The sequence below is a fragment of the Lycium barbarum genome, chromosome 3, assembly GCF_019175385.1.
Source record: "Lycium barbarum isolate Lr01 chromosome 3, ASM1917538v2, whole genome shotgun sequence".
Taxonomy (NCBI): domain Eukaryota; kingdom Viridiplantae; phylum Streptophyta; class Magnoliopsida; order Solanales; family Solanaceae; genus Lycium; species Lycium barbarum.
This window is the reverse complement of record NC_083339.1, coordinates 102,498,855-102,570,943: the sequence shown is the minus strand read 5'-3', so window position 1 is coordinate 102,570,943 and position 72,089 is coordinate 102,498,855. Positions and strand designations below refer to the sequence as shown.

The 72,089-nt window shown below is 41.1% G+C and overlaps 1 protein-coding gene across 1 annotated transcript; it reads left to right on the top strand.

The window, feature by feature from the left end:
• The first annotated feature begins 49,811 nt into the window (after positions 1 to 49,811).
• LOC132631062 (uncharacterized) lies at positions 49,812 to 50,378 on the top strand. The gene has a single exon (XM_060346661.1). The coding sequence runs from the start codon at positions 49,812 to 49,814 to the stop codon at positions 50,376 to 50,378; it is 567 nt and encodes a 188-aa protein (XP_060202644.1).
• Positions 50,379 to 72,089: the final 21,711 nt, after the last annotated feature.

Sequence of the window (72,089 nt, the reverse complement as noted above, 5' to 3'; positions counted from 1 at the left end):
ATCATAAGAACGCGTTACTAATTCTAGGAAAACTTGGGCAATAATTCCTTTGTTTATACTACTTTCCCATATTCTATATCAACTCCCACACGCTCACAACAACATTCACAATATTGAAATCAACAATCGTCATTTGTATACATTGACCACAATCCACCATTTCTCCTCCATTTCTCCACCTTTATGGGTATAGCTTACTATTGCGTTTCCTCGTATATAATACATATTTCATGGTCTAAATGTCATTTATAACGCATTCATAATCACAACACACCAACATTCATGATTCAACCCAACTACCATCCAACCATAACACTATTCACTCATTAATGACCCATTTCCTATGTCTTTCTACAATTCAAGTATCTTAACCTTCCAATACCTTAAACAACATGGTTTAGTCATGAAACTTACCTTAGATGATGGTTGAACAAGTATTGAACAGAATTACTCCTCTAGCATCAAAACCCTACTTCACTTCCTTTGGGTTTTCTTGAGAGAGATGAACTTTAGCTAGGTTTCATACACTTTATTTCATGGATTTGGTGTTATTGATCATGGATTTCCTTTGGTTTTCTTGTGATGAAGTGTAGAGATCATGCTAGAGGTTTCTAGAGAGAAATATCATGGAAATGAAATGAATTGAATGAGCTTAGGTCTCCTTTTAATGACTTAAAATCTGATCCGGAATGAACAGTAGCTGAAGTGCACAGTGGTCGTAAACCCAGTTTACGGTCCGTATTCCAATTTACGGGCCGTATTTCGTGGTTGTATTTAAGCATATCAAAACCAGAAAGGTATGCTGGGGATCATGGTGATTTACGATCGCAGTTTACGGGCCGTATTTCAATTTACGGTCCGTATTCCAAGTCGTATTTAACCATTTAAACATTTGACAGAAAGTTGAAGTTTTGTGAGTTGAAATACGACATGGTGGTTTACGGGGCCGTATACCACTTTACGGTCCGTATTTCACTTTACGGTCGACTGGGCCAAAGTGCAAATCTGCGACTTTCAAGTCTTCAGAACCTATAATTAGTCATTGTAGAGCTTAACCTTATCCCTTATTCCCATTGCCTTTGAAATCTTACTTAGGGTCGTCAAACGTCATTCCCTTCTGATTAAAACATCATATTCCCGTATTCTTCGTTAGTCTATTCATTGTACATTCTCGGGGAAATTTCTGAGGTGTCACAATATGTATTTTGGGCACGACGGGGTCTTGTCCCATCCATATGTCTAGTACTTTAGTAGAGGCTCGTAGATACGCATGTGTGGGTAGTTTGGTCTCATGATGTTACTATTGTATATATTTTATTATTTTGATGGCCGAAGGGCTTATGTATATAAATGTAATCAAGTTTCCAAATGAAAAATGGTTTTCCTATGATTATGAGAACATGATTATTAAAGAAGTGTATAATGAGTATGATGAGTAATAGAATGAGTGGTTCTCGGTGGTTGGCCCCAGGTACCCGGCATGGCCCCTAGTCGGGTCGTGACAAAAGTGGTATCAGAGCAATTCAGTCCTAGGAAATGTCTACGAGCCGTGTCTAGTGGAGTCTTGTTTATGGTGTGTTGCGCCACACTAATAAATAGGAGGCTGCAGGGCATTTAGGAAAAATGACCATCTTTCATCTTAAGAGATCGTGCGATAGAGCTGTGTTATAAGATTTTCTCTTCCTTAATAGTGTGCTATGATTTCAAAAATGCCGCCAAAGGGAAAAGCAATAGCCGCCCAGAAGGGCAAGACTACGATGAAAAAGTGGGCAGAAAGAGAGCCGCCAATGAATGTAGAAGAGGACGAGTCACATAATGACGCCCCATCTAATACTTCCTCCACCCCTCCCAATGTAGAAGAACAAGGAGGACCTTCAGCTCCAGTTCCTCCACCGGCTACTTCTGGTCAACAAATGACCGAGGCTATTCACCTATTGACGCAGTTAGTTGCCGCCCAGGCACAGCGGCAGAATGCGGGTCCAAGTGATCGGGCAGCTAGTACCAGGGCTCGTGATTTCATGAGTTTAAATCCTCCGAAATTTTTCAGGTCAAAGCCGAATGAAGACCGGCAAAGTTTTATTGATGAAATGTTGAGGACGTTGAAGATTATTCATGCCTCCGAAACTGAATCTGTGGAGTTGGCATCTTATAGACTTCGAGATGTGGCGGTATTATGGTATAATAATTGGATTTCATCAAGGAAAGAGAATGCGCCTCCTCCCGTATGGCAAGAATTTGTAGATGCCTTCATCCGCCATTATTTTCCACCCGAGGTCCGCTGAGCTAGAGTGGATAAATTCTTAAATTTGAAACAAGGGAATATGAGTGCTCGGGAGTATAGCCTTCAGATTAGTTCTTTGTCTAGATATGCCCCAACCATGGTAGCCGACATGGGAGACAGGGTACAAAGGTTCGTGAGTGGCTTAGGGCCACATTTGTTCAAGGATTGTTTGACGGTTTCGTTGCCAGATGGGATGGATATTTCCCGAATTCAAGCCTATGCCCAGAATTTAAAAGGACAACAACTTGCTAGGGCAGGGCACTTTTCATTCTTCATTCGAAACTAACAAGTGTCGGGCATCCACAAAGAGGTGATCGTGATACTGACAAAAAGCAAAGCAAGAGGGTCAGATCTATGGGGGCAGGTAGTGATTATAGAGGGGATGGAGGCAGACCTATTCAAGACATTCAGGCCAGTCGGCGACTAGTGCGCCTCCACGATTTGCAGATAGGAGATTTGATCGCTCCTTTCCTTCAGGACAGGGTCAGAGTTCACGAGCTTCGGGTTCTCAGTTTGGGGGTGATCATAGTCAGAGGAGACCACCAGTGTCGCGGTGTAGTCAGTGTGGTAAATTACATTCCGGGCCATGTCGCCAGGGCACAGATGCCTGCTATGTTTGTGGACAGATTGGGCACTTGATGCGAGATTGTCATTCAAGGTATGGTAGAAGTGAGGCTCAGCCCACCGGATCAGCAGCTGGTTCTTCCTCAGTGCGCTCGGTAGGGCAGACTCCCCAGATTCCAGCAGGTCGAGGTAGAGGCAGAGGGGGAGCATCTACTTCAGGTGACACTCAGCCCCGTATGTATGCTTTAGCCGGATGACAAGATCTTGAGTCCTCCTCGGATGTGGTTACAGGTACATTATCAGTATTTTCCCATGATGTGTATGCATTGATAGATCCAGGTTCTACCCTATCTTATATTACTCCGTATGTTGCTGGTCGTTGTCATGACCTAACTAGGGGCCATGACGAGTAACTGAGGCTAACCACTGAGCACCGCTCATTCTGCTACTTATCATACTCGTTAAGCGCTCATTCATCAAATTCATACTCAAATCATAGAAAAATCATTTTTCATTTGGAAACATAATTACCTTTATATACATAAGCCCTTCGGCTATCAAAATAATACACACATACATATATACGCTTATCAAAATCGAGAGACCACACTACCCACACATACGTATCTACGAGCCTCTACTAGAGTACTAGACATATGGACGGGACAGGACCCCGTCGTGCCCAAAACATACATGTACATAAAATAGTAAATCAATGGCACCTCCGGAATAATGGAGTGCTTTCAAAAGTCTGCTGATCGGCTTCAATGAATTTGGATCGCCTCCCTGTCTACCTGTGGGCATGAACACAGCGTCCAAAGAAAACGGACGTCAGTACGAGTACTGAGTATGTAAGGCATGAACGAAATGAACATAATAGAGAAGTCATAAGACATAAGATGTAGATATAACCTGCGTAACTCTTAAGGGAGGATACCTTTCATGCCTATATCGTATATAATCACAGTACATTTATCATCATAGCACATACATCATCGTATCATGCATATATATCATAATACCGTATCTGCTCACACACAGTAAACGTTATCCGTATTCGGCCACGTAGTGGCTCGACAATATCACATACATATCTTCCGGGCTTTTCATACATATATCATACATAATCATAGTAGTATCGTGCCCGACTATGTAGGGTCGGTGTCTTACGTGCCCAGCTATAATAAAGCTTCGTGTTATACGTGTCTGGCCCTACCAAGGCTCAGTGTTGTCCGTGCCTAGCCCTACCAAGGCTTAGTGTTCTCCATACCCAACTGCAGTGGTACGAGCGCATCATATATATATATATATATTCTACCCGGCCATATAAGCTCGAGGTTTCATAATAGCCATACATAGGCATATATATACATAAAAGCCCATAAATATCTTTAGCGTCATCACTATTATCATCGTCATCATTATCATCACATATATCTCAAAAGCTTATCATAACTTTTCATAGATCACACATTTGAATTTAAGGACAATCTATGAAAATCGTTTCATATTCGTAGCATGAACTTTGTATAAATATCGTATGATAGACTTTATAATCTCTAACTTAGGCTCATCATTACCATTATCGTTTCTATAGCATATCTCTTACCTTTACCTCATATGAAATCCTCTATGAACATAGACTCGTAATTTTTCGGAACATTGGTCATAGGACATGCATTAGAGCTTATGGACAATCTATAACAATGTCGGGGTGACATAAGGTCGAGAGCCCCCGATTCCATTATGGAGTAATCATATTCATCGTATCTCACCTTGGAGGGACTAACATTTAAAAGTGAGTGTACACCACGAACAACATCGAGGGATTGTAAGTACGGACGGGGCGCGAGAGGCAGGCTATCAATTTAAGTATTCCTTGGCGCTTTTTGCGCCGGGGTTCGTTTGTCACCTGCCGCGCACGCGGGCGCGCACACCGGGGATGAGGGGGAGACATACGCACCAGGGGCCGCGCCCATACTCTGGGTCGCGGTGGTGTCGCGGGGCGGATACTGGCCTCCCGTGCGCCTCGCGCTCACAGCTGGCCTAAATGCGAGTCCACGTCGACGGACGCCACGGCAAGCTTCTTAGAGGGACTGCGGCCTAAAGCGTGCAACCTACACCCGGCCGTCGGGGCAAGTGCCAGGCCCCGATGAGTAGGAGGGCGCGGCGGTCGCTGCAAAACCTTGGGCATCCGAGTAGTAGATACCATCAAACAAACTATAACTGATTTAATGAGCCATTCGCAGTTTCACAGTCTGAATTTGTTCATACTTACACATGCATGTATTTCATAGTCAGAGGTGAAATTCTTGGATTTATGAAAGACGAACAACTGCGAAAGCATTTGCCAAGGATGTTTTCATTAATTAAGAACGAAATTTGGGCGACGCGATGCGTGACGCCCAGGCAGACGTGCCCTCGGCCTAATGGCTTCGGGCGCTTGCCATGGGGCATAGGCATGGTCATGGCAAGGCAACGCAACGCACAGGGCTAAGGCATGGCATGGCACGGGACCATCCGGCGTGCACCACTTCACCACGGGTCGCGCACCACATCACTATCCGTCGATGTACCAATGCACGTGTCCTCGAGTTGACAACAAATTCAGACTGTGAAACTGCGATTGGCTCATTAAATCAGTTATAGTTTGTTTGATGGTATCTACTACTCGGATAACCGTGCGTTGGGCTATGTCACTGGGCAGTGGCCTATGCCCTGTGCGTTGGGCTATGTCGCTAGGTGGTGGCCACTGTGCATTGGGCTAGTCGCTGGGCAGTGGCCTATGCCACTGTGCGTTAGGCTATGTCGCTGGGCGGTGGCCTATGCCACTGTGTTTTGGGCTATGTTGCTGGGCGGTGGCCACTGCGTCCCTGCCCTTTGTACACACCGCCCATCGCTCCTACCGATTGAATGATCCGGTGAAATGTTCGGATCGCAGAGACGTGGGCGGTAGGATCTTTAACTTCATAGACATCACATCTTGCTTTAGAATCTCTAGGCTTAAACTTACCGTCATTATTTTCGCATTCGTGATATATTTCTTATCTTTATCTCATAAGAAGCTCTTTATCGATATTGTCTCATAGTTCCCGGAATATAAGAAAGTCATGGAGAGGTAGGGGAAATAATATCGTAGAAATCATATAACAATCGTTTGCTTCGTAATAATATCGTATCATGAGCTTTAGGACTTCTAGATTTAGATTCATCATCGGTATTGTCATGCTCGTACCGTATCTCTTTTCTTTATCTCGTATGAAGCTCTTTATACTCGTATATTCATAATTCCCAATATGTAGGAAAAATCATGGAAAGATAGGGGGATTCATACCATAAGAGTCATGCCTTAGAAAGAAAGGACTAGCCTTACATACCTCTTTCATTTAACAATTCCATCGTTTGATTGTTCTCCTTCAATGCTCGCGTTTCTACCTTCAAGAGAATTCGCATTCACATTAGCTAATCGATTGCATGAACGTGCTTACTAAAGCTAGAGAAAATTGGGCAGCATTTCCTTTGTTTATACAACTTTCCCCATACTTTATATCAACTCCCAAACATTTATAATAACATTCACAATATCTAACCAACAATCTTCATTCATCTACATTACCCTCATTTCACAATTCCACTTCAATTCATCCATAATCATGGTCATAATATACTAGTACGTTTTCTTGCATATAACGCTTATCCCATGTCCTTAATATCATTTATAACATAACCATATCACAACATATCAGGAATCATGACTCAATTCAAGCTATTACTCAAAATGACATTATTCCCACTTTCATGACCCATTTTTTTATATTCTTCTACAATCCAAGTGTTTCAACTTTAAAATACCTTAAAAAACATGGAAATACCATAAATCTTACCTTAGATGGTGTAGGAATGAACCTTGGGTGGAAACTCCTCACTTGAGCAAAACCCTAGTTTCACCTTCACTTGGATTGCTTGTCATGGATGAAGTTTAATGAGTTTCTTGCACTTGATTCACTTGGTTTGATGAAGTTGATCACCAATATCTCTTGAATTCTTATGGGAGAAGTGTTCTAAAGAGAGTCTAGAGAGAAGGGGAGTGAAGGGAAATGAAATGAAATGAAACTTGAACCCTTATTAATAATACTCAATTCTGTCCCGACACGAACATACGGTCCGTATCTTTTATACGGGTCGTATGTCTGGCCGTATGTTTGGTCCAGTGAAGGTTGCCCATCTTGCTAAATATACGATCTAACATACAGCCTGTATAATTTATACGGCCAGTATGTTGGGCCGTATAAGGCCCAGCTATTCCGATTTCGTTCTCGTCGACTCGTTTGATCTCCAATCCTTATGGAACCTTCTTAACACTTGTTTATCACTTCATTAACAATCTAGGGGACGTTATAACTCTTCTCCAAAGCATTGTTAAGTCATCATTAATTCGTTACTCATAAATCCTTCTGAATACATTACGTATACCTTGCCTTTCTTGGCAAACTTTCTTCTCTTACTTCGAATGTCTTTGAAATCTCATTTAAAATCATCAAATGCTATTTCTTACTTATCAAAACATCGCATACGTCGTACCCTTCGTCATTCTATTCACTGTGCATGAATGAAAAATTTTCCGAGGTGTAACAGTCGTATTGGGGTGAAACCTGAGCAAATTAAACCTTTTGAGGTATCCACTCCGGTTGGTGATCCCGTGATTCCTAGACAAGTGTATAAAAATTATGTAATTGTGATATGCGACTGCCAGACTAAAGCTGAGTTAATTGAGCTGGAAATGTTAGATTTCGATGTGATTATGGGTATGGATTGGTTGGCCTCATGTTATGCTAATGTTGACTGCCGAATGAAAGCAGTTCCATTTCAATTTCCGGGAGAGCCCGTGCTTGAATGGAAGGGTAATACAGACTCTCCAAAAGGGAGGTTTATTTCCTACCTTAAGGCAAGAAAGATGATAGCTAAGGGCTATATTTATCACATAGTCCGAGTTCATGCTACCGAAGCAAAGTCTCCAACTTTCCAGTCTATCCGATAGTGAATGAATTTCCCGATGTATTTCCAGATGAACTTCCAGGTCGTCCACCGGAAAGAGAGATTGATTTTTCCATTGACGTATTACCGGACACCAAGCCTATTTCTATTCCTTCTTACCGAATGGCTCCGGTAGAATTGAAAGAATTAAAGGCACAGTTGAAAGATTTGCTTGAGAAGGGGTTTATTAGACCCAGTTCATCACCGTAGGGAGCACCCGTCCTATTTGTAAGAATGAAAGATGGCTCCTTACGAATGTGCATCGACTATAGGCAGTTGAATAAGGTGACGATAAAGAACAAATATCCTCTTCCGAGAATTGATGATTTATTTGATCAACTACAAGGTTCCAAGTGGTTTTCCAAAATAGACTTGCGGTCAAGTTATCATCAAGTGAGAGTTAAAGAAGAAGATATTCCCAAAACAGCTTTCAGAATGAGATATGGCCATTATGAATTCCGGGTGATGTCGTTTGGGTTGACTAATGCTCTGGCAGTGTTCATGAATTTGATGAATAATGTATTCAGGCCTCTCTTGGATTTATTCGTAATAGTGTTTATTGATGACATTCTGGTATACTCTCGTACAGAATCAGAACATGCAGACCATTTACGTATTGTTCTTGGAATTCTTCGAACTCGAGAATCGTATGTAAAATTTTCAAAGTGCGAGTTTTGGATAAATTCTGTGACATTTCTGGGTCATGTTATTTCAGATGATGGCATTCAAGTTGACACTCAGAAAATCAAAGCTGTGAAGACTTGGCCAAGTCCTATGACGCCTATAGAAGTCCGTAGTTTTCTGGGATTGGCAGGTTACTATAGAAGGTTCGTAGAGGGATTTTCCTCTATTTCAGCCCCATTGATGAAGTTAACCCAAAAGTCAGCTAAGTTTTAGTGGAATGATTCTTGTGAACGCAGCTTCCAAGAGTTGAATGACAGATTAACCTCAGCCCCAGTCTTGACACTCCCAGAAGGGCCAGATGGCTATGTTATATACTGTGATGCTTCCGGTGCTGGGTTAGGATGTGTGTTAATGCAGCATAGTAGAGTCATTGCTTATGCTTCGAGGCAGCTGCGGAAACATGAAAAGAACTACCCAACTCATGATCTCGAATTGGCTGTAGTTATTCATGCATTAAAGATGTGGAGACATTATTTATATGGCGTACATGTCGATATTTATACAGATCACAAGAGGCTTCAATACATTTTCAAACAGAAGGAGTTAAATCTGCGGCAGAGGCGGTGGTTAGAATTATTGAAAGACTATGATGTGAGCATTTTATATCACCCCGGAAAGGCAAATGTAGTAGCTGATGCGCTTAGCCGCCGATCGATGGGCAGCTTATGTGAAGTTCCTCCGGAAAAGAAAGAATTAATTCATGAGCTTCACCAACTAGCTAATCTTGGAGTACATCTAATTGATTCAGGTAGTGCAAGATTTGGCATTAATAATCCCACAGTTTCTTCCTTGAATATGGAAGTGAAAGAGCGTCAATATGAAGATCCTCAGTTGAGCCATTATAGAGACACATTTCATGAAAAAGAGAAGTCTCCATTTGAAACTTCTATGGATGGAATTCTTAGATACCGAGGCAGACTATGTGTTCCGAACGTTGCAGAATTGCGCCGTCGAATTCTAGAAGAAGCTTATTATTCTCGGTATTCTATTCACCCAGGTGCAACAAAGATGTATCATGATCTCAAGTTGATATATTGGTGGGATGGCATGAAGAGAGACATAGCAGAATTTGTAGCTCAATGCCCAAATTGCCAGCAAGTGAAAATCGAACATCAAAATCCAGGAGGATTATTGCAAGCAATGGAAATCCCTACTTGGAAATGGGAAGTGATCAACATGGATTTTATTGTGGGGTTACCTCATTCCCGAGGCAAGTATGATTCTATATGGGTGATCGTGGATAGACTCACGAAAGCAGCTCATTTTCTTCCGGTCAGAACCACATACTCAGCAGAAGATTATGCAAGGTTGTCTCTCAAAGAAATTGTACGACTCCATGGTATTCTGATATCCAGTATCACAGATAAAGGAGCGCAACTTATAGCCAAGTTTTGGAAATCCTTCCAAGAAGGTCTAGGTACTCAAGTAAAGCTCAGCATGGCATTCCATCCGCAAACTGATGGGCAAGCCGAACGTACTATTCAGACCTTGGAAGATATGCTACGGGCATGTGTACTAGATTTCGGTGGTAGTTGGGATGACCACTTACCTCTAATCAAGTTTGCATACAACAATAGCTACCATTCCAGTATCCAAATGGCTCCGTATGAAGCTCTATATGGAAGGAAATGTAGATCCCCAATTGGATGGTTTGAAATAGTAGAAGTACAGCTAATAGGCCCTGAATTGATTCAGCAAGCAGTAGAAAAAGTCAAAGTGATCGGAGATCGATTGTTGACATCCCAAAGTCGCCAGAAATCTTATGCGGACAGCCGCCGGCGAGACCTAGAATTTCACGTTGGCGATTGGGTATTCTTAAAGGTGTCACCAATGAAAGGTGTGATGAGATTTGGAAAGAAAGGAAAGTTAATTCCTCGATACATTGGACCCTATAAGATTATCCGCAAGGTGGGTCAAGTAGCTATGAATTAGAGTTGCCTCCAGAACTTGAATCGGTCCATCCAGTTTTCCATGTCTCGATGCTTCGCAAGTTTGTTGGAGATCCTACGAGGATTGTTCCGATAGATGATGTTCAAGTGACAGAAAAACTAGTCTATGCAGAAGTGCCCATTGCCATATTAGACAGGCAGGTACGGAAATTTTGAAATAAGGAAGTGGCCTCAGTTAAGGTTTTATGGCGGAATGACAACCGAGATAAAATGACTTGGGAAGCAGAAGAGAGTATGAAGTCCAGGTACCCGCACTTATTTCAACCCCCAGAAGAGATCCAAGATGAAACATTAACATTACGAGGTATGTACGCTTTCTTTACATGCTTTGGTCGTGTGTGGCCATAAATATATTGATATTGTATTATGGCCCTGTGAGGCAATATTATTGTGGGATGTTGTGACAGGATGGTAATACCATATTACAGGGGAAACTCTGGCGAAATTGTCGTAGAAGTCCCGAGTGCTTAACATTGGAGGACGAATGTTCCAAAAGGGGGGGGGGAGAGTGTTACACCTTGGAAATTCTATGTCGTCGTGTAATGAATGAACCAATGCGAGCTTAAGGCTAACAGGAAGTTCTTAAGACTATAAGACGGATATTTAGTGGTTTTAGAATGCATACGTTAAGATTTTGAAGCCATATGAATTGATGAAATAAGGAATGATAATGATAAGTGGAATATAAGTGGGGTTTAGGAAAGATTTCGTAAATTATTGTGTTAAGGATTGTTTGGTAAGGCCTTGAGGACGAGTTATAGGGATGTTTAGATCACTGATGAAGTACTAAACAAGTGTTAAGAAGGTTGTATAACGATTGGAGATCAAACGAAACGACGAGGACAGCTTTGAAAAAACTATGAGTTACATGACCACCTTATACGGACCGTGAAACTTTATACGGACCGTATAAGGGTCCGTATAACCCAACAGCAACAATGTTTTCCATGGTGGTGAACCACGGACACTTATACGGACCGTATAAGTGGTCCGTATAATGCCTGACGGACTGATTAAGTTGCAACTATAAATACATGTTCCCACTTCATTTTCTCATTCTTTACACTTCTCCACTTCTCTCCAAGCTTCTAGAATATTCCATACATCTCATTTCAAGAATACAAGGGGAAATTAAAGGTTCATACCATAAATTCAAGTGAATAGGGTGCAAGGAAGCTCTTCGGGGTTGCTAGAGTCAAGAAATCCCTTGGAAGCTAAAGCTAGGGTTTTCTTCAAGTGAAGCATTTTCAACCAAAACCCGTTCCTACGCATTCAAAGGCGAGTTTTATGATTATGCCATGTTGTTTAAAGTATTGAAAAGTTGAAACACTTGGATTATGGAAGAAGATGGAAAATGGGTTACAAAAGATGAGATTAGTGGCAATTGTGAATAGTAGATTAAAATGAATCATGAGTATTGATATGTGGTGATTGTAATTACGTTATGAATGATGTTAGGAGTATGAGAGAAACATTAGATGAGAATGAATGTAACGTTGCATTATGATTATGATTGTCGATGACCTTGACAAGAAATTGTGAGGATTGGATAATGATGAATTTGATTAAACTTATTGATGATGATATTATGAATGTTGTTATTAACGTTTGTGAGTTGATATATGATATGGAGAAAGTAGTATAAATAAAGGAGAAGCTACTCAAATTTCTCTAGCTTAGCTCAAACGCGCTTATGTCATCGATTATCGAATATGACTATGAACTTTCTTGAAGGTAGAAACGCAAGCAACGAAGAAGAACGATCAAACGATAGAGTAGCTAAGCCAAAGAGGTATGTAAGGCTAAACCTTTCCTTCTAAGGCATGAATCTTCCTTATTTTCCACAATCTTCCTAAATAACAGAAGTTATGAGTCCATTGTCACGACCCGATTAGGGGCCGCGACGGGTACCCGGGGCTAACCACCGAGCACCGTTCGTTCTATTACTCATCATACTCAAATCATAAGGAGATCATATTTCATTTGAAAACATAAATACTTTTATAAACTTAAGCCTTTCAGCCACCAAAATGATATATATATATATATATATATATACATACATCATGGAAATCTCGTGAGACCATATAACCCACACTGCGTATCTACGAGCCTCTACTAGAGTACTAGACATATGGACGGGACAGGACCCCGTCATGCCCAACATACACAAATGTACACAAAAGAATAATTAAGCACCTCCGGAACAAAGGAGTGCTTTCAATCCGCTAACAGCTCTTACGAGTCTGGATCAATCTCGCCTCCCTGCCTACCTGTGGGCATGAACACAGCGTCTATAGAAAACGGACGTCAATACGAACATTGTACTGAGTATGTAAGATAAGAATGAAATAAATATAATAGAAGGATCATGAGCCATAAGAGAAAGATATAACCTGCACGAGTTTCATAAGTGAATACATTTCGTACATATATCGTATTTTTATATAATCATGGTACATATATCAGCCCATCACATATATCATCACATCATAATCCTCATCGTTATCCCGAATCCGGGTAACCATCATATGCCGCCCACTAGTGGTGATCATGCCCGGCCTCTTAGGCTCGGTGTATACATAGCAGCCCGCATTAGCGGTGACATGCCCAGCCATCTAGGCACGGTGGAATCATATGCAGCCCGCCTTAGCGGTGACATGCCCGGCTATCTTGGCGCAGTGGAATCGCATCATCATATAATCATTCATGAATTCATCATTTTTACACATCTCATGAACATATCATAATCTTATCATAGCTTGACATTTTCATGCATAACATAGGCGTATTATAAGCTAGCATTATTGATCATCTTATAGATATATCATGACTTAGAATCATTTCACATTTATCATTAGGAGCATACATTAGATTTTGAAGGCAACCATGGCTATGTCGGGGTGACGTAAGGTCGTGAACCCCCGATTATATTATGAACATTTATGAGTATTCTGCCTCTCCTTGAAGGAAATAGTATGTAAGGTGAGTGTTAACAATAATGACATCATCAACATTATATGATCATCATATCATGAACTCTAGAATCTCTATACTTTAACTCATCATCATCATTATCATGCTCGAATGTAGTTTGGTATATTTACGGACTCATAAGCTCCATCATATAGGAGGATCATGGAAAGCTTGAAGGATTCATGCCTTTGAAGGAAGGGATTAGCCTTACATACCTTTGTCGTTTAACTAATCTATCGCTTGCTTGTTCTCCTTTAATGCACACGTTCTACCTTCGAGAGAATTCGTATCGACATTAGCTAACAATTATAAGAACGGACTTACTAATGCTAGAGAAAATTGGGCAGAATTTCCTTTATTTATACTACTTTTCCCATGTTCTATATCAACTCCCAAACGTTCATATCAACATTCACAATGTCGCACACGACAATCGTCATTTATCTACATTTACCACAATTCACCATTTCCCTTCAATTTCTCCACAATTATGGTTATGACTCCCTATCACGTTTTCTCACATATAATACCCATTCCATGGTCTAAATGTCATTTATAACGTATTCAAAATCACGACATATCCATATTCATGATTCATTCCAACTACTACTCAACAATTATACTATTCACACATTTATGACCCATTTTCTATACTCTTCTACAATCCAAGTGTTTGAACTTATCAATACTTCAAACATCATGAAAATACCATAAAACTTACCTTAGATAGTGTAGAAACAATCCTTGAATTAAAATACTCTTCTAGCACCAAAACCCTACTTCACTTCCCTTGGGTTTTCTTTAGGTAGATGAACTTTTACTAAGTTTCACACACTTGCTTTCATGGATTTGAAGTAGTTGATCTTGGTTTTCCCTTTTGATTTCTTGTGGATGAATAGTGGAGAGAATATTCTAGAGGTTTCTTGACTTGTGGACTGAAAATGAAATGAAAATAAAATGAGAGAGAGGTCCCTTATATTAATTCACAATCTGTCCCGACCAGAACATACGGACCAACATACGGTCCGTATATTTTTCACTGACCGTATGTCTGGACCGTATGTTTGGTCCAGTGAAGTATGCCATTCTGGGCTGAACCTACGGCTGGACATACGGTCCGTGTATTTTATACGGCCAGTATGTCTAGCCGTATAATGTCCAGCTGTCTGGAACTTGTTCTCGTCGACTCGTTTGATCTCCAATCCTTATGGGACCTTCTTAACATTTGTTTAACACCTCAATACCAATCTAAGGGACGTTATCACTTGTCTCTAAAACCTCTTTAAGCCATTGTTAACTCGTCGTCCATAATTCACACCTGACACATAACATACCCTTTACTTTCTTTGCCAAACTTCTTCCATTTAGTCAAATGTCTTTGAATCTCGATTAAGATCATCAAATGCTATTTCTTACCCATCCAAATCACCGTATACCTCGTGTTCCTCGCTAGCCTATTCACTGTACATTAACGGGGAATTTTCCAAGGTGTAACATCCATGACTATAGAAAGCTACTTATGTACATGATAAAGAAAGAAGACACGATATGAGCATGTTACTGATGATGATGAATATAAGTATGAAGAATCCTAGAGTAACATAAGATGTCCATGAAGCTAATGATCCTAAGTATAATTCCATTGATGATCTTTCTTGTGTACAGTCACCTTAAAATGCTAGTCCCTTCAAGGTGAAACATGACGATTATAATCACTCCATAACGTAGTCGGGGGTTCACGACCTTATGTCACCTCGACATAGCCATTGTTACCTCCAAGTCCTAATGTAGGATTAATTATGAATGTATGATGATGTTATGTTATGATAAGACTATGATATGCCTATGAGATATGTAATAATTATGAGTTTATGATTGATTATATGACGATACGATTCCACCGTGCCTAGTTGGCCGGGCATGTCACCGCGAAGGCGGGCTGCATACGATTCCACCGTGCCTAAATGGCCGGGCATGTCACCGCTAAGGCGGGCTGCTATGTTTACACCTATCCTAGAGGGTCGGGCATGATTACTACTAGTGGGCGGCATATGATGGTTACCCGGACGCGGGTTAACGATGATGATTCATATGATACGACGATGTATGCGCTATGATGATACATACTATGATTATATATATATATATATCTATGTGTGTGTGTGTGTGTGTGATATATGTATGAAATGTATTCACCCTTAAAAGCCACGCAGGTTGTATCTTCACCTTATGACTTATGATTTCTCTATCATGTTCATTTCATTCATGCCTTACATACTCAGTACAATATTCGTACTGACGTTCGTTTTCTTTGGACGTTGTGTTCATGCCCACAGGTAGACAGGGAGGTGATCCAGACTCGTAGGAGTTATCAGCAGATTTACAGGAGCACTCCATTTCTCCGGTGGTGCTTATGGTTTATTCTTTTGTGTGTATATGTACATATGTATTTTGGGCACGACGGGGTCTTGTCCCGACCATAGAGGCTCGTAGATACGCATGTGTGGGTAGTATGGTCTCACGATGTTACTATTGTATATATATTAATATTTTTATGGCCGAAGGGCTTATGTATATAAAAGTAATCATGTTTCCAAATGAAAAATGGTTTTCCTATGATTATGAGCACATGAAGATTAAAGAAGTGTATAATAAGTATGATGAGTAATAGAATGAGTGGTGCTTGGTGGTTGGCCCCGGGTACCCATCATGGCCCCTAGTCGGGTCGTGACAGTTAGGGTCCCCTTCGAGGTGGATCAGTATGCAGAAATGGAGAGAGATGCCACGATATGAGAAGACGAATCAATTCTTAGCCAGCTGCACAGTCTAAGGAAGGAAATGTCACGACCCAAACCGATGAGCCGTGACGAGAGTTTGACCTCTAGCGACCAAACACCCCCAAAACACGTATCTGAAACATACTGAACATCAAAGGCCCATAAATGGCATAAACTGATCTCATAAAAGGGAAATATCAAAATTCTGTAAAATCTGCATATATATACACAACATGCGGAAGAACAGTGCAAGCCAGCTAGGCTGCTACATATACTGTACACAAAAGAATGGAAGCCGATGAGGCTACATCGTCTGACTACTACATACAACTGTCTATAGACCTCTACTAGAATAAAAGCTGTAGAAAGGACGGGACAGGGCCCCGTCATACCTATATGCATACACATCTCAAAAGGGGCATACCAAAACTGACTGTAGCTCCGGATCAAATGGAGTGTACTGACCACTGCTAGATCTAGAGGTCCTACTGAGCTGGCCACCTGTCTGTCTCCCTGCACCTGCGGGCATGAATGCAGCCCCCCGAGAAACGGGGAGTCAGTACGGATAATGTACCGAGTATGTAAGGCATAAGAACAACATATATACATAAGAATCATGGATAAGATCTGAACTCATAACTGAAATGACTGACTGCATGTACTTGTATGAACTAGTATCTGCCTAAATTTGCATAAATATGCGTAACTGACAATGCCTCTGTGGGCACATAATATGCATGCTCATACCTATCAATGGTGGTCATGCATCTATATGAGTGCGTATATAACGCCTGATATATGTGCGTATATAACTCCTGTAAGCCTCTATGGCATCTCGTAATATCATATTGGCTCCTCTGTGGCCATAATCAATATCATCATCATAGTATTAATGCGTATATAACGCCTATATCTCTTCTTATACTTTACATATATCTAATATTCGCGTATATAACGCCTGATATGTGTGCGTATATAACGCCTTCTAGCCACGGGTCAATGTACATAAATATATAATGAATGTAATCCATGACTAAGTTGTATGCACAGAACTGGCTACATAAGACTGGACCTATGAATAGAAGGATTACTCATAAATGGGGTATATGAACATCAAATACTGAAGTACTTCTAATGCTTCTAAGAGTAGAGTAATATGGAAGTTCGCTTACTCACTTGTTGGATCATATCATAGGATCATGCCAAAAGAAGAAAGGAATGACCTTAACATACCTTGGAGTATCTCCAATCGCCCAACCTCTACCTCTTGAACTTGTAAATCTACAATTAAGGTAACATAGGGCTTAATTAGGCTATTTACCTCGCTTACTAACCATCCTCAAATGCGTATAAAGCTCAACAAACTATAGACAATAATTTCCTTTGTAAGCTTACCACTCTCCAACTTCTCATTCGATCCCACATCAACAATGACAACACACACACACACACACACACACACACACACACACACATATATATATATATATATATATATATATATATATATATATATATATCAAAATATACGTGAACCCATTTCCAATCATCTCTTAAAATAACCCTATATCACTACATTGCCCTTCATCAACTTAACACTTCCACAATTACTTTCTCTTCACTTAACATCACTAAGACTCTTAATAACCAACTTAAATATAAGGGTAGAAATCATTTACATACCTTGAGGGGTCAAGAATCCCAAGAATCACTTCAACTTCAACTCCCTAAACTCCACAACTTGAAGAAACCCTTAAAGCAACCTTCTTCTTCACTATCTCGGGTTTACGGGGTTCGGGTCTTGCAAATCTTCACTAATATGATGGAAAATGTTGGGAGAGAATATCTTAGGGTTTTTCTGATTTTGGAAGGAGGAAAATATGAAATAGGGTCGTGAACCACCTATTTATACTTGGAAGCCAAAAAGGCTACAGCGGTCCGGTTCGTCGAGCGGGTCGACGCCCCGTCGACATGTCGATGGTCCATCGACTTGCCCGTCGACCTGCGCCTGCAGATGCAAGGTTGCGGGATCCTGTCGACGCCACACGTCGTCGGTCCGTCGAACATGTCGACGACCCGTCGACGATGACTGGTGTCCTGCAGATTTTCTGGTTCAGTTCAGATCACGTCGATTCGATTCGTTCAACTTCTAACTCTATAAATTGCCAGGAATATCTGTTGGTACCCTCGTACACGGGGTAAGACTATTTTGTCACGACCCGACTAGGGGCCATGACGGGTACCCGGGGCTAACCACCGAGCACCACTCGTTCTATTACTTATCATACTCATTAAGCGTACATTCGTTAATTATATACTCAACTCATAGGAAAACCCTTTTCATTTGGAAACATAATTACTTTTATATACATAAGCCCTTCGGCTTTCAAAATAATAATACATATACAATAGTAACATCGTGAGACCATACTACCCACACATGCGTATCTACGAGCCTCTAATAGAGTACTAGACATATGGACGGGACAAGACCCCGTCGTGCCCAAAATACATATATATACACAAACGAATAAACCAAATAGCACCTCTGGAATAATGGAGTGCTCCTTTAAATCTGCTAGTAGCTCCTATGGATCTACACCGTCTCCCTGTCTACCTGTGGGCATGAACACAGCGTCCAAGAAGAAAGGACGTCAGTACGAATATTGTACTGAGTATGTAAGGCATAAACAATAATGATATTTCAATAAAATACGGAGACATCGAGTGAAAAGTGATCTGTAACTGACTGTCACATAAAACTCAAATAATGCATGCTAACTTACTTCATAATCATCATCATATCACGTATGCATATATGTATAAGCTGCCCGACCATATAGGTACGGTGTGATAATCATTAGCCTGCGTCCAGGCCTCCCGTGTCCGGGGTACCATCTCATGTCGCCCACTAGTGGTGTCTGCCCATGTCATCTAGACATGGTGTATACGCTGCCCGCCTTAGCGGTGTCTGGCCGGCCATGTAGGCGCGATGTGATATCATCATGTACATCTCATAGACTTATCATATTCTCATCATACTATTATCATAATGCATGACTGGAAACTTAAGACAATTATACTCTATCGGGGTGACATAAAGTCGTGAACCCCCGATTCCGTTATGGAGCATTCACAAGCATTCTGCCTCACCTTGAAGGAATTAGCATATAAGGTGAGTGTATACAATGAACAACATCAATGGATCATAATAAGAATCATTAGCTTGTAGAAACATAATATCATAGGCCTTTGAGTCTTTAGACTTAGACTCATCATCATCATTATCGTTATCATACTCGTAACACATCTCTTATCTTATCTCTTGTGAAGCTCTTTACTAGGATTGACTCATAATTTTTGGGATATAGGAAAGTCATGAAGAGATAGGTAGTATCATGTCATAAGAATCATGCCTTAGAAGGAAGGGACTAGCCTTACATACCTTTTCGTTTAGCCACTCGATCGCTTGAACGTTCCTCTCCAATATTCACGTTTCTACCTTCAAGAGAGTTTATACTCATATTAGATAATCGATAACATAAGCGTGTTTGAACTAAAGCTATAGAAAATTGAGCAGCGTCTCCTTTATTTATACTACTTTCTCCATATCATATATCAACTCCCAAACGTCAATAACAACATTCATAATATCATCATCAATGGCTTTTATCAAATTCATCATTATCCAATCCCCACAATTTCCTCTCGAGGTCATCCATAATCGTGATCCTACTACAACATTACATTCATTCTCATCTAATGTTTCTATCATTCTCTTAAACATCATTCATAACGTAATTACACTCGCAACATATCAATATTCATGATTCACCCCAAACTCCTACTCAAAAATGGCACTATTCCCACATTCATGACCCATTTTCTATCTCCTTCTACAATCCAAGTGTTTCAACTTTTCAATACCTTAGATAACATAGAAATACCATAAAACTTACCTTAGATGGTGTGCGATTGAACTTTAAGTGGAAGTACTTCACTTGAGCAAAATCCTAGTTCCACTTCCCATGAAATTTCTTGCCTTAGATGAACTTTGATGTGTTTCTCACACATAGTTTTGTTGATTTGATGAAGTTGATCATCAATTTCTCTTGGGTTCTTGTGTATGAAGTGTGTGGAAGTTTCTAGAGAAGTCTTGAGTTGTGGAGAATGAAAATGAAATGAAAATAATGAACTTGGGTGCTCTTTTTATAAATTAAAAATCTGTCCCGACGAAATTATACGGACACTTATACGGTCCCTATAAATTTATACGGTCTGTATGAGTGACCGTGAAATTGCTTCAACAACCATCCCTTACTGTGTCAATTTGACGGCACATTATACGATCCGTATAAATTTATACGGTCCGTATAAGTGACCGTGAAATCACTCTGTCAACTTCTCACTTCTGTGTTCATTTTACGGCACATTATACGGTCCATATAATCCCATCAGTGAGGGACTTGACTGTGACGATTCTGCGGTCCATTATACGGACCGTATAATCGACCGTATAACTCATCCTTTCACTGATTTTGTTCTCGTTACTTCGTTTGATCTCAAATCCCCATGGACCTTCTTGTTACTTGTTTAACACCTCTTTAACAATCTAGCGAACATTATAACTGTCACAACCCGACTAGGGGCCGTGACGGGTACCCGGGGCTAACCACCGAGCACCACTCATTTCCTTACTCGTCGTAGTCATTATACACTTCTTTACCATTCATATACTCATAATCATAAGACAACCATTTTTCATTTGAAAACATAATTAATTTTTATATACATAAGCCCTTCGGCTATTAAAATAATAATATATATACAATCATAGCATCGTGAGACCATACTACCCACACATGCGTATCTACGAGCCTCTACTAGAGTACTAGACATATAGAAGGGACAAGACCCCGTCGTGCCCAAAATACATATACATATATATATATACACAAAAGAATAAACCAAGTAGCACCTCCAGAACAATGGAGTACTCTCAAGTCAGCTGACAGCTCCTACGAGTCTAGATCAAGCTCACCTCCTTGTCTACCTGTGGGCATGAACACATCGTCCAAAGAAAACGGACGTCAGTACGAACATTGTACTGAGTATGTAAGACAAGAACGAAATAAACATAATAGAAGAATCATGAGCCATAAGGGAAAGGTATAATCTGCATGAGTTTCATAGGTGATCATAGTACATATGTCATCACAGTGCATATATCATCACATCATAATCCTCATCGTTAACCCACGTCCGGGTAACCATCATATGCCGCCCACTAGTGGTGATCATGTCCGGCCTTCTAGGCACGGTGTATACATAGCAGCCCGTCTTAGCGGTGACATGCCCGACCATTTTAGGCACGGTGGAATCGTATGCGGCCCGCCTTCGCGGTGACATGCCTGGCCATTTAGGCACGGTGGAATCATATCATCACATAATCATCCATAACTTAACATTTTCATACATAGCATAGGTATGTTATAATCTTACATTATTGATCATCTCATAAACATATCATGACTTAGCATCATTATACATTTATCATTAAGAACAAACACTAGAATTTGAAGGCAACTATGGCTATGTCGGGGTGACATAAGGTCGTGCCCCCCGATTATATTATGGATTAATCATCAACATCATATCTCACTTTGAAGGAACTAACAATTTAAGGTGAGTGCACGCAAAGAGAAGCATCGATGAAACCATACTTAGAATTATTAACTTCATGAACATCTTATATTCATCATCATTATCATGCTCGTATCGTATTTCCTTTCTCAATGATGTGCGTATGTAGCTTTGTATATTCATGGACTTATAGTCTCCATCGTATAGGATGATCATGGAAAATTAGGAAGGTTCATGACTTAGAAGGAAAGGATTAGCCTTACATACCTTTTTCATTTAACTAATCTAGCGCTTGCTTGTTCTCCTTCGATGCCCACGTTTCTACCTTCAAGAGAAGTCGCATGAACATTAGTTAATCGATTACTTAAACGTACTTACTAAAGCTAAAGAAAATCGGGCAGCATTTCCTTTGTTTCTACTACTTTCCCCATATCATATTCAACTCCCAAACGTCAATAATAACACTCATAACATCATCATCATCAATGACTTTAGTCAAATTCATCATTATCCAATTCGTACAATTTCCTCTCAAGGTCATCCATAATCATAATCATACTACAACGTTACATTCATTCTCATCTAATGTTTCTCTCATGCTCTTAACATCATTCATAACGTGATTACATTCACAACATATCATTAATCATGATTCATATTAATATATTATTCACCATATCCACTAATCTCATCTTTTGTAATCCATTTTTCATTTTTTTCCATAATCCAAGTGTTTCAACTTTTCCTTATCTTAAACAACATGGAATAATCATGAAACTCACCTTTGAATATGTAGGAACGGGTTTTGGTTGGCAATACTTTACTTGGAGAAAACCCTAACTTCACTCCCAAGAGAATTCTTGACTTGGAGGAACCCTAGTGATCTTCTTGCACTTGATTCACTTTAATTCTTGATATTGATCTTTGTTTTCCTTGGTATTCTTGTATATGAAGATGTGTGTGGAACCCTCTAGAAGCTTGGAGAAAAGTGGAGAAGTGAGGAGAATGAACATAATGAAGTGGGATCACATTTAAATACTTGGAATAACTCAGCCCGTCGGGACTTCCGCGGACACTTGTACGGTCCATGGAACATTACACGGTCCGTACAAGTGGTCGTGGTTCACCACCTTGGAACACTTCGTTGTTGTTGGGTTATACGGACCATTATACGGTCCGTATAATGTGGTCGTGTAACTCACAGTTTTTCCGAAGTTGTTCTCGTCGTTTCGTTTGATCTCCAATCCTTATACAACCTTCTTAACTCTTGTTTAATACTTCATTAATGATATAAACATCCCTATAACTCGCCCTCAAGGCCTTGCCAAACAATTCTTAACACAATAATTTATAAAACCTTTCCTAAACCTCACTTATACTCCACTTATCCTTATCAATCCTTATTCCATCAATTCATATAACTTTAAGATCTTAACGTACGCATTCTAAGACCACCAAATATTCTTCTTATTGTCTTAAGAACTTCCTGTTATCCTTAAGCTCGCAGTGGTTCATTCACTATGCGACGACATGAAATTTCCAAGGTCTAACAATAACTCTTATCCAAAACATCATTAAGCCATCATTAATTCGATACTCGTAATTTCTGCCCGACACACAACATATACCTTGCTTTACTTAACAAATTTCATCTCCTACCTCCAATGTCGTTGAAATCTTATTTAAAATCATCAAATGGTATTTCTTTCTTATCAAAACATCGTATACATCATGCCCTTCGTTAGTCTACTCACTGTACGTTAACGAAAAAATTTTAGGGTGTAACATTCTCCCCCCCCCCCCCCCCCTTTTGGAACATTTGTCCTCAAACGTTAAGCACTTGGGAATTCTACGAAAATTTCGCCATAGTTTCCCCTATAATATGAAACTACCATCCTGTCACAACAACCCATAATAACAATATAAATTGGCCACACACGACCCATATGCATAAAATAAAACATTCATACCTCATAATCTTGGTGGCTCATCGTGAATCTCTTCTGGGGGATGAAATAGATGCGGGTATTTGGATTTCATACTTTCTTCTGCTTCCCAAGTCATTTCTTCTCGGTTGTTATTTCGCCATAAGACTTTAATTGAGGCTACTTCCTTACTTCGAAGTCTTCGCACTTGCCTGTCTAATATGGCAATGGGCACTTCTTCATAGACTAGCTTCTCTGTCACTTGAACATCATCTATCGGGACAATTCTCGTAGGATCTCCAACACACTTGCGGAGCATTGAGACATGGAAAACTGAATGGACTGATTCAAGTTCTGGAGGCAAGTCCAATTCATAAGCTACTTGACCCACCTTGCAGATAATCTTATAGGGTCCAATGTATCGAGGACTTAACTTCCCTTTCTTGCCAAATCTCATCACACCTTTCATTGGTGACACCTTTAAGAATACCCAATCATCAATTTGAAATTCTAAGTTTCGCCGGCGGTTGTCCGTATAAGATTTTTGGCGACTTTGGGTTGTCAATAATCGGTCTCGAATCACCTTGACTTTTTCTACCGCTTGCTGAATTAACTCAGGGCCTATTAGCTGTACTTCTCCTATTTCAAACCATCCAATTGGGGATCTGCAGTTCCTTCCATATAGAGCTTCATACGGAGCCATTTGAATACTGGAATGGTAGCTATTGTTGTATGCAAACTCGATTAGAGGTAAGTGGTCATCCCAACTACCACTGAAATCTAGTACACATGCCTGTAGCATATCCTCCAAGGTCTGAATGGTACGTTCGGCTTGCCCATCTGTTTGCAGATAAAATGCTGTGCTAAGCTTCAATTGAGTACCTAGACCTTCTTGGAAGGATTTCTAAAACTTGGTTGTAAATTGCGCTCCTCTATCTGTGATAACGGATATCGGAATACCATGGAGTCGCACAATTTCTTTGAGATACAACCTTGCATAATCTTCTGCTGAGTATGTGGTTTTGACCGGAAGAAAATGACCTGCTTTCGTGAGTTTATCCATGATCACCCATATGGAATCATACTTGCCTCGGGAACGGGGTAACCCCACAACAAAATCCATGTTGATCACTTCCCATTTCCAAGTAGGGATTTCCATTGCTTGCAATAATCCTCCTGGCTTTTGATGTTCTATTTTCACCTGCTGGCAATTTGGGCATTGAGCTACAAATTCTACTATGTCTCTCTTCATGCCATCCCACCAATATATCAACTTGAGATCATGATACATCTTCGTTGCACCAGGGTGAATAGAATACCGAGAATAATGAGCTTCTTCTAGAATTCGACGGCACAATTCTGCAACATTCGGCACACATAGCCTGCCTTGGTATCTAAGAATTCTATCCATAGAAGTTTCAAATGGTGACTCCTCTTTTTCATGAAATGTATCTCTGTAATGGCTCAAATGAGGATTTTCATATTGACGCTCTTTTACTTCCATATTCAAGGATGAAACTGTGGGATTATTAATGCCAATTCTTGCACTACCTGAGTCAATTAGACGTACTCGAAGATTAGCTAGTTGGTGGAGCTCATGAATTAATTCTTTCTTTTCCGGAGGAGCTTCACATAGGCTACCCATTGATCGGCGGCTAAGCGCATCAGCTACTACATTTGCCCTTCCGGGGTGGTATAAAATGCTCACATCATAATCTTTTAATAATTCTAACCACCGCCTCTGCCGCAGATTCAGCTCCTTTTGTTTGAAAATGTATTGCAGACTCTTGTGATCGATATAAATATCGACATGTACCCCATACAAGTAGTGTCTCCACATCTTTAACGCATGGATAACTGCAGCCAATTCGAGATCATGAGTTGGGTAGTTTTTTTCATGTTTCCGCAGCTATCTCGAAGCACAAGCAATGACTTTACCGTGATGTATTAACACACATCCTAACCCAACATCGAAAGCATCAAAATATACAACATAACCATCCGTCCCTTCTGGGAGTGTCAAGACTGGGGCTGAGGTTAATCTGTCCTTCAACTCTTTAAAGCTATGTTCACAAGCATCATTCCACTGAAACTTAGCTGACTTTTGGGTTAGCTTTGTCAATGGGGCTGAAATAGAAGAAAATCCCTCTACGAACCTTCGATAGTACCGTGCCAATCCCAGAAAACTACGGACTTCTGTAGGCGTCGTAGGCCTTGGCCAAGTCTTCACAGCTTCGATTTTCTGAGTGTCAACTCGAATGCTGTCATCTGAAATAACATGGCCCAAAAATGTCATTGAATTCAGCCGAAACTCATACATTGAAAATTTTGCATATAATTCTCGAGTTCGAAGAATTCCAAGAACAATACGTAAATTATCTGCATGTTCTGATTCTGTGCGAGAGTATACCAGAATATCGTCAATGAATACTATTATGAATAGATCCAAGAGAGGCCTGAATACATTATTCATCAAATTCATGAAAACTGTCGGAGCGTTGGTTAACCCAAATGACATCACCCGGAACTCATAATGGCCAGATCTTGTTCTGAAAGCTGTTTTGGGAATGTCTTCTTCTTTAACCCTCACTTGGTGATATCTGACCTCAAGTCTATTTTGGAAAACCACTTGGCACCCTGTAGTTGGTCAAATAAATCATCAATCCTTGGGAGAGAATATTTGTTCTTTATCGTCAGCTTGTTCAACTGCCTAAAATCGATACACATTCGTAGGGAACCATCTTTCTTCCTCACAAATAGGACTGGTGCTCTCCACGGTGATGAACTGGGTCTAATAAACCCTTTCTCAAGTAAATCCTTCAACGGTGCCTTTAACCCTTTCAATTCTACAGGAGCCATTCGGTAAGGAGGAATAGAAATAGTCCTGGTGTCCGGCAACACATTAATGGAAAAATCAATCTCTCTTTCCGGTGGAAGACCTGGAAGTTCATCTGGAAATACGTTCGGGAATTCATTCACTACCGGAACAGATTGGAAAGTTGGAGACTTTGCTTCGGTGTCACGTACCCGGACTAAGTGATAAATGTAGCCCTTAGCTATCATCTTTCTTCCCTTAAGGTAGGAAATAAACCTACCTCTTGGCGATGCGGTATTACCCTTCCACTCAAGCACGGGCTCTCCCGGAAATTGAAATCGAACTACTTTCATTCGGCAGTCAACATTGGCATAACATGAGACCAACCAATCCATACCCATAATCACATCAAAATCTAACATCTCTAACTAAACTAAATCAGCTTTGGTCTGGCAGTCGCATACCACAATTACACAATTTTTATACACTTGTCTAGCTATCACGGGATCACCAACCGGAGTAGATACCTCAAAAGGTTTTATTGGCTCTGGTTTCACCCTAATACGACCAGCAACATACGGAGTAATATAAGATAGGGTATAACCCGGATCTATCAATGCATATACATCGTGGGAAAATATAGATAATGTACCTGTAACCACATCCGGAGAGGACTCGAGATCCTATCGTTCGGCTAATGCATACATACGGGGCTGAGTGGCACCTGAAGTAAATGCTCCCCCTCTGCCTCTACCTCGACCTGCTGAAATCTGGGGAGTCTGCCCTCCGGGCACACTGAGGATGAACCAGCCGCTGAACCCCAACTCTACCACTCATCGACGGGCAATCTCGCATCATGTGCCCAACCTGGCCACAGGCATAGCAAGCATCTGAACCTTGCCGACACTGTCCGGAATGTAGTCTACCGCACTGGCTGCATCGCGGTACTGGGGGTCTCCTCTGACTATAATCTCCCCTAAACTGAGAATCTGAGGCCCTCGAACTCTGACCCTGTCCTGAACGAAAGGAGCGATCAAGTCTCCTATATGAAAATCGTGGAGGCGCACTAGTCGCCGACTGGCCTGAATGTCTGGGATATGTCTGCCTCGATCCCCCTCTGTAATCACTACCTACCACCACAGATCTGGCCCTCTTGCTTTGCTTTCTATCAGTATCATTATCACCCCTTTGCGGAGGTTGTTGTCCTTCTAGATTATGGGCATGGGAATGAATGCGAGAAATATTCATCCCATCTTGTAACGAAGCCGTCAAGCAGTCCTTGAACAAATGTGGCCCTAAGCCACTCACAAATCGGTGCACTCTATCTCCCATGTCGGCCATCATAGTCGGGGCATATCTAGCCAATGAATTGAATGAAGGCTATACTCCCGGGAACTCATATTTTCTTATTTTAAATTTAATAATCTATCCACTCTAGCTCGGCGGACCTCGAGTGGCAAATAGTGACGGATGAAGGCATCCACAAATCTTGCCAAATGTGAGGAGGCGCATTCTCTCTTCTTGATGACAGCCAATTATTGTACCATAATACCGCCACATCTCAGAGTCTATAAGATGCCAACTCTACGGATTCAGTTTCGGAGGCATGAATGATCTTCAACGTCCTCAACATTTCATCAATAAAACTTTGCGTGTCTTCATTCGGCTTTGACCCGAAAACGTCCGGAGGATTCAAACTCATAAAATCGCGGGCCCTGGTACTAGCTGCCCGATCACTTGGACCCGCGTTCTGCCATTGTGCCTGGGCGGCAACTAACTGTGTCAATAGATGGATAGCCTCGGTCACTCGTTGACCCGAAGCAACCGGTAGAGGAACTGGAGGCATAGGAGATGGAGCTGAAGCCCCCTCTTCTACATTCATTGGCGGCTCTCTTTCCACCCGCCTTTTCATCATAGTCTTGCCCTTCTGGGCGGCTGTAGCTTTTCCCTTTGGCGGCATTTCTGAAATCATAGCACACTATTTAGGAGGAGATAATCTTATAACACAGCTCTATCGCACGATCTCTTAAGATGAAAGATGGTCATTTTTACTAAATGCCCTGTAGCCTCTTGTTTATTAGTGTGGCGCGCAATACACCATAAACAAGACTCTACTAGACACGGCTCGTAGACACTTCCTAGGACTGAACTGCTCTGTTACCACTTTTGTCACGCCCCGACTAGGGGCCATGACGGGTACTCGGAGCTAACTACCGAGCACCACTCGTTCTATTACTTATCATACTCATTAAGCGTACATTCGTTAATTATATACTGAACTCATAAGAAAACCCTTTTCATTTGGAAACATATTTACTTTTATATACATAAGCCCTTCGGCTATCAAAATAATAATACATATACAATAGTAACATCGTGAGACCATACTACCCACACATGCGTATCTACGAGCCTCTAATAGAGTACTAGACATATGGACGGAACAAGACCCCGTCGTTCCCAAAATACATATATATACACAAAAGAATAAACCAAATAGCACCTCCGGAATAATGGAGTGCTCCTTTATATCTGGTAGTAGCTCCTATGGATCTGCACCGTCTCCCTGTCTACCTGTGGGCATGAACACAGCGTCCAAGAAGAAAGGACGTCAGTACGAATATTGTACTGAGTATGTAAGGCATAAAAAATAATGATATTTCAATAAAATACGGAGACATCGAGTGAAAAGCGATCTGTAACTGACTGTCACATAAAAATGAAATAATGCATGCTAACTTACTTCATAATCATAATCATATCACGTATGCATATATGTATAAGCTGCCCGACCATATAGGTACGGTGTGATAATCCTTAGCCGGCGTCCAGGCCACCCGCGTCCGGGGTACCATCTCATGTCGCCCACTAGTGGTGTCTGCCCATGTCATCTAGACATGGTGTATACGCTGCCCGCCTTAGCGGTGTCTGCCCGGCCATGTAGGCTCGGTGTGATATCATCATGTACATCTCATAGACTTATCATATTCTCATCATACTATTATCATAATGCATGACTGGAAACTTAAGACAATTATACTCTATCGGGGTGACATAAGGTCGTGAACCCCCGATTCCGTTATGGAGCATTCACAAGCATTCTGCCTCACCTTGAAGGAATTAGCATATAAGGTGAGTGTATACAATGAACAACATCAATGGATCATAATAAGAATCATTAGCTTGTAGAAACATAATATCATAGGCCTTAGAGTCTTTAGACTTAGACTCATCATCATCATTATCGTTATCATACTCGTAACACATCTCATATCTTATATCTTGTGAAGCTCGTTACTAGGATTGACTCATAATTTTCGGGATGTAGGAAAGTCATGAAGAGATAGGGAGTATCATGTCATAAGAATCATGCCTTAAAAGGAAGGGACTAGCCTTACATACCTTTTCGTTTAGCTACTCGATCGCTTGAATGTTCCTCTCCAATATTCACGTTTCTACCTTCAAGAGAGTTTATACTCATATTAGATAATCGATAACATAAGCGTGTTTGAACTAAAGTTATAGAAAATTGAGCAGCGTCTCCTTTATTTATACTACTTTCTCCATAGCATATATCAACTCCCAAACGTCAATAACAACATTCATAATATCATCATCAATAGCTTTTATCAAATTCATCATTATCCAATCCCCACAATTTCCTCTCAAGGTCATCCATAATCATGATCCTAATACAACATTACATTCATTTTCATCTAATGTTTCTATCATTCTCTTAACATCATTCATAACGTAATTACACTCACAACATATCAATATTCATGATTCACCCCCAAACTCTTACTCAAAAATGGCACTATTCCCACATTCATGACCCATTTTCTATCTCCTTCTACCATCCAAGTGTTTCAACTTTTCAATAACTTAGATAACATAGAAATATCATAAAACTTACCTTAGATGGTGCGGGATTGAACTTTAAGTGGAAGTACTTCACTTGAGCAAAATCCTAGTTCCACTTCCCATGAAATTTCTTGCCTTAGATGAACTTTGATGTGTTTCTCACACTTAGTTTTGTTGATTTGATGAAATTGATCATCAATTTCTCTTGGGTTCTTGTGTATGAAGTGTGTAGAAGTTTCTAGAGAAGTCTTGAGTTGTGGAGAATGAAAATGAAATGAAAATAATGAACTTGGGTGCTCTTTTTATAAATTAAAAATCTGTCCCAACGAAATTATACAGACACTTATACGGCCCGTATAAATTTATACGGTCCGTATGAGTGACCGTGAAATTGCTTCAGCAACCATCCCTTACTTTGTCAATTTGACGGCACATTATATGGTCCGTATAAGTGACCGTGAAATCACCCCGACAACTTCTCACTTCTGTGTTCATTTTACGGCACATTATACGGTCCGTATAAGTGACCATATAATCCCATCAGTGAGGGACTTCATTGTGACGATTCTGCGGTCCATTATACGGATCGTATAATCGACCGTATAACTCATCCTTTCACTGAGTCTCTATTCCAAGGGTATACCCGACTAGGAAACCATAGGTTCTACTACTACGAACACGAGGGGTGTAACAGGAAATGAGGAGCATGCGAGTCACTCAGGGAAATGAGAGTCTGGATTACGATGATCTGTGTATGCACCTAGATGTTGGCATGCCGGTAGGGTACAAGCCTCCCAAGTTTGATATTTTCGAAAGGACAGGTGATCCTCATGCACATTTGAGGGCCTACTGTGACAAGTTAGTAGGAGTGGGAAAGAGCGAGAAATTGAGGATGAAGTTGTTTATCAGAAGTTTGTCAGGAGAGGCGCTCACTTGGTATACTAGCCAAGATCCTCGCAAGTGGAGCGACTGGCAGGATATGGCTGGGGATTTTATGACTCACTTCAGATTCAACACTGAGATCACACCAGACAGGTTTTCTTTGGGCAACATACAAAAAAAGGTGACTGAATCATTCTAATATTACGCAAGGCATTGGAGAATTGAGGCTGCCCGAGTTCTGCCCCATTGGACGAAAGTGAACTCAGTAAGTATTTCATTCGAGCTCAGAAAGGCATCTACTTTGAAAAGATGATGGGATCGATGGGCCAAAAGTTTTCCGATTTGGTCAAAATGGGAGACTTTTTGGAAAAAGTAATCAAGTCTGAAAAGATTCAACCAATGGCTGCACTGCAAGCCGCAAGCAAAGCCATATAGTGAGGTTCCATCAGCGGAAATAAGAAGAAGAAGGAGGACGCATCTAATATCACACCTTACTATCGGCGACGAGTGTCGTCTCGCCCATACCCTACAAACCCCCAAATCTTTGCTAATGCCCCTTATGTCTTGTACCCAGTTTATAACGCCTAACCACATTACAACCCACGACGAGCCCCCTACTTACCAAAACCCTCCAAGACCTTACACCTCTATCCAAGCATCCGTCCACCAAAATAGACTAACATATGCCCCAAGACCTCACCCAACTCCCGAAGTCAGAAATACCCGAACCTACACCTCTATAGCCGAGCCTTTAGCCCAGTTATTTGAAAGGTTGAGGATAGCAGGATTGTTGCAACCAATTGAAGGAAGAATCCTTGACCCAATTCCTCGAAACTTTTATGGGAACAAACATTGCACATATCATTAGGGAATTCAGGGACATGACACAGAGGAAAGCTTTGGTTTGAAAAATGAGGTTGAAGCTTTAATCAAGAGTGAAGCAATTCACTGCACTGCAGTGCCCCCAAATGTGAACAACAACCCGCTACCAAATCATGGAAATCGGGCGATTAATATGATATCATTTGATGAGGAATATGACTTGGAGGGAACCATTGTGCTCGTTGGAAACACAGAGGAATTTATCGCAACATCCCCAACTACTTCAATCATCACAGTACAGTTGAGAGCGTCTATAACTGTTCAGACATACCAACCAAGATCCATGGTGACCACTATTATCGCAAGAAAGCACGATTATCATTCTGGCCACAACAATCGGACAGACGGTTGAATTAAACAAGATTTATTTCCGCGATGATGAACTTCCACCAGAAGGAACAGAACACAACAAAGCACTTCACATCACCGTGAGGTGTGGAGATAAGTTTATATCCAGGGTACTTGTTGATGGAGGTTCCGAGTGTAACATTTTTCCTCCCAACACCTTTAGAAATTTAAAGATGGACACGGGAGAAATGAAACAAAGTCGTATGAAGGTTCGAGCTTTTGATAGGACACAAAGGGGTGTCATTTGAGAAATATGTCTACATTTGCAGATCGGGCCCGTAGAGTTCCTAATATCCTTTTCCAAGTGATGGACATATCGTCAACTTATAACTTGTTGTTAGGAAGGCCATGGATCCACATGGATGGAGCCGTTCCTTCCACTTTGCATCAGTGTTTGAAATTCGAATGGGGTTGGGAGAAAATCGTAGTTCAGGGGGAACTCAGTCACCCCATCTATTCTAAATGCTCTATCCCGGTCATTGAGGAAATGGGAGAATTAGATTGAGCTACCTTTCATGCTGTGGAAATCATGCAAGCTATAAAAATAGGTGAGATGGAAGGATCTGATGAAATGAAGATGTCAAGCGCGGCAAATATGGTAGCGTCAGAGATGTTGAAGTACGACTACTAGCCAAAGTCTGGGTTAGGCCTAAAATCTGATGGCATAACTGAACCAATCCAACTGAAGTAGCAAAAGGGTACTTTTGGGCTCGGGTATGATCCTATGTTTGGAGAAACTAGTGGTGTCAAGAGAATCTTTGTGCCAGAGCATGTTCCTGTCCAGGGTCAGATGATTGTGCCAGAGGTCGATGAAGATATCATAGAAGGAATGGAGAATCTGGTCGTGACAATGATCGAGGAGTGTTGTGGGGAGACTGAAGCAGATGCCGAGACACCGTCTATTCATGATGCCGAACCAGGAGAGATCTTGCAGAATTGGACCGTCAGCCCATCCTTGGTTCACCAGGAGTCTTGGTAGTGGGGAATTGTAGTTTGTTTTCAAAACAGCATGATCAATTGAGGCTTGAATCATGCATGTGCTCTTTTGTAATTCGCCTCTTTCTTTAAAAGCATTGAATGCTTCTTTAATGAAAATGCATTTTTATTTTTCTATTAAAATATCATATCTTACTTATACTCGCTTTTCTTTTTTAGCACTCAAACTAGTAAAAACATTCATTCTACGATTATGACATGTAACGAAACCGTTGAGCAAAGTACAAACGGCGAACAAGATTACGAGGAATACGACGAAAGCATGATGCCTGAGAACGTTCCACAAGAGATCGAGAAACTCGAGAATCAAAACAAACCAAACTTGGATGAAACTGAGATAGTTAACTTAGGAGATGACGAAACAGTGAAGGAAACTCGGATCAGCATACACTTAGAAGCTGAACGGAAGCAAGAATTGTTGGAATTGCTTAAGCAGTATGTCGACGTATTTGCTTGGTCGTACGACGACATGCCCGGGCTGAGCACTGACATCCTCTCTCATAGGCTACCAACTGATCCCACCCGCCCGCCGATCAAGCAAAAGCCAAGGAAGTTCAAGCCCGATTTGAGTTTAACAATCAAAGAGGAAGTCACTAAGTAGATTGAAGCAAATGTAGTGAGGGTTACAAACTACCCTTCCTTGTTGGCCAAAATTGTGCCCGTCCAAACAAGGACGGAAAAATCAGGATATGTGTGGATTATCGGGATCTCAATAAAGCTAGTCCTAAGGATGACTTTCCCCGTCCGAACATCCACATACTCATCGAGAACTGTGCAAAGCATGAGTTGCAATCATTTGTCGATTTATTTGCAGGATATCATCAGATTTTGATGCATGAGGATGATGCAGAAAAGACGGCGTTTACCACTCCATGGGGAGTGTACTGCTACCGAGTAATGCCATTTGGCCTCAAGAACGCTGGTGCGACCTACATGAGGGCCATGACTACTCTGTTCCATGATATGATTCATAAGGAGATCGAAGTCTACGTGGACGATGTCATTATCAAATCGTGAAGGAGTTCAAATCATTTTACTGACCTAAGGAAGTTATTTGAACGATTGCAGGTGTACAACTTGAAGTTGAATCCAGCAAAATATGCATTTGGAGTTCCTGCTGGAAAATTATTGGGATTCATTGTTAGCAGAAAAGGTATAGAGTTGGATCCTTCAAAAATCAAGGAAATCCAAGAATTGCCTCCCCCGAAGAGCAAGAAAGACATAATGAGTTTCCTCAGAAGGCTCAATTACATTAGTCGATTCATCGCACAGTCGATGGTGATTTGTGAACCCATATGTAAGCTGCTAAAGAAAGATGTTGCCACAGAATGGACAGAAGAGTGTTAAAAGGCCTTCGATAGAATCAAGGAGTACTTGTCCAGTCCACCCATATTGGTCCCGCCAGAACCGGGAAAACCTTTATTGCTATACTTGTCCTTATTGGATGGTGCGTTCGGATGTGTGTTGGGACAACATGATGAGATGGGAAAAAAGGAGCAAGCCATTTACTACCTAAGTAAGAAATTCACACCGTACAAGGCAAGGTACACTTTGTTAGAACGCACATGCTATGCTTTGACTTGGATCGCACAAAAGTTGAGGCACTACCTATCCGCGTATACCACGTACTTGATCTCAAGGATGGATCCACTCAAATACATTTTCCAGAAGCCGATGCCTACTGGAAAATTACCAAAATGGCAGATCTGGTTAAGTGAGTTTGATATCGTACATAACTCAGAAGGCCATCAAGGGACAAGCATTGGCGGATCACCTTGCAGAGAACCCCATAGACAATGAATACAAGCCGCTTACAACCTATTTTCCTGATGAGGAAGTACTGTTCGTAGGGGAAGATATTTCAGAGCCATATTCAGGATGGAGGATGTTCTTTGATGGAGCGTCATATTTCAAAGGAGTCGGAATAGGAGAAGTTTTGGTTTCCGAGATAGGTCAGCACTACCCTATCTCAGCAAAGATCAGATTTCCCTGCACGAACAATATGGCAAAATATGAAGCTTGCATCCTCGGGCATAGGAATGGCGGTTGATATGAACATCAAAGAACTTTTGGTAATAGGCGATTCTGACTGTTACACCTCGGAAATTTCTCCGTGAACGTACAATGAATAGACCAACGAAGAATATGAGGGTACAATGTTTTACTAAGAAGGGAATGACTATTTATAGGCTTTGAAAATATGGAAGTTGCAGATTTGCACTTTGGCCCAGTTGGTCGTAAAATAGAATACGGCCCGTAAAGTGGTTTACGGACCGTAAACTGCCATCGTCCTTCAACATTCCAAGAACTTGAACTTTCTGCCAAATGACGAAATGGTAAAATATGACTCAGAATACGGACCGTAAATCGAAAAACGGCCCGTAAACTGCGACCGTAAACCACCATGACTCCAACAAACCTTTCTGGTTTTGATATGCTTAAATACGGTCGTGAAGGACGGACCATAAACCAGAATACGGTTCGTAAACTGGGTTTACGACCACTGTGCATCCCGACTACTGTTCATAAAAATCAAATTTTGTGATTAATATAAGGGACCCTTTTCGTTCATTTTCATTTCATTTCTCATCTACACAACTCAAGAGAACTCTAGAACATTCCAAACATTTCATCCACAAGAATTTAAGGGAAATTAGTAATCAACAACACTAAAACTATTATATCCCGTGTTTTCACACGTTTGGAAAAATTTGAGATATCTTTGATTTGTGAGAAATAAGGTCAAAATTTGATTTTTTCTTGACATAGGAGTTGTGCATGAAAGAATGTTGATGCGAAAGTGCCGAACAAGGCTAAGGGCAAATTTGGGATTTTGGAAATTTGCTTCGGGAATTACAAAACGAGATTTTTAACAAATTGGGCCAAGAAAAATTTGGTGAAAATTTAAGCCCAAGTTAGGGGTGTGGCCGGCCAAAGGGGAGGCCCAAGCCCCATTTAAATGGTCATGTGAATTACATGTGACCATTTAATCAAGATGTATAAATTCATCCATATCCTTTAGAATTTTCAAGAAAACCAAACAAATCAAAAAAAAAAAAATTGAAGAACACCCCAAAGCAAGAACCATTCGGCCTAGCCAAGCAAAAAAATCACTTCCAAAAATATTGCTCCTAAAATTTTTCTCTTGGTGAATTTCTACTAAGTCGAGGTCCCTTTATAACTTGGTGCAACTGTTTTGAAAGAAAGAGCACTTGTTTGTTCAATATGACAACTTGTTCAAGTGAAGAAAATTGAAGAAAAAGGTGAGAATTCATTCTATGTTGTTATGTTATGAAGGCTTGTTTGTGTTGTAGTATATAGAAATGAGTTGAAAGTATGGAAAAATTGAAGTTTGCAAAGTGGGTATGGAATGTAGAGTGTGGCCGTGTGTGTGTGTGCTTGTATAGGTGTGATTAGTTGAATTTTATGTTACATTCTAATTGTGTGTAGGATGGAATGTATATTGGAAATGAAAGTTGAATAAATTTGATGGAAGATGGAAAAATTGAATATGGCCGTGTGGTATAGACATTGAAATGGGAATGGATTAATTTTGTTTAACATGTTAGTTGTGTTGTGGTGATGCTTGCAATGTAAATGAAGATAATATGATATAAGTTTGCATTGAAATGGAAAGTAGAAGTTTATGTCGTTTTATGATGATTTTATGACATTATGAAAATGGAGTTGTTAAGGATACAAATTATGATGACCATTGATGGATTTGGAAGATGGGAACATGTTATGAATATGTATGCCAAAGATTAAAAGTTTTGGATGAAATATGATCTTGGTGAAAAATTGTATATCTTGTATATCGTGTGAATATTTTGTGAAAACGATATGGAATGCTTCTAACCTATATAGTGATGATCTTGATTAATGATGAATATGAAAATATGGAGCTTAGCTTGGAAGTGTGAAGTCGGAATGAACGCTATTGCATTATGTCGGAAAGTAGAACTAGTTGCCTTCTATTGTGCTATATTGTAATGATTGTTGACTTTGTTGATGTTGTTGGGTTGTTGTTGCTACTATTTGAGCCGAGATGATTCTCAGGGGTGCTATATTTATAGGGGAGGTGCTGCCGAAATTTCGGTAGCCAAAAATGAAGTTAAGCGAATTTTAAGCTTTGAAATCCCTAATTGGTAACCTTGACCATTTGCAGATTCTGGACGATACGGGACTTAGGTTTTGGGCGAGCGTAAGTCGTATAAAAAGGTATGTAAGGCTACCCATTCCTTCCTTTGGCATGTCTTAGTATGCTAGGTCGATATCGGAACCCCGGGAGCAATTCTGCTCCTCGAAATCCGAATTAGAAAATGGCTACTATTCATTCAATTCAACTGAAGCTTAAAGACCCTATTTTGGCTAGAAAGTAACCAAATGTCCGAAACTTATGCGAACGTAGTCGGATCACTCCGAAACCTTTATGTATGACCACATAGACCTCAAATGTCCGTGATTCATGTCTACCACCTCGACTTGACCCGAGGTGGGCCCGCTAAGTCCGAAATCCTTTTGTTTGCCCTGTAAGGTTGACTTTGGTATAACGACAGTAAAGGACTTTCGTTTATGAGTTTAACTATCATAAAATAATATTTTGAACGCCACGGTATCCTAAACTATAATTTGAACCACAATGATTATTTTGGAAATAGTTTTTGTGAAATGAACCCCGTTTGATTAATCATCCGAATTATTTTGACTACTGGGTCAACCTATGATTCTATCAAGCATATAAAAAAGGTATTTCGACATTCTAAATTACATTTTGAAATATAAACATAATTTTGGGAGAACGTTTGTGAAACAAACCCCGTAATGACTACTTGTTCAGACTAGTTGGACTAACGGGCCGACATATGACCATATTGGGCCCTATAGCTATTCCGATTCATAAATTGAATTAGCCGTTCATGACTCAACTCGTGCCCATTATTTTGATATCGCTCACAGGTCCCCGGGCCGGTTATTGATCGCGCGAATTATGACAAGTCGACCATATGCCCTTTTGTTGACATGAGTATCCGAGCATAGGTGTTCCGATACAATTACTCCGCTAGAGTTATTTTGATATAAGTATTCGGACATGAATATTTTGGTCGAGTAATCCGTTACGAATATTCCGATAGTACGTTCAATCACTCTCACCAGTCTTATAAACGTTTGGACACGTAAGATGACTCCAGATGTTTGGGTTGATACCTTCCATCGTGTCGTCTAAAAAGTTATGTACATGCTCTATGACTACTGTCCGATTCCTTGAACTGATTCGTCGATTGAAATCTGCTCTGAAACGTTCGTGACGATTATGTGGTAAAAGTATCCGTAAATTTCACACATCAATTCTGATCGTTCCGGAATACGTCTATAATCCTCAAACGTCAATAAGTATTCGTATCTATCGAGTCTGAAAATATATGTATCTGATATGATATGATATGATATGATATGATTTGATACGATACGATTATGTATGGTGTGACCATTGTACTGGGCTGAGCTCGAGGTGGCACACTCTTTGTAAACATTATATGATTCACAGGTTGCAACATCTGATTCGATACGCTACGGCATTCTGATACTCTGTACGTCCTGTATTCCAATCGGCATACCATATCGTCTGAGTACTCGGTAAGTCCCGTATTCCTTTAAATGTATGGCGTTATCTGAGCATTCTGTATGTCCTGCCTTCCGTCTGACACATGAATTAGGTAGGCATAAGTTGCATCTGGAAACTCTGTACCCTTGGTAACCCGTCTGACAGATTAGAGTGGTTTATATGATATGTGACGATCTGTATGACCTTGGCCTGAGAAGTGAGTGACTTTGACATTCTGGACTAATTACTTATTCTTGTACCGCTTGTTTCGATTATAGTTCTGATTTCTGTATTCCATGCTTTACATACTCAGTACATATTCCGTACTGACCCCCTTTCTTCGGGGGCTGCGTTTCATGCCCGCAGGTACAGACGCTTTCAGTGGTGATCCGCCAGCCTAAGGTACACAGTCTGCTATTTGGAGCGCTCCTTTGATCCGGAGCCCATACTTTTGGTACAGAACTCTTGTTGTATGTGGTTTCGTGTTTATGATTTCTATTGGGTACGGCGGGGCCCTGTCCCGTCATATGATTCTGTTGTCTGTATTAGAGGCCTGTAGTCATGTTTGTGGGTCATGGGTCGTGTTTGGTCAGTGACGTTTGTTTGATTTGTGCCAGTCTGTTCCTTCGCTACATTAATATGGTTAACCTATGTTTTATGGCATAAATAATGGTTTACGCGATATGTTTGCAATCTAGGACGCACGAGATTCATTATTTGTAGACATAAGTAAAAATTGGTCGGTAAGTACGTATGAGTGTCCACGTCGGACACTAGTCGCGGCCTACGGGGTTGGGTCGTGACAAAAGTGGTATCAGAGCGGTTTGTCCTCGGAATGTCTACAGGCCGTGTCTAGTAGAGTCTTGTTTATCGGTGTGTTGTGCACCACATCTATAAACAGGAGGCTACAGGGCATTTAGGGTGTTACCTTTCTTTGGAATCCCAGATCGTGCGATAGAGCTGTGCTATTAGGATGACTCTGGTCTGATTCGTTAATTGTGTTTGCAGTGATACTTTCGAAGAAGGCTATGACTGCCCAGAAGGGCAAAGTGATGGTCGGAGAGACCAGTCGGGCACAGCGAGCTACCTGGGCTCGTGTTTATGATTTGCCTGAGGTTGCGCCCCATTCAGAGGGATCCGCTACACCACCACCAGTAGAGCCTGGAGCACGTCCATCAGTAGCTCCAGAGGCCCGAGTACCCGCACCCGAGACTCCAGCTCCCCAGCCAGGGGCGGATGATAGGGCACTGAGGGAGGCTGTGCAGTTATTGACTACATTGGTAGCGGGGCAGACTCGCAGACGCGGGCGGAGGGATGACGATGATGACGGGCGTGATAGCCTAAGGGTTCGAGAGTTTCTATTATGTGGCCCCCCAGAGTTTTTTGGGTCTAAGCCCGACGAGGACCCCCATGACTTTATTCGGGGGATGCGGCGCTCATTGGACTTGGTCAGGGCTTCAGAGACCGAGTCTGTCGAGTTGGCCGCGCACAGATTGCGGGATGTTGCTGCTAACTGGTATGAGTCCTGGGAGCTATCCAGGGGTGAGGGTGCTTCCCCAGCTACTTGGGACGAGTTCGTGGCTGCTTTTACCCGTCACTTTTTGCCCCCAGAGTTACGGCGGGCGCGGGTTGACCGATTTTTGCATCTGCAGCAGAGGGGTCGGAGCGTTCGTGAGTATAATTTGGAGTTTGATTCTCTGGCTAGGTATGCACCCGCTATAGTAGCTGATATGGCTGATCGGATGCACCGGTACGTGATAGGGTTGAACCCCTACTTGGTTGACAGTTGTATGGCGATGGCATCGCAGACTGATATGGACATTGCCCGATTACAGGCTTATGCTCTAGGGATGGAGGACCGGCACAGAGAGGATCAGTCGGGTAGAGGTTGTGACAGGAGACAGCCCAAGAGGGCTAGATTGGCTGGGTATTCTAGGAAACTCTTAGGCAGACAGCCTCAGCAGCAGCACAGTAGACATTTTTCCCAGCCAGCATGGGATACCCCTCCACAGAGTTCGGGCAGGAGGTTTGGTGACATATGGTACTCCAGGGCCGGACAGAGCTCTAGAGTCTTGAGCTTGCGGGTGGACGGAGGTTCCGGTCGGTCGAGGCCACCCAGACCTCGGTGTCCTTATTGCAGGAGACGCCATTCTGGAGAATGTCATCAGGCTACAGATGCTTGTTTTTCTTGTGGCCGTCAAGGCCACGTTATGCGAGAGTGCCCGTACAGGACCAGTTCGGGTGGTGCAGCCCAGCTCAGCGGGTCAATAGCTGATTTACCTTCTGTAGCGATACGCCCTACGGGGCAGAGTGTGCCGACACTATTGGGCCGCGGTAGAGGTCGTGGCGGAGTTTCTGGTTCTAGCGGTCCTTTGAACCGCTTATATGCTTTGGCTAGCCGGCAGGGCCCAGAGGCGCCACCAGATGCGTTTACAGGTATGTTGTCCACTTTTTCTGAATATATATATGTATATACACACATGCATTGGTAGGTCCAGATTCTATTTCATCACGTGTTCCTCCCCGATTGCTAGTAAAAACTGGGATGAGGCCCAAATTGATAGAAATCGTTTGACGTAATGATATATGTGGATAGAAAGTGAGAGTCGAAAGGTTAAAAAGGGTAACGCAGTAATTTCATAATCGGCAAAGTAAAGGGACCCTCTCTATATCAGAGCGGGACCCGCTACGAGAACCTTCCAAAAATTGCCAAGACCCCGACTTTTCCTAAAGTATGTGACCAAGGTCGTGCGGGGCGATCGATGCAACTATACCGGCATTAACGCGCCTAAATGTACTAAAGTTTTGAGGTTAAGCGTGCTGGGGCCAGAGCAATTCTGGGATGGGTGACCCCCTGGGAAGTGTACAATTTTTTTTTTATATAAACGTAGGAATAAGAGACCAATGGAAAGTATGGGGTAACCTAAATAAATCAGAATGTACCAAAGGGTTAGAAACCCTAAATAAGTCGGGTAGGCTAAGGCGAACTCGGCCGCCGAAGAAAAGGGAAGCGCGACGCAGTTCTGGAATCAGAGTAAATTTAAATGGCGTTTGAAAATTTATTGTGAGGGAAATGGTAGTAAATGTGTATGTGTGCAGACCACCTCCCAGTTACGACGGTTTCGATTGACCGGTGGGCCCCAGCAGTCGGTGTTACGGTATATACAAACTTTGACTGAACGGAACCTGAAAGACAAAGCGAAATACACGATGTAACTGTTATAAGTAGAGTAATGTCAGCTTCACCACTAGTTAAAGCCGAAAAGTTTTAGCGTAACGATATTCGAGAATAGAATTAAGGCGAGCGCGTAAAAAGGGATAGTGATTGTGACGGTTGGCTGAATTTGGAAGGAAATAAGGAGAACTCCCCCGCGATGCTTGTAAAACCCTATAAGGCTAATTTAACATTCGAGGACGAATGTTCTAAAGGGGGGGAGGATGTTATATCCCGTGTTTTCACACGTTTGGAAAAATTTGAGATATCTTTGATTTGTGAGAAATAAGGTCAAAATTTGATTTTTTCTTGACATAGGAGTTGTGCATGAAAGAATGTTGATGCGAAAGTGCCGAACAAGGCTAAGGGCAAATTTGGGATTTTGGAAATTTGCTTCGGGAATTACAAAACGAGATTTTTAACAAATTGGGCCAAGAAAAATTTGGTGAAAATTTAAGCCCAAGTTAGGGGTGTGGCCGGCCAAAGGGGAGGCCCAAGCCCCATTTAAATGGTCATGTGAATTACATGTGACAAAACCAAACAAATCAAAAAAAAAAAATTGAAGAACACCCCAAAGCAAGAACCATTCGGCCTAGCCAAGCAAAAAAATCACTTCCAAAAATATTGCTCCTAAAATTTTTCTCTTGGTGAATTTCTACTAAGTCGAGGTCCCTTTATAACTTGGTGCAACTGTTTTTGAAAGAAAGAGCACTTGTTTGTTCAATATGACAACTTGTTCAAGTGAAGAAAATTGAAGAAAAAGGTGAGAATTCATTCTATGTTGTTATGTTATGAAGGCTTGTTTGTGTTGTAGTATATAGAAATGAGTTGAAAGTATGGAAAAATTGAAGTTTGCAAAGTGGGTATGGAATGTAGAGTGTGGCCGTGTGTGTGTGTGCTTGTATAGGTGTGATTAGTTGAATTTTATGTTACATTCTAATTGTGTGTAGGATGGAATGTATATTGGAAATGAAAGTTGAATAAATTTGATGGAAGATGGAAAAATTGAATATGGCCGTGTGGTATAGACATTGAAATGGGAATGGATTAATTTTGTTTAACATGTTAGTTGTGTTGTGGTGATGCTTGCAATGTAAATGAAGATAATATGATATAAGTTTGCATTGAAATGGAAAGTAGAAGTTTATGTCGTTTTATGATGATTTTATGACATTATGAAAATGGAGTTGTTAAGGATACAAATTATGATGACCATTGATGGATTTGGAAGATGGGAACATGTTATGAATATGTATGCCAAAGATTAAAAGTTTTGGATGAAATATGATCTTGGTGAAAAATTGTATATCTTGTATATCGTGTGAATATTTTGTGAAAACGATATGGAATGCTTCTAACCTATATAGTGATGATCTTGATTAATGATGAATATGAAAATATGGAGCTTAGCTTGGAAGTGTGAAGTCGGAATGAACGCTATTGCATTATGTCGGAAAGTAGAACTAGTTGCCTTCTATTGTGCTATATTGTAATGATTGTTGACTTTGTTGATGTTGTTGGGTTGTTGTTGCTACTATTTGAGCCGAGATGATTCTCAGGGGTGCTATATTTATAGGGGAGGTGCTGCCGAAATTTCGGTAGCCAAAAATGAAGTTAAGCGAATTTTAAGCTTTGAAATCCCTAATTGGTAACCTTGACCATTTGCAGATTCTGGACGATACGGGACTTAGGTTTTGGGCGAGCGTAAGTCGTATAAAAAGGTATGTAAGGCTACCCATTCCTTCCTTTGGCATGTCTTAGTATGCTAGGTCGATATCGGAACCCCGGGAGCAATTCTGCTCCTCGAAATCCGAATTAGAAAATGGCTACTATTCATTCAATTCAACTGAAGCTTAAAGACCCTATTTTGGCTAGAAAGTAACCAAATGTCCGAAACTTATGCGAACGTAGTCGGATCACTCCGAAACCTTTATGTATGACCACATAGACCTCAAATGTCCGTGATTCATGTCTACCACCTCGACTTGACCCGAGGTGGGCCCGCTAAGTCCGAAATCCTTTTGTTTGCCCTGTAAGGTTGACTTTGGTATAACGACAGTAAAGTACTTTCGTTTATGAGTTTAACTATCATAAAATAATATTTTGAACGCCACGGTATCCTAAACTATAATTTGAACCACAATGATTATTTTGGAAATAGTTTTTGTGAAATGAACCCCGTTTGATTAATCATCCGAATTATTTTGACTACTGGGTCAACCTATGATTCTATCAAGCATATAAAAAAGGTATTTCGACATTCTAAATTACATTTTGAAATATAAACATAATTTTGGGAGAACGTTTGTGAAACAAACCCCGTAATGACTACTTGTTCAGACTAGTTGGACTAACGGGCCGACATATGACCATATTGGGCCCTATAGCTATTCCGATTCATAAATTGAATTAGCCGTTCATGACTCAACTCGTGCCCATTATTTTGATATCGCTCACAGGTCCCCGGGCCGGTTATTGATCGCGCGAATTATGACAAGTCGACCATATGCCCTTTTGTTGACATGAGTATCCGAGCATAGGTGTTCCGATACAATTACTCCGCTAGAGTTATTTTGATATATGTATTCGGACATGAATATTTTGGTCGAGTAATCCGTTACGAATATTCCGATAGTACGTTCAATCACTCTCACCAGTCTTATAAATGTTTGGACACGTAAGATGACTCTAGATGTTTGGGTTGATACCTTCCATCGTGTCGTCTAAAAAGTTATGTACATGCTCTATGACTACTGTCCGATTCCTTGAACTGATTCGTCGATTGAAATATGCTCTGAAACGTTCGTGATGATTATGTGGTAAAAGTATCCGTAAATTTCACACATCAATTCTGATCGTTCCGGAATACGTCTATAATCCTCAAACGTCAATAAGTATTCGTATCTATCGAGTCTGAAAATATATGTATATGATTTCTCACTACTCCGTTCGTGCAAGTCTTAGCATTTTCATTCACTGAGCCGGACCAAGCTATGCTGTCGTGCGCTATTTCCCTAAGTTGCCTATGATGTTCTGGTATAAACCCGTGAGGGGTGGTCTGGGCTGAGCTCGATCCCCAAAGCGGACAGTATCTGCACTGCGTGATTTGATACCAGGCAGACGCGTTGGGAGTGTACTGGGCGGAGCTCGAGCTCCCGAGACTGATCCGTGACCCGTGTACTAGGCAGAGCTCGAGCGGGAAAAACGGGCAGTTTCTTCATGGGATGACCACTGTACTGGGCTGAGCTCAAGGTGGCATACCCTTTGTAGACGCGCATTCTGATGTGATATGATATGATATGATATGATATGATTTGATACGATACGATTATGTATGGTGTGACCACTGTACTGGGCTGAGCTCGAGGTGGCACACTCTTTGTAAACATTATATGATTCACAGGTTGCAACATCTGATTCGATACGCTACGGCATTCTGATACTCTGTACGTCCTGTATTCCAATCGGCATACCATATCGTCTGAGTACTCGGTAAGTCCCGTATTCCTTTAAATGTATGGCGTTATCTGAGCATTCTGTATGTCCTGCCTTCCGTCTGACACATGAATTAGGTAGGCATAAGTTGCATCTGGAAACTCTGTACCCTTGGTAACCCGTCTGACAGATTAGAGTGGTTTATATGATATGTGACGATCTGTATGACCTTGGCCTGAGAAGTGAGTGACTTTGACATTCTGGACTAATTACTTATTCTTGTACCGCTTGTTTCGATTATAGTTCTGATTTCTGTATTCCATGCTTTACATACTCAGTACATATTCCGTACTGACCCCCTTTCTTCGGGGGCTGCGTTTCATGCCCGCAGGTACAGACGCTTTCAGTGGTGATCCGCCAGCCTAAGGTACACAGTCTGCTATTTGGAGCGCTCCTTTGATCCGGAGCCCATACTTTTGGTACAGAACTCTTGTTGTATGTGGTTTCGTGTTTATGATTTCTATTGGGTACGGCGGGGCCCTGTCCCGTCATATGATTCTGTTGTCTGTATTAGAGGCCTGTAGTCATGTTTGTGGGTCATGGGTCGTGTTTGGTCAGTGACGTTTGTTTGATTTGTGCCAGTCTGTTCCTTCGCTACGTTAATATGGTTAACCTATGTTTTATGGCATAAATAATGGTTTACGCGATATGTTTGCAATCTAGGACGCACGAGATTCATTATTTGTAGACATAAGTAAAAATTGGTCGGTAAGTACGTATGAGTGTCCACGTCGGACACTAGTCGCGGCCTACGGGGTTGGGTCGTGACAAAAACCATGAAATCAAGAGTGTGAAACTCATCAAAGTTCATCTACACCAAGAAATTGCAAAGGAAGTGAAGTAGGGTTTTTGGCATAGAAGAGTATTGCTACTCAAGGCTCATTCCTACCACATCTAAGGTAAGTTTTATGAATTTCTCAGGATTATTGAAGTATTTATACGTTGAAACACTTGGATTATAGAAGAGTGTAGTAAATGGGTCATAAAATGTGAATAGTGTCATAGTTCAATGATAGTTGGATTGAATTATGAATGTTGATGAGTTGGGAGTATAAATATGTTATAAATGACGTGTAGACCATAAAATAGGTGTGATGATAAGCTAAAACCCATAAATGTGGAGAAATTGGAGAAAAATGGTGGAGGTAAATGTAGATAAATGACGATTGTTGATACGATATTGTGAGTGTTGTTGTGAATGTTTGGTAGTTAAAATTAAACATGGGAAAAGTAGTAGAAACAAAGGAAATGCCGCCCAATTTTCCCTAGAAAATAGTCACACATTCTTATAGTCGATTAACTGACGTTGATGCGAATTCTCTTGAAGGTAAAGACGCGAATATTGAAGAGTAACGATCAAGCGGTAGAATAGCTAAAGGAAAAGGTATGTAAGGCTAGTCCTTTCTTTCTAAGGCATGAATCTTATGATATGATATTATTTCCCTACATTTCCATGGCTTACTTATATTCCGGAACCAAGAGCCTATGTTCATGGATAGCCACGTGAGATAAGGATAAGAGACATGTTATGAGCACGATAACGGAGATGATAAGCTTAAGGCTAAAGATTATAGAGTTCACGGTATAATGTTTAAACAAAGCTAAAGACATTAACTATGATCTATTGGTAATGCTTGATGTATACACTCACCTTATATACTAATTCCTTCAAAGTGAGGCGGAATACCTATGAATGCTCCATAATGTAAGCGGGGGCTCTCAACCTTACGTCATCCCCACATTGTTATAGATTGTTCATAAGCCTCAATGCATGTCCTATGACCAATGTTTCGAGAAACTACGAGTCTATGTTCATAAATGATTTCATGTGAGATACAAGTAAGAGATACGCTATAGAAATGATAATGGAAATGATGAGCTTAAGCCCAAAGATTATAAAGACTATCATACGATATTTATACGAAATTCATGCTACGAATATGATGTGATTTTCATAGATTGTCTTTAAATTTAAATGTGTGCATTAATAAAGGTTACGATAAGCTTATAAGATGTATGTGACGGCAATGATAATGATGAGATATATTAATCCTTGTATGATGCATGTGATATGGTCGAGCCACTACGTGGCCGAATATGGAAGATATGTATGTGATATTGTCAAGCCACTACGTGGCCGAATACGGATACTGTCGAGCCACCACGTGGCCGAATACGGATGTTGTCGAGCCCTACGTGGCCGAATACGGATAATATTTTATGTGTATGAGAAGCTACGGTACTACGATGATGAATTATATGACACGATGATGTATACGCTATGATGGTTCATGTACGACGATTATGTATATGTGATATATGTATGAAATGCATTCATCCTTAAAGGTCGTGCAGGTTTTGCCTTCACCTCATGACTTATGATTTCTCTATTATGCTTGTTTCATTCATGCCTTACATACTCAGTACAATATCCGTACTGACGTCCGTTTTCTTTGTGTTCATGCCCACAGGTAGAGAGAGAGACGGCGCAGACCTTTAGGAGCTATCAGCAGATTTGCAGAAGCACTCCATTATTCCGGAGGTGCTAATCGGGTTTATACTTTTATATATATATATATATATATATATATATATATGTATAAATATTTTGGGCACGACGGGTTCTTGTCCCGTCCATATGTCTAGTACTCTAGTAGAGGCTCGTAAATACGTATGTGTGGGTTATATGGTCTCACAAAGTCACTACTGTATACACGTAGATATGTGTACCTTATCTTTTGATAGCCAAAGGGCTTATGTATATAAAAGTGTTTACGTTCTTTAATGAAAAATGATTTTCTTATGACTATGAGTTTATGAACGAAAAAAGGAGGCTTAATGAGTATGATGAGTAGTAGAACGAGCGGTGCTCGGTGGTCAGCCCCGGGTACCCGTCATGGCCCCTTCCTGGGTCGTGACACTGACCTATTAGTTCATTAGGTACTAGGAGAATGGACCACCAAGAATGTCAAAATTCTCCCATACTTACATTGCGTGAAGGAGTTGTGCAAGCAGTTCACAGAGATTGACTTCAAGCATGTCCCTCGAATCCAAAATGAGTTTGTTGATGCCTTTGCGACATTGTCATCAATGATCCAACATCTAGACAAGAATTACATCGACCCTATCAAGGTAGAAATACACGACCAGCAAGCATATTATTTTTCATGTCGATGAGGAATTGGATGGCCAGCCATGGTACTACGACATTAAAAAGTTGCTCGAGACGAGAGAATATCCAGAAAATGCTACTAACAAACAGAAGCGGACCTTGAGGAGAATGGAAAATCACTTCTTCCTTAATCGAGAAATCCTATATAGGAGGACTTCAGATCTAGGATTGCTAAGATGTGTGGATGCCGCAAAGGCGACAAGGTTGTTAGAAGAAGTACACGCAGGAACATGTGGACCCCACATGAATGGATTCACTTTGGGAAAGAAGATTCTGCAAGCGGGATAATTTTGGATGACTATGGAAAGTGACAGCATTCGCTATGTACAAAAGTGCCATCAATTTCAGGTTCACGGAGATTTCATTAGAATTCCCCCAAATGAGCTCAATGTAATGGGCTCCCCTTGGTCGTTCGCCGCTTGGGGCATGGATGTGATTGGACCAATCGAACCCCCTGCATCAAATGGGTATCGCTTCATCTTAGTAGCCATCGATTATTTCACTAAATGGGTCAAAGCTTTAACGTACAAGGCAGTAACAAAGAAGGTGGTAGCAGATTTTATTAGCCACAATATAGTCTGTCGATTTGGGATTCCATAGTCAATTATCACAGATAATGTAGCCAATATCAACAGCGATCTTATGAAAGACACTTGTGAAAAGTTTAGGATTGCCCACCCAAATTCCATAGCTTATCGACAACAAATGAATAGAGCAGTTGAGGCAGCAAATAAGAACATCAAGAAGATCTTAAGGAAGATAACAGATAGTCACAGGCAGTGGCATGAAAAGTTACCATATGCTTTGATTGGTTACCGTACCACTGCTAGAACATCCACAGGAGCAACTCCCTACATGTTGGTCTATGGTTCAGAAGTTGTGATACCCGCAGAAGTAGAGATACTTTCTCTAAGGATTATCCAAGATGTTGGTTTGGATGATGCAAAATGGATATGTAGTAGACACGAACAGTTGATGATTATTGATGAGGAAATGATGGATGTTGTCTGTCACGGTCAGCTTTATCAGAACAGGATGTCCAAGGCATTTACCAAGAGAGTAAGGCCTAGGAAATTCAAACTAGGGCAGTTGGTTTTAAAGCGAATATTTCCTCATCAGGACGAAGCTAAAGGGAAATTCGCACCAAATTGGCAAGGTCCATACGTGGTTCATCGAGTGATTTCAGGAGGAGCATTGATTTTGGCAGAAATGGATGGTAAAGTGAGCACAAAGCCCATCAACTCAGACTCGATCAAGAAATACTACATCTGAAGACATCCAAGCTAGCTTTTTCTTTTTCGTTGTAATTTGCATTTCTATTGTAACAGAACTACGCTAACCTGACTTCCCACGGTGGGATGCGTAGGCAACCCACATCGAGTCCGGTCTCATGTAATAGAAAACCCCAAAAACATTATCTTCATGTAACTGGAACTACGATTGGACCTGATCTCCCTCGGTGGGATATGTAGGAAATCCCCACTAGATTCGGTCCCGTTATTAATCTTCTTTTCTATTGTAATAGAACTACGTTACGACCTGATTCCGTTTGGATACATAGGCAGCCTGAGTCAGGCTCGGTTATTGCATTATTTTTCCCTTTTATTATAATTGAACTACGTTACGACCTGATTCCATTTGGATACGTAGGCAGCCTAAGTCAGGCTCGGTCACATCATATTACATATCATTTTCTTTTCATTTGTACCCCCCGAACTACGTACAGACCTGATTCCTATTTGGGATACGTGGGCAACCTAAAAAGGTTCAGTCAATACCCTTAGGAAACCTTTTATTTGTAATGTAACTATAGATTAAGGATCGGTCTTATCGTCGAACACATCGCGGCACTTGGTTTGAATATGAAGAAGCGTCATCAAAGGAACAGACTATGCAAAGACACCATTTGGATACAGGCATCAGAATGGAGAAGCTTCATGCGTTTCGAAACATGTCATAATCTAAAATATGATAGAGTTTTATTGAATTTATACGTAGAATATAAATATGCATATCCGATTTCTAAAAACCATTTTTTTCTTTTTTCAAAATGCATTTATGTACTTTTCCACCTACCACGTCTCTGGACAGAGATCAGCACAACCGAAGAAGCTCAAAGAATTTAAGTGACAAGGTTAGGGCCACGATCGACACAAATCAATACCCCCTCCCAAACTAAGAATTTTTCGTTGAGTACAGGATTGACAAGAATTAGGACGAGATGACATCGAAACGAGCTTCCAGTGGAGGCATCACAAGATCCATCACTACATCATGAGCCAAAATAACCTTCTCCTATTTTATTCTGTTATCTTGGCTTATTTATCTCTGTACGTTTCGTTTATATTTGCAGGTATCTCCAGGAGCAGAGTAAAGGTCGATTATTCGAAGATGGGGGCCTCCGTATCATCTTTGTTCCTTAATAATAACTCCGCCAATCGGAGATCTACGTTCTAACTACGTTAAATAACTCCTCCAACCGGAGATACAATCTAACAGTGACTAACTCCGCCAATTGGAGATCTACAATCTAATTGCGATTAACCTCGCCAATCGGAGATACAATCTAACTGCGACTAACTCGACCAATCGGAGATACGATCTAACTACGACTAAATCCGCCAATCGGAGATATGATCTAATTCCGACTATCTCCGCCGAGATGCTATCTAATTGCGTCAACTAACTTCGCTAATCGAGGATTCTGTCACGACCTGACTAGGGGCCGCGTCGGGTACCCAGGGCTGACCACCGAGCACCCCTTACTTCCCCACTTGTCATAATCATTTTACATTTCTTTGTCATCCAGTAGAACATAATCATAAAATGACCATTTTCCATATATAAAAATATGATTGATTTATATATACATAGGCCTCTATAGGCTAATAAAATAATATGTACAAATATGTCGTAGTCATTTAGTGAGACCATCTAACCCACACTGCGTATCTACGAGCCTCTACTGAAACACCGTACATATAGACGGAACAAGACTCTGTCGTGCCCAAAATGCATATATGTACCAAAAGAATAGGCATAAGCACCTCCAGACGATGGAGTGCTCTCAATCAGCTGGCAGCTACTAGGAATCTGGGTTAAGCTCGCCTCCCTGTCTACTTGTGGACATGAACACAGCGTCCAAAAAACAACGGACGTCAGTACGAACGTTGTACTGAGTATGTAAGGCAGGAATGAAATGAGCAAGCGTACTAGAAGAATCATAAGTCATGAGAGAGGGACATAACCTGCATGAGTGTCATAAGCAACATACTTTTTACATATATCATATCTTACATTATCATAGTATATGTGTTATCATATCCAATATATCTTCTCATACATCATCACGTACAGCATCACATCGTAATCCACATCATTACCCGTGTCCGGGTAACCCTTAAATACCGCCCACTAGTGGTGATCATGTCCGGCCCTCTAGGCTCGGTGTAAACATAGCAGCCCGCATTAGCGGTGACATGTCCGGCCAACTAGGCGCAGTGGAATCATATGCAGCCCGCCTTAGCGGTGACATGCCCGGCCAACTAGGCGCGGTGAAATCATATCATCACACAACTCACATTTCACATTATTAATACACCTCTCATAACATAGCATCATCCTATCAGTCCTTAGCATTATATACGTAACATAGTTACATTATCAACTAGCATCATTAATCATCTTATTTACATGTCATACATTAGCATTAACTGTATACTCTAGATTTTAAGAATGATCACACTATATCGGGGTGATGTAAGGTCGTAAACCCCTGATCGTATTATGAACATCCGTGAATATCGTGCCTCGCCTTGAAGGGAGTAGAACGTAAGGCGACTGTTAACAAGAACAACGTCATCACCTTCACTTTCGTACCCTTATGTGATACGTTATATCGGAAGACTCATATGTTTCCTCTTATAAAAGGATTAGGGAAGGTTTAAGGATTCATGCCTGTTGAAAGAAGAGATGAGCCTCACATACCTTGTCGTTTAGCTTCGTTATCGCTCACTTTCCTTCCTTCGATGTCACGTCGTTACCTTCACGAGAGGATCGCATTAACATTAGTTAATCAGCTATAAGAATACATCGTTAATTCTAGAGATAATTGGGCAGCATTTCCTTTGTTTCTACGACTTTTCCCACATTCTATTTCAGCTCCCAAACATTCACAACAACACGCACAATATCATATCAGCAATCGTTATTTGTACACATTGAGCAAAATCCACCATTTCTCCCACATTTATGATTATGTCTCGTTATCGCATTTTTTTGCATATCTAGTACTTGTCCCATGGTCTAAATGCCTTTTATAACATATGTTATATCCCGCAATTTGTACATTCGGATAATTTAAGATAATTGCAAGAAGTTAAGGATAAGGCCACATTTTTTATCTTGTTTAACATATATGTTGGTTATGAAAAAATTTTGATGTGGAAATATTAAGAAAGGCTAGGGGTAAAAAGGGAAATTCGCAAGATGACTCATAGAAATATGCAGGAAGGATAAGGGCAAATTTAGAATTTGGAGAATAATTTTCCATGAATTACAAAACAAAAAAAAAACAAAAAAAAAAAAAGTGGGCTTGAATAATTTGGGCCAAGGTGGTCATCCAAGCTAAGTGGGTTAAAGCCCACATAGATGCTTAATGGGTAGAAATAAAAAGATGACCCATGGGTTATATTGGTCATCTTCTTTCATTTTCAAGACACTTGAAGAAGTTTCAAGAAAAGGGAACCATATAGTAGTATTCGGCCATGGCTCCAAATTTGGTGCCATGGAAATCTATCAAGAAAAATAATTTTCTTCTAGCAATCCCACTAATTCAAAGGTCCTCTTTAACATGGAGTGGTTGTTGGAGCATGAAAACTATTTATTCTTGCAAGTTCATAACCCAAGTCAAGTAAGAAGACAAGTGAAAAAAGGTAAGATTTAATCCTCTTTTATATGTTATGGATGGTTGTGCATGTTGTAGTGTGTGGAAATGGATAAAATTCATGAAAATATGGAAGCTGTGTTGTGGTCGTGCATGTGTTGGGGTTGGCCGTGTACATGCTATGTTGTAGGAATGATGAACTAACTTTTATTTAGTATTTGATTGTTGTGGTTGTGAATTCCATAATGTGAAATAAGGATTTAATGGTTTAAAGTGAAGTTGTAATCGTTTGTGGATTATGGAAGAAGCTAATGTGATATTAGTATGGTTTCTTATGATTATAAGAATGAATGATATTGCTAAAGTATAGATTGTTGATGTAGTTTATGAATTTGGAAGAAAGAATGAAATGTGTCGTTATTATTCTTATTGAATTTGGAAGGTTTCGGGTGAAGTGATATATTGATTGGGTTGTTTGGAATATTATGTGAATTGTTAGAAGTATTCTTGAATCATGTTAGAAAGATTTTGGATTAATACTTGAATGTGGGATCATTGGTGGTAGCTTGAATATAGGTGATTAAATTGGATATAAACGAAATGCCGTGAATTGTGTGGCAAGAGTTGTTAATGTTAGAATATGTTTTGGGATTGATTGTTGAAGTTGTAAGTATGATTGTTGGTAATGTTGTTAATAATTTGGCCGAGTTAAATTCTCGGATTGTTGATTGTTGATTTGACCGAGTTAGATTTTCGGGGATGGTGTATTTACAGGGGAAATGCTGCCGAAATTTCGTTAGAATATAAGTGAATTTATGTGAGAAACTACGGCAAGTGAATGACAATGAATCTAATGATTATGTAAAATCTTCTTGAATGTAGAATAGCAAGCTTGGATAAATAAGCGTAGCCAATAAGGCGTGGCACAGGTATGTAAGGCTTACCCTTTCTTTCTTTGGCATGTCCTAGAGCCAAGTAAGGTATGATGTCGATATGCACATTGGGGTTACTCTATTCTGTGATTTCGAGCTTGTTTATGATTCGTATGCACTTTTGATATGTTCTTAAAAGAGTTCTGTATGAATTAATGTGCTCGACTTTTGAAAACAGTCTGCTATATTTTGATACGTATGTATGGTTCCAAAAGACCTATCTGATTTGATCCATAATGAGATTCGAAAAGCTCCTGATATGACTATTATTTTGATTCTCCAAAGAAAGCTTCTGAAGCAATCAAAGAGTTTCTGTTCCTAAAAGAATTTCGTAAGTATCAATGTCCCTAACTTTGGTATATGGTCTCGGATCGGTTTGATATATGACTATGATCCCTATGGCTCTTGATGTGCTTATGATGCTTGATATGTTTCTGAGTGGCATTCGAAAGATATTTGGTACGACAAATGTCTTGATTCTCAAATAATAGTTCGTTCGATTATTCCATCGAGTCTTTGATATAATTTGATATGTATACATGGTCCCAAAACCTCCATTTCATTTGATCCATAACGATACCCGAAAGGTACTTGACATGATCATGGCTTTGATTTTCCAAAAATGGCTTCTGAAACATTCGTAGAAGGTTCTGTACTTTAAACGCTCATAACTTTCGCATACTAAGTCGGATTGACCCGAAACTTGTTTCTGAGCCTTCAGATGTCAGTAAGTGTACGTATCTATCGAGTCTGGATATGTGTGCATATGGTTTCTCACTGCTCTGTTCGTGCAAGCCTCAGTATGTTCTTCACTGCGCCCCGGGCCAGGTTCTGTTATCGTGCATCTTCCTCTGCATTGTTCACCGCGTCCCTCTCCCTTGCGGGCCGGGTTCTGTTATATGTGTATCTGTATATGATGATATGGGGATGGCGGCCAGGATGGCACATGATGATTCTGTTCACCGCGTTCCGCAATAGAGGGTCGGGATCTGTTATCTGCATATATGGTATATGATTCTGACATGCATTGATAATTCTGTTCACCGCGTCCCTCACTAAAGGGCCGGGTTCTGTTACATGCATATATGATACATGATTTTGGCATATGATGACTCTGTCCACCGCGTCCCCAAGAGGGCCGAGTTCTGTTATATGCATACGTGATATATGATCTGATCCACCGCGTCCCCTAAAGGGCCGGGATCTGTTATATGATTCTGTTCACCGCGTCCCTCACTAAAGGGCCGGGATCTGTCATACGCATATACGATATATGATTCTGACATGCATGATCTGTGTTTGGAAAGTAACCCTTCTGGCAATTCTGTACCCCTTCTGACATCGGACTTCGGCATATATGATCTGTGTCTGGAAGCCAAACATTCTGGTATTTGGGATCTGCACTTTTTCTGACATATGACATCTGCATACATGATTTGTGATTGGAAAATAAGCGCTTTGGCAATCTGGATAATGTACTCACTTTTGTACTGTCTGTTTCGATTACGGTTCTGATTTCTGTATTTCGTGCTTTACATACTCAGTACATATTCCGTACTGACCCCCTTTCTTCGGGGGCTGCGTTTCATGCCGCGCAGGTACACCCAGATGAGTTGAAGCTATTATAGAAGATGTTCCAGCGAAGTTGGCAAACTCCGTTCGCTCCTGGGGTGTTGCCGAGTCAGAGTATTATGCTATGATGTTTGTTCGAAGTTAGAGACTTTGCAGACAGAGTCGTGGGTATTGGAAGTCAGTCTGTAAGCGGCTCCATCAGCCGATGTGTCATTTTGTGTTATGATATAAATTCCATGTGATTACAGATTTTGTTTGATTTGGGAATGATAAAAAGAATGTTTCTGGAAAAAAAATGTACTATGTATTCCATCTTTATTTGATTTAAAAAGTCTAAGAAGATTATGTGTGCACTAAGAGTCTGAGGGTTTGCTCGGCTCTAAGTAAGGGTCGGGTGCCCATCACACCCTGATCAAGATTAGGGTGTGACAACATATCCATAACCACAACCTATTCATACTCATGATTCCCTCTAGCTACCATTCAATTACAATACTACTCATCCATTTATAATTCACTTCCTATATTTTCTTAAAATCCAAGCACCTTAGTCCTTCAATACTCTAAACAACCTAATATAGCCATGAAACTTACCTTGGATGATGATGGAACAAGTCTAGAGTGGAATTCCTTCTTCTTCACCAAAACCTTGTTTCTTCCTTTTTGGGATTTCTTAGTTTCACGACCCAACCCCGTAGGCCGTGACTAGTGTCCGAATTGGACACTCATATCACCTATTAACTATAATCTTTTATAACCAGCATATTATGAACTTATTTGTATAAAAAAACAGGACGTTATTCTAAATCTGTCACAATTCTGTATGTCGTAGGCATCTGTCTCCTGAGGAGTTACGATCTTCAACAACAACATATATATATTTACGCAAGCCGACAAGGCTGCCACTACACGCAACCTCCCAAACATATATATATATATATATATATATATATATATATATATATATATATATATATATATATATATATATATATATATATATGCAAGCCGACAAGGCTGCCATTACGAATGGGTACGCCCCAAACATAAGTCATATTCATACAACGCAACAACAACGATATACAGACCCACACATGTGTCCACAGACCTCTAAGAGTAATGACAGAATCATATGACGGGACAGGGCCCCGCCGTACCCCGACTAAACACTTATATATACAACAAAAGGGAGTTATACCACAAGCTAGGCTCCGGAACAAAGGAGCACTCCAAAGTAGCTGAATAGATATCCTAGGCTGGCGGATCTCCGAAACGAGCGTCTGTACCTGCGGGCATGAATGCAGCCCCCCGAAGAAAATTGGGTCAGTACGGAATATGTACTGAGCATGTAAAGCATGAAATATAGTAATAGACTCATACTGAGACAAGGTGTGTAGGACCCAATGCAACAAACAGGATTTCATAAAACTTGCCTTTGAACATATTTCATCTGTATCGTTCTCATATCAATATCAATATAGAGTTCTGTAACCAAGGATGAATAATCATTCTGTATATAACATATATAACGTGTCCCGGCCCTTTAGTGAGGGACTCGGTAATTATAATCATAGCATCATAACATAAACATATAAACCCGGCCCTCTAGTGAGGGACTCGGTAATAAGGAATATATGCCCTCCTGGCCGCCATCTCCATATCACCATGTCATTATATCATCATATCATCATCATATCATCATATCATCACATATATATAACGTGTCCCGGCCCTCTAGTGAGGGGCTCGGTGAGTAATATAGTAAATATGCGCACGAAAACGTGTCCTGGCCCGGGACTCAGTGAAGGATATAGCGGTAAGCACGAGCAGAATAAGAAGCAACCACATATATGCAATTCATCTTTTGAGACTCAATGGATAAGTAACTAACCAGCTCTAAAGTGTTAGGATAATAATCATATTCAGTTCTTTTTAAATCTCATTACAAGTTATAGCAAGGAACGTTTCAGATTTCATGAACATGTATCAACTTGACAAGGTGTAACTTTTGATAGTCAAGTATGCCTTTAATTATGCAATTCTTTAAAAGTAGGAACTTCTATACATCATTCATTAGTCAATCATACAGTAGGCTCGTGACCATAACATTACGGAATGAATAGAATACAACATAATTTCAATTCTTCATTGGCATACAATGCATGCATACACACGGCTACACATATATACCACACACCCACTTTGCAAACTTCCATTTCTTCATACAATCAACACATTTCTACATACTACAACACAAACAAGACTTCATAACACAAGGATAATGTCACGACCCAACCCCGTAGGCCGCGACTGGCACCCTACCTGGGTACCCAGACCGAATCACATATTCATTTACCAAATCCGAACGTATTTCAGAATTTCATAAAAGTCATATCAACATAGGTTATATCAAAATATGTCTTAAGCGGTCGCACAAATCAAAATGTCGTATCGAATCCAAACGGAGCGGCGGAATAGACATCGCCGGTCATAAGTGCAAATATAAGCATAAGGGCCATTTAGGGCCATCATAACAAACTGACCGCTGTAAGACCAGAAAACAAAATCAAACAAACATACATAGGACCCTCGCCCCATATATATGACTACAGGCCTCTACGAATTCAAAACAAAGACATATGGCGAGACAGGGCCCCGCCGTACCCAAATAGTCAAATGTACAGAATATATACATAGCAAAAGAAGTCTGTACCAAAAGTGGACTCCGAGTCAAGAAGGAGTACTCCGAAATAGTAGAGAGTGAAGCCTATAGTGGAGGATCACCAATATCTGTACCTGCGCGCATGAAACGCAGCCCCCGAAGAAAGGGGGTCAGTACGAAATATGTACTGAGTATGTAAAGCACGGAGTACAGAAATATGAGCCAAAACTGAAAGCAAACCGGATATCAAAAGGGAAGTACCAATCAGTATGTTAAAATCCATATCAAATCATATACATATACATAATGCAAACGAAATCATGCAAACGCTCAAGAACGTGGTCGCCACTCCGACGCTGGCGCCACACACAGCATAACACCAGAAGGTTTCGAATCTCCGTACATCCCCGAACACAAACATAAGTGAGCGTATCGCATCACTAGCCATATCACAGCATAACTCCAAACGGAACCCGGCCCTATGGCGAGGCCTCAGGAACCGTAACACAGCATACGGCCGAATTATCATAGGGCGCACGAATCATAACCGGCCCGGGAACCGGTGAACGAAGTCATAGTAAAGCACGAGCGGAGTCGTGAGCAAACAAATGCAAATCATATTTCAAAATAGCCTTTCAAAACATAATGATTTCATAAGTCATTTCATAACCCAAAATAATCGAATACTTAGCTGATACGAAGGTTTATTTCACAAAATGTTTCCAAAGTGGTACGTATGGCTCAAAACAAAACTTAACATATCATAATAGTCAAAACATAATTCATAGAGGGAAGTCTCAAAGTCGAAGATCTCATATCGAAGTTCATCCAAAAAGAGAGCCCGATAGGACAAATAGGGTGTCTCGGGGTTAGCAGGCTCACCTCGAGTCAAATTGAGGTGGCGAACATAATTTACGAACATTTAGAGGCTAAAGATCATACATAATGATTTCAAAGTGACCCGATCACATTTCGATAGGTTTCGGACATTTGGTTGTATTCTAGCCAAAATAGAGCCTTTAGGCTTCAATTGAATTGAATAAATAGTAGTCGTTTTGTAGATCGGGTTTCGAGGAGCAGAAATGCTCCGGAGATTCCGATATTCCCCTAACATACTAAGACATGCCAAACGAAGAAGTGGGAAGCTTTACATACCTTATGGACGTCTTATGCTTTCCTTAAAATCAAATCCTGTTTCGTCCAGAATCTGCAAATGGTCAAAGTTACCAATTAGAGATTCTTAGGCTTAAGATTTCCATTAACTTGATTTTTGTCTACCGAAATTTCGGCAGCATTTCCCCTATTTATCTAACACCCCCGAGACTTAGCTCGGCTCAATAAACATCAACAACAACAACCCAAACGTTATCAAACAACACAAACCATAATCAAATCATTCTAGCTTCAAAGTTCTATCTTACTACCCAACTTGGCAACTTTCATTCAAACTCCACAATTCCAAACTTGTATCCACATTATTGTATTCATTCACTCATTTAAGATTATTCAATCACATCCCAATTATGTTCCAAACCATATACAAAATTTCCCGAAGTTCATTACTTTCCATATTCTATCCAAAACATCAAAAGCCACGACGAACATTCTAACTTGCATCGTTTCATTCCGAATTCACTAACATCAACTATAAGTCACATTTAAAGTCTTTTAGTATCATAGATGTACAATGATATACACAAATATACCAAAGGTATATACTTTCCGATAATGTTCCGAAATCATTTTCCAACACCAATTCAATTCGTTAAACAATCATTTACGTCATAAATGTCACAACAACACAATAAACAAACCAAACAAGATCAATTCACATTTCTTTCTTCTTCCTAGGGCACACGGCCATGACATCAAATATACATACACCCACGGTTTTGCACACACATCAAAATGACGGAATTCTCGTCTATTCTCAATCCTTAACACATTCATACCAATTCCATAACATTAGAGTAACAAAATTCTTACCTTTTCTTGAAAATCCAACTTGTCGCAGACGTGATTCTTCCGCCAAATAAATTATATCACGTTGAAGAGCGTCTTGAATACACTACAAATATGGAAAGAACAAGATTTTTGGATGAGAATCAAAGCTAGGAAAATTATTTTTGTTTCTTGGAGAGGGTTCGGCCGAGAGCCTCTTGGCTTGGAGCTCTTCAATTTTTTTTGTGTGTTTGTTTGGTTTCTTGAAGATTCTAAAGACCAAGCATGATATATATCTATATAAGAGTCATGTGCATAGCACATGACATTAAAAAAAATGGGTTTGGGCCAAGCCAAGTGGCCGGCCACCCCATTACTCTTGGGCCTAAATTTTCTTTTATTTTTGTTGAGCCCAATTCGTTAAAACTCTCGTTTTGTAATTCCCGAAACTAATTCCCGAAATTCCAAATTTGACCTCGGCCTCCCCCGATGTCTCCGCACCAATACTTTCATAAACGACATAGACATATTAACTAGAATCAAATTATTGCCTTTTAACATACAAGTCTTAATTATTTCTCGAATTCCAATTATACGAAAACACGGGACATAACAGATAAGGGATAATTCTTACCTTATTCTCTAGTCTTCTTCACTTGAACTTGTGATCACTTTGATGAACCAAGGCCTCCTTTCTCCAAACCAACTACACCAAGTTGAAGAGGCTACTCAATTTAGTAGGACAACCACAAAATATAAATTTTTAGAACAAGGTTTTTGGTGGCAAATTTCTCTATGGCAAACCCGAAACCCTCTATTTTTTGCTCTTGTTTTGCTTTGTTTTGTTCTTTCTAATTTCTTGAACTTTCTAAAGGGGTATGACTCATATAATTTAAACACATGGAAAATTAATTGGGGCCATGGGTTTGGGCCATAGTTGGCCGGCCACCCTTCAAAATAATGGGCCTCATTTGTCTCATTTTACAAGCCCAAAGACTTGTGAATCAATTTTTTTGTAATTCCCGAAATTACTTTCCGAAATTCCAATTTTTTTTGCCCTTAGCCTTCCCCGACACTTTCACATTAATATTCTTTCCCAAACAACTCATGTGCTAGATGTAATCAATTATGACTTTATTTCATACAAGTCAAGATTATTTCTAATTTTCCAAATGTGCGAAAACACGGGATATAACATCCTCCCCCCCCCCCCCTTTAGAACATTCGTCCTCAAATGTTAAATTAATCTTATAGGGTCTGGAAATACTTTGGGGGAGTTTATGTTTATAGACAGCACATATGACACACATTCATTATTGAAATAGACTAAGCAAGGATTCAAGATTACCTGTGGGCATAGGGAACAAATGAGGATATTTCTTCTTCATTTCCTCTTCGGCCTCCCAGGTCATTTCCTCCCTATTATCGTTCCGCCACAGCACCTTAACAGAGGCTACATCTTTGTTCCGGAGCTTTCTTACCTGGCGGTCCAAAATAGCTACGGGCTGCTCCTCATAAGATAACTGCTCCGTCACCTGAATATCATCCGCAGGAAATATTCTAGAGGGATCACCAATGCATTTGCGGAGCATAGATACATGGAATACCGGATGTACCGCCTCCAAATCAGATGGCAGATTTAACTCATAGGCGACATTTCCAATTTATCTAACAATCTGATAAGGCCCAATATAACGCGGACTGAGCATACCCTTTCTACCGAACCGCATCACGCCTTTCATAGGCGATACCTTCAGAAATACCCAATCACCAACCTGGAATTCCAAAGGACGACGTCATTTATCAGCGTATGATTTCTGTCGACTCTGGGCTGCCAATAGCCGCTCCCGAATAAGTTTCACCTTATCAACGGCCTGCTGGATCATATCTGGGCCGATTAATTCTGTCTCGCCAATATCAAACCAGCTGATCGGTGACCTGCATTTCCTGCCATACAGGGCCTCGTACGGAGCCATCTGGATGCTGGAATGGTAACTGTTATTATAAGCAAATTCAATCAATGGCAAGTGATCATCCCAGCTACCTCTGAAATCAATAACACAGGCCCGCAACATATCTTCAAGCGTCTGGATAGTGCGCTCGGCCTGTCCGTCACTCTGAGGATGGAAAGCTGTGCTCAGGCTCAGCTGAGTCCCTAATCCTTCCTGAAAAGATCTCCAGAAGTTTGCTGTGAACTGGGCACCTCTGTCAGTGATAATAGATATAGGAACTCCATGAAGTCGTACAATTTCTTTAATATACAGCCTGGCATAATCCTCAGCGGAATAAGTAGTTCTGACGGGGAGAAAATGGGCTGATTTTGTCAGCCTATCAACAATAACCCAGATGGAATCATACTTCCGTGGAGTGCGAGGCAAACCTGTAATGAAGTCCATATTAATGATCTCCCACTTCCACGTCGGAATTTCCATTTCCTGCAACAGTCCACCCGGTTTCTGATGTTCAATCTTGACCTGCTGACAATTTGGGCACTGAGCGATGAACTCTGCGATATCCCGTTTCATACCATCCCACCAGTATAGGCATCTAAGATCATGGTACATCTTCGTAGACCCAGGATGAACAGAATAGCGAGCATAGTGTGCCTCGCCCATAACTTGCTGCCGTAGCCCCGCAATATCAGGTACACACAACCTGCCTCTGTATAGTAAGGTTCCGTCTGGTGTAAACTCGAACGGAGTTTTTTCCTTTTCATGGGTTGTGTCTCTGTACCGAGCTAAAACAGGATCTTCATATTGGTGCCGCTTAATATCTTCCTTAATAGATGATTCAGAAACCCCTCGGACAGAAATCCGTGTACCTCCAGAATCGGCCAGACGAACCCCAAGATTAGTCAACTGATGAATATCACGTACTATCTCTCTCCTGTCTGGCTGTAAATCCGCCAAGATGCCCATAGATTTCCGGCTAAGTGCATCTGCAACAACATTAGCCTTGCTCGGATGATACAGAATATCCACATCATAGTCTTTCAGGAGCTCCAGCCACCTCCGTTGCCGCAAATTAAGCTCCTTCTGCCTAAAAACATACTGGAGACTCTTATGATCTGTATAGATATCAACATGGACGCCATATAAAAAATGTCTCCATATCTTCAGGGCATGAATCACTGCTGCAAGCTCCAGATCGTGGGTAGGATAATTCTTTTCATGCTTTTTGAGCTGTCGGGAGGCATAAGCTATAACTCGGCCGTGCTGCATCAATACACAGCCTAACCCCACACCAGAAGCATCACAATAAATAACATACCCGTCTGGTCCCTCAGGAAGAGTCAGAACTGGAGCTGTAGTCAGCTTCTCTTTCAGCATCTGGAAGCTTCGTTCACAAACATCAGTCCACTGGAACTTGGCTCCCTTCTGGGTTAGCCTTGTCAAAGGCGCTGAAATCGAAGCAAACGTTTCCACAAATCTCCTGTAATAGCCTGTTAACCCCAGAAAACTACGTACCTCCGTGGGCGTCGTGGGTCTGGGCCAATTCTTCACGGCCTCAATCTTCTGTGTATCCACCCGGACACCATCAGCTGCAATAATATGCCCCAGGAATGCCACTGAAGCCAGCCAGAATTCACATTTAGAAAATTTTGCATATAATTTCCGATGCCGAAGTACCCCTAATACCGCTCTCAGATGATCTGCGTGCTCTGCCTCGGACCGAGAATAAACCAGAATATCATCGATAAATACAATTACGAACATATCCAAGAACGGCCTGAATACCCGATTCATTAGATCCATGAATACCGCAGGAGCATTAGTTAACCCGAACGACATAACTTTGAATTCATAATGCCCATATCTGGTCCGGAATGCTGTCTTAGGAATATCAGCCTCTCGTACCCGTACCTGATGATAGCCTGACCGAAGGTCTATCTTCGAAAAATATTTGGCGCCCTGCAACTGATCAAACAAATCATCAATTCTGGGGAGGGGATATTTATTCTTTATGGTTACCTTATTCAGCTGCCGATAATCGATACACATACGCAGCGACCCGTCTTTCTTACGCACAAATAATACCGGGGCTCCCCAAGGCGAAGTACTGGGCCTGATGAAGCCTTTTTCTAACAGATCCTTCAACTGCTCTTTCAGTTCTTTCAATTCTGCCGGTGCCATTCTGTATGGGGGAATAGATATAGGCTGAGTATCTGGAAGCAAATCAATAGTAAAATCTATCTCCCGCTCTGGAGGAAGGCCTGGAAGCTCTTCTGGGAACACATCTGGAAATTCATTAACCACGGGAACTGACTGAAGAGTCGGCGTTTCTGCTGTCAAGTCTTGTACCCGAACCAGATGATAAATATAACCCTTTCTGATCATTTTCTTCGCCTTAAGGTATGAAATAAACTTACCTTTCGGCGATGCTGTATTACCGGCCCATTCTATAACTGCCTCCCCGGGAAACTGGAAACGAACTACCTTATTTTGGCAGTCAACATTAGCATAACAGGAAGCTAGCCAGTCCATACCCATAATAACATCGAACTCGATCATATCTAACTCCACCAGATCTGCCTTAGTGTCACGGCCACATACAGTTACAGAACAGTCTTTATATACCTGTTTTACTACAATAAAGTCCCCAATCGGTGTAGCTACCTCAAATGGCTCTATAGGTTCAGACGTTATACCAATTTTTCCAGCAACAAGAGGCGAAATATATGACAAAGTCGAACCTGGATCAATTAATGCATACACAGACCGAGAGAAAACCAATAATGTACCTATAACGACATTAGGCGATGCCTCCTGATCCTGGCGGCTGGCCAAAGCATAAATGCGGTTCGAAGGACCGCCAGTACCAGAAGCTCCACCACGGCCTCTGCCGCGACCCGCTGGTGCTGAAGTACCTGGCCCCGTAGGGCGCATAGCCACTGATGAAGATGATGATCCGGCGGCTGATCCGGTAGGCTGCGCTGCACCACCCGAACTACCCTTATATGGGCAATCTCTCACAGAATGGCCCTGACGGCCACAAGAAAAACATGCACCGGTGGCTCTGTAGCACTTCCCAGGATAGTATCTGCCACAATAAGAACACTGAGGCCTAGGTGACCTCGTCTGACCAGAACCCCTATCCGTCCGCGAACCTGAAGCCCTGGAGCTCTGACCTGCTCCTGAATAACCTGGGCTATCAAATCTGCGACCTGTAGGCTGTGGAGGTGCGCTCTGTGCTGGCTGGGATGGATATCTGCTAGGCTGCTGCGGCTGCTGAGGCTGTCTGCCCCGAAACTCTCCAGAATACCCGGACGATCTGGCCCTCTTGGGCTATCTCCGATCCTGACTCCTATCGGGCTGATGACCTCTGTGCCAGTCCTCCATGCCCTGGGCGTGCGCCTGAATACGGGCAATATCCATATCGGGCTGAGTGGCCAATACCAAACAACTGTCGACAAAATACCAGTCCAACCCCATAATATACCTGTGCATCCTGTCAGCCATAGTAGCTACCACAGCAGGTGCATATCGGGCCAATGAGTCGAACTCCATACTGTACTCTCGAACACTGCGGCCCCTCTGTCTCAGCAATAAGAATTTGTCAGCCCTGGCCCGCCGTAACTCCGGAGGCAGAAAATGGCTAAGAAAAGCCTGAGAAAAATCATCCCAAACTGCTGGGGGAGCGCCGTTGCCTCTGGATAACTCCCATGACTCGTACCAATTTGCCGCTACATCATACAACCGGTACGAAGCCAATGTGACTGACTCTGTCGCGGAAGCATTAATCAAATGTAAGGTGCGCCGCATCTTCCTGATAAACTCCTCAGGATCCTCCTCAGGCTTTGTCCCGAAGAACTCTGGAGGGCCACAAGTCAAGAACTCACGAGCTCTCGAACTGTCACGCCTATATGCTCGGTCACCTCCCAATCCGTGCCCCTGAACCTGTCCCGCCACAAGTCTGGTCAATAGCTGGACTGCCTCTCTCATAGTCTGATCCTCAGTCCCTGGCCGTGGAGCTGGAGGCTCAGGTACTGGAATCTCGGGAGCTGGCGGTGGAGCCACCCCTCGACCTGCAGCTACTGCTGCTCCAATCTCCTCTACATGTGGCGGTGTGGAAGAGCCCTCTGCCGGGGGAAAAATATCAGGAGCAATATGTGCATGGGCCCTGGTAACCCTCTGGGCCCGACTAGTCTCTCCCACAGCTGCTGCCATGGCCTTTTGGGCCGTTGTTGCCTTTTTTGGAGGCATAACTGCAAATGTAACAATTCGTTAGGGAGGAGTCATCCTGATAACACAGCTCTATCACACGATCTAAGATAGAAAGAAGGGTAGTATCCTAAATGCCCTGTAGCCTCCTGTTTATAGGTGTGGTGCACAACACACCGATAAACAAGACTCTACTAGACACGGTCTGTAGACATTCCGAGGACGAACCGCTCTGATACCACTTTTGTCACGACCCAACCCCGTAGGCCGTGACTAGTGCCCGATCTGGACACCCAACACGTCTATCAAATGCTATCTCAAATTCTATCAAACGCATTCAAGTATATAGCAGAATCCGACAAGGCTTTATTTCAAATTTAGATAATTTCCAGAAAAATTTCGGCAGAGTTTCCTTTGTTTTACGGACTATCCCATATACCCTGCACGCAGAAAATACCAACAAAGGACCATACAGGGCCAACGAAGCAACATTTAAACATATGTGGACCGGCCGCCGCGGCGAATGGGATCGCCCAAACACAACAAATACACGCATCTGTACAGAAAGACCCCAACCCACAAACATGTCCACAGACTTCTAAACAGACCGACAGAATCATATGACGGGACAGGGCCCCGCCGTACCCATGAACGAGAATATATATATACAGTAGTGACGGACTATACCAAAAGATGGGCTCTGGATAAGAGAGCACTCCAAAATAGCAGAATAAGATCCTAAGCGGACGGATCAGCAAACTTGTCGTCGGTACCTGCGCGACATGAAAACGCAACCCCCGAAGAAAGGGGGTCAGTACGAAATATGTACTGAATATGTAAAGCCTGAATTACAGAAACAAAATCATAACTGGTACAGAACGTACAGAAAGTAAACAGAAAACCCAAAGTATCAGATACATATTTTCAAAACATGCAGAGTATGTACAGAAACATATGTCATATCAAATCCGGCCCCTGCCAAGGGACTCGGCAGACAGAACGTGGCCACCCTCCCGACGCTGGTGCCACAACACAGAAGAATCAGAACAGGGGCATAACCCCGTAACATAATATGTCATGTCAGATAGCCATAGCAAATCATATCAGAACAAGCGTACATGGCACAGCATACTCCACAAACCCATGTACACGTATACCTGCCCCCTCACATCGAGGCACGGCGAACAATGCAGGGGATTACGCTTGAATACATATCCTGGCCCGGGCTCAGTGTGGGAAACATTGGGGCATCCACGAGTGGAGTAGTGAGAGACTAATGCAATTAAAATACCATAAATGTTTTCATAGACTCGATGAGGCATATCAAGACAAACCGATCCAATGAAGTCGGACGGGATCATAATAAATGAGTTTCGGGTATCATAATGAATTACAAAAGTATAACCTTTCTGAAATCGTTCCGAGTGTCAAAACAGGTTATCAGACTTAATGGAATATTGAAACAATGTTTGTTAGGTAATTAGAATGGTAGTCAAAACATTTCTTTCAAAAACCGCTCGAAAATAAGACCTAAGTACAATAAGGGCAAAACCGGGATTAGTGGGCCCACCTCGGGACAAGCAAGGCGGTGGGCTCAAATTACATATTTTAAGCTTATGGGGTCACCTATAAAGGTTCTACGGACATTCTATAGCTTTCCAAGGAGTTTAGAGAAAGTTTGCATAATTTCCAAGAAAACATACCAAAAGAGTTCAATCTTACTGAAAGAAAAAGTGATATTTTCACTTGCGGATTCCGATGGGCAGAAAGTCTTTCGAGGCCCGAACTCGATTCTAATACACTTAGGCATGCCAAAAGAAGGATCGGGGTAGCTTTACATGCCTTTTGAGCTTTTTAAGCCTATCCAAGCTCACTCCCCGTTTCGTCGAAAATCTGCAAATGGTCACATTTACCAATTGTAAGTTATAGATGCTACGAATTCAATTCAACTCATATTTGTCTACCGAAATTTCGGCAGCACTTCCCCTATACATATAGCACCCCCGAGAATTCAACTCGGCTCAAACCCATCAACAACAACCCAAACAACAACACCAACATCAACAACAAACATTATAAACACAATATGACACAACTAGTTCTACTTGCCGACATAATGCCATAACCTTCATTTCAACTTCAATTTCCAAACCAATCTCAAGGATTTCACATCCATTATCAATCTAGATCATCATAACATAGTTTAGAAGCATTTCATATCGTTTCCTCAAATTATACACACGGTATACATAATATACAAACTTTCCGCCAAAGTCATAAAGCATTCGAAACTTCTAATCTTCGACTTACATATTCATAACATGATTCCATCTTCCAAATTCATCAATACCCATCATAATTTGCAACCTAATAACTTCATTTTCATAATGTCGTAAAATCATACTTAAGCGACATAAGTTTCTACATTCCATTTCAAAGCAAACTCATATCGTTTTATTTTCATTTACATTGCAAGAATCACAATAACACAACTAACACATTACACAAACTTGATTCATTTCTATTCCTACTCCAACATACCACACGGCCCAATGCTCTTTTTGCCAATTCATCCAATTTTATTCAACTTTCATTCTCAATATGAATTCCATCACATTCACAACTAGAATACAACATAATTTCAATTCTTCATTGGCATACAATGCATGCATACACACGGCTACACATATATACCACACACCCACTTTGCAAACTTCCATTTCTTCATACAATCAACACATTTCTACATACTACAACACAAACAAGACTTCATAACACAAGGATAAGGGATGAATTCTTACCTTATTCTCTAGTCTTCTTCACTTGAACTTGTGATCACTTTGATGAACCAAGGCCTCCTTTCTCCAAACCAACTACACCAAGTTGAAGAGGCTACTCAATTTAGTAGGACAACCACAAAATATAAATTTTTAGAACAAGGTTTTTCCAATTATCCATACTACAACACATTCAATTCATTCCCAATACATGTACAAGGAGATTAAACATAATTTCACCTAAGTCTACATCACACGGACCACTTCAACTTCAAGAAAAACAGTCCAATACCAACATGCAACATCATAAACATTCAATTCACCACAAAACATATGAAAAGGGATTAACTTCTTACCTTATCACCCAATGCTTCAATCGGCTAAGCCTTCAAATCCATTTCTTGAAATTTAACACTTGTTCTTGCTATACCAATGAATGCTACACGTTATTATACCTCTATAAGGGAGTTAAATTGCCTGAAAAACTGATTTTTGGATCAACTTTAATTTGGGGCACCTCTCTCTCGACCAGCTCTAGCCGAGAGACCCTCTCTCTCTATCTCTATATTTCTTGCTTTGTGAATGTTGAAATGAGTTGCTTAGTGATGTATGAATCAGAATTTTGCCTTATATATTCCTTCCATGAATTGGACATGTGTCCCACTCAAATTTTTGGGTCAAAACCATTGACCACATCACTAACCTACACGGCCAACTATGGCTTATAATAATGGACTGATTTTTATTTCCCAATCCCACTTAATAATCCAATCATGGTTAATTAAATCCCAATTTTCCATTAATGCTTCTATACCAAACGAAATTTATAGGTAACTTGTGACTTGAAGCGAAACCGGAAGTTAAAGTCTCTACTTCGTATCTTAAAATAGTCTTGTCTTTAACTTGTCGCGTTTAGTTTAAAACGTCCCAATGTATGAAAATATGGGGTATAAGACTTAGTTTGGACGACTTTTAGTTGAGGTTCATGGACTTGGATTCATGAATTTGATGTTTTTGATCTTGGTCCCCTTTGATTTCTCTTGTGGATGGATGTGGGAGAATATTCTAGGGTGTTCTTGGATGGAAGAGAGAGGAAATGAAGTGGAGGAAATGAAAAAAAATGATTCCTTATGTAATTTAAAAAGCTGGTCGTGGGACTTTATACGGACCAACATACGGTCCGTATAATTTATACTGACCGTATGTTGGACCGTACATTTGGTCCAGAATGCAATCTTCATCTTGGCTAATTATACGGTCCAACATACGGCCAGTATAATTTATACGGACCGTATGTTTGGCCGTATAATGCTAACTGAAGAGACTTCCGTTCTCGTCGACTCGTTTGACCTCCGATCCTTATGGAACCTTCTTAACACTTGTTTAGCACTTCAATACCAATCTAAGGGACGTTATTACATGTCTCTAAGACATCATTATGCCCTCGTTGACTCGTTGCTCGTAATTCCTATCTGATATGCAACATACGACTCACTTTCCTTAATAACTTCCTTTTCTCATCTCGGATGATTTTGAATTCTCGTTTAGGGTCATCAATTACTATTTCGTACTTCTCAAAACATCGCGTTCACTGTGACCTTCGCTCTCCTATTCGCTGTACATGTACGGGAAATTTTCTAAGGTGTAACAGATACTGTCTAACAACGTCAATTACCCCGCCAATCGGGGACCGCCGTCTAACTTCGCCAATGACTCCACCAATCGGAGATTTTTACTTTACATTGTAGTTGCTCCGCTAGCGGGAAGCCTTTACATTACAGTTGCTCCGCCAGCCGGAAGCCTTTACATTACAGTTACTCCGCTAACCGGAAGCTTTTACATTACAAATGCTCCGCCAGCCGGAAGCTCTACATTACAGTTGCTCCGCCAGCCGGAAGCATTCCATTACAGTTGCTCCGCCAACCGGAAGCCTTTTCATTACAGTTGCTCCGCCAGCCGGAAGCCCCTATATTAAAGTTTCCCCGCCAGCCGGAAGCCCCTACATTACAGTTGCTCCGCCAGTCGGAAGATTTACATTTCAGTCGCTCCGCAA

Bases quoted from the DNA above. Each gene is read 5' to 3' on its own strand.
- LOC132631062 (XM_060346661.1), top strand. From the start codon at position 49,812: ATGAATAGAGCAGTTGAGGCAGCAAATAAGAACATCAAGAAGATCTTA.